The sequence below is a fragment of the Homarus americanus genome, unplaced genomic scaffold, assembly GCF_018991925.1.
Source record: "Homarus americanus isolate GMGI-L3 unplaced genomic scaffold, GMGI_Hamer_2.0 scaffold32583, whole genome shotgun sequence".
Lineage (NCBI taxonomy): Eukaryota > Metazoa > Arthropoda > Malacostraca > Decapoda > Nephropidae > Homarus > Homarus americanus.
The window spans coordinates 20,913,194-20,975,609 of record NW_024713129.1 but is presented as its reverse complement, the minus strand read 5'-3'; the positions used below and the strand labels follow the sequence as shown (position 1 = coordinate 20,975,609).

The 62,416-nt window shown below is 39.4% G+C and overlaps 1 protein-coding gene across 1 annotated transcript; it reads right to left on the bottom strand.

Annotated features, from left to right (window-relative positions):
• Nucleotides 1-14,333: 14,333 nt before the first annotated feature.
• On the bottom strand, nt 14,334-42,257 carry LOC121869161. The gene is made up of 6 exons (XM_042370357.1): nt 41,336-42,257; nt 26,874-27,024; nt 21,370-21,482; nt 18,535-18,661; nt 17,010-17,209; nt 14,334-15,265 (listed from the first exon to the last, which is right to left on the bottom strand). Exons 1-6 carry the CDS (start codon nt 42,137-42,139, stop codon nt 15,125-15,127), a joined length of 1,536 nt encoding a protein of 511 aa, XP_042226291.1. The 5' UTR covers nt 42,140-42,257; the 3' UTR covers nt 14,334-15,124.
• Nucleotides 42,258-62,416: the final 20,159 nt, after the last annotated feature.

Sequence of the window (62,416 nt, the reverse complement as noted above, 5' to 3'; positions counted from 1 at the left end):
AAAAATATATATAAAACGTTGTCTATGTTCCTCTCAAAAAATACTAAACGATCAACCATCTCGCAGAAGCACACTAGATCTCTTAGTAAGGCTGGAATCAGATATTCAAAAGGCCTTTAAAAGTTAAAACCAGACAATTCTTAATTAGCGTATTTTAGGTACAGAGAAAACCTACGAGTCTACGACATGAGTTGGTGAACTGGAATTCTCATGAAGTTTCATGCTTTCAGTTTCAGAGGCCATTTACCCAATTTCATGAAAAACTTTTCTTCGCTACTGAAACTTCACTGTCAAAATTTCCAAAGCTAATGTAAAATCGGACTCATTTGTCCTAGAAAATGGGGTACCCCAGGGCGGCGACTCAACAGTGGGCGACAAAGTGGGTTTTTTGGTTCTCGACCTCACAAAAAAATAGAAGTTGTCTTTAATTTAAAAAAGGTCTCCTTTAAGGCCAGCAGTCCATATGTATAATAGCTACTGCTATTGTGTTTCAAAATTCTCTCAAATTTCTTGGCCCAATTTTTAATAAACGGCTCAGTTGGAAAGAGCACATTATTAACGTAACACAACAAAAAACAAAAATCTAATTTATATATTAAAAAATCCTTTGTGATTACTAGGTAGTAGGTAGTAGGCAGCTACCAAACAGGGAGGTACTACCGCCTGGGAAGATATTGGAAACATAAAGTGTTGTCTAATGGTAGACCTAGACCCTGCTGCCATATGTCATCACGAAAATTGTGACCAAGTCCCAGGTTGCTGATCTGACTTTCTGCCTCATTTACACACAATTACAGGGTCTCAATTGTTTCTCTTACTACTGACAACACAACATACATATATCGTTTCTCACTTTTTTTTTGTATTTATTTATGGGTCATTATTATTATCATTTTTATTTTATTTATTTTTTTATTATAAATTTTATTTGCGGTACTATGAATTATTATTATTATTATTATTAACCTGTATTGTTATTGCATTTTCGACGCCCAGGCCCCAATGTGGATCAGTGACCAGTGCCAAGGTAAACTAATCTCCGTAAAAAAAAAAAAAAATAATAATAATAATAATAATAATAATAATAATAATAATAATAATAATAATAATAATAATAATAATAATAATAATAATAATAATAATAATAATAATAATAATAATAATAATAATAATAATAAATCAAAAGATAAAAAAATACTGTTTTATGCATTACAAGATCTCAAAACAAGGTGTCTATGAAATCACTGATGTAGTGTTTAAAACATTCCTGTAATAGCACCTGTTAAGTACCTTGACAGTTAAACATTATATAAATACAAGCTAGGTGACTTTCAAGTGACCTGTCCTTACCAGTGTTTTACTGACCTGACATTTTCTACCAGGATACAGTTGAGTGACAGCCTGACACAGAGTCTCTCAAACGTGTCACAGAGTCCATACTCTGGCTGTACTCCTCTTTTCTCAGATAACAAAAGCTAACAGTTAAGTGAGTAATTAGTGGCCAAAATGACCCTTGAAACATTTTATTGACATTTTCAATGCTAATTGCTCATCAACTATGGGTTTCCAAGGTGTGGTTTAGGTTTTGTGTGTTATTCTGAAAGTACTTAATTAGTTAAACCCTTTAGATTTCAATTCTAAGAAAAAAGCATATTTTGGTCAAAAATTTTGTAAGGTGTAAGTAAGACTTACATTGTTGGTAGTTTTTGGCCAAAAATTTGAATTTCTTGAAAATCACAGTATGGGTACTCCTGAGCTTCCTGATTATGAATCTGTGCTAGACATTTCGAGTGTAGACTAATTAGTGGCCAAAATTACACTTGAAACAATTTACTGACATTTTTCAATGCTAATTACTCATCAACTATGGGTTTCCAAGGTGTGATTTAGGGTTTGTGTGTTATTCTGAAAGTACTTAATTAGTTAAACCCCTTAAATTTCAATTCTGAGAAAACAGTACATTTTGTTCCAAAATTTTGTAAGGTGTAAGACTTACATTTTTGGTGGTTTTTGGCCAATAATTAGATTTTGCTGAAAATAATCGTATGGGTACTCCTGAGCTTGCTGATTATGAATATGTAGTCAATGATACGATTGCAGAATAATTAGTGGCCAAAATGACCCTTGAAACATTTTACTGACATTTTTCAATGCTAATTTCTCAATAACTATGGGTTTCCATAGTGTGATTTAGGGTTTGTTTGTTATTCTGAAAGTATTTAATTAGTTAAACCCTTATATTTAAATTCTGAGAAAAAATTATGTTTTGGTCGAAATTTTTAAGGTGTAAGACTTACATTTTTGGTGGTTTTTGGCCAATAATTAGATTTTGCTGAAAATAATCGTATGGGTACTCCTGTGCCTGTTGATTATGAATATGTGGTCCACGATTCGATTGCAGAGTAATTAGTGGAAAAAATGACCCTTGAAACATTTTACTGACATTTTTCAATGTTAATTACTCATCAACTATGGGTTTCCAAGGTGTGATTTAGGGTTTGTGTGTTATTCTGAAAGTACTTCATAAGTTAAACCGATTAAATTTCAATTCTTAAGAAAAAGTATATTTTGGTCAAAAATTTTGAGGTGAAAGACTTACATTTTTGGTAGTTTTTGGCCAAAAATTAGATTTTGCTGAAAATCACAGTATGCGTACTTCTGAGCTTGCTGATTATGAATATGTGCTCCACGATTCGATTGCAGAGTAATTAATAGCCAAAAGGACCCTTGAACATTTTACTGACATTTTTCAATGCTAATTACTCATCAACTATGGGTTTCCAAGGTGTGATTTAGTGTTTGCGTGTTATTCCGAAAGTACTTAATTAGTTAAACCCCTTAAATTTCAATTCTGAGCAAAAAGTATATTTTGGTCAAAAATTTTGTAAGGTTATAGACTTACATTTTTGGTGGTTTTTGGCCAAAAATTAGATTTTGCTGAAAATCACAGTATGGGTACTCCTGAACTTGCTCTTTATGAATATGTGGTCCACGATTCGATTGCAGAGTAATTAGTGGCCAAAATGACCCTCGAAAGATTTTACTGACATTTTTCAATGCTAATTACTCATCAACTATGGGTTTCCAAGGTGTGATTTAGTGTTTGCGTGTTATTCCGAAAGTACTTAATTAGTTTAACCCCTTAAATTTCAATTCTGAGCAAAAAGTATATTTTGGTCAAAAATTTTGTAAGGTTATAGACTTACATTTTTGGTGGTTTTTGGCCAAAAATTAGATTTTGCTGAAAATCATAGTATGGGTACTCCTGAACTTGCTCTTTATGAATATGTGGTCCACGATTCGATTGCAGAGTAATTAGTGGCCAAAATGACCCTCGTAAGATTTTACTGATATTTTTCAATGCTAATTACGCATCAACTATGGGTTTCCGCTGTTAAGGTGAGCGCCGGGAGTCCTCTTGGAGTATACAGCGTTTCTTCGTCAATTTCGGTTTGAGGAAGGTCGTGTGTCTGGTAGTGATAACACCTTTCCGCGATCTTCTGTGCTACCCTTACTTTGTAGTCGATTCATACCTTTGGTGACGTTCTGCATCATCGCTGTCATGTGAGCGAACATCTGCTGCGTCTGTTGGTATTGCTCACATAATGGCCCTTCAATCCTTTCGTCTTGTGGTTTCTTTCTCTTCTCGGGAGAGAGGTTTATCTCACGCTTCCTTGGTGGGGTGGGTGAGACGTCGGCTTCTACGTCGACAGTGTCTCATTTCTGACTTATTCCCTTTCATGTCCATGACTGCCAGAACAGCGAGCGCGATTTGTATTGCTCGATAAATGTATGCAGTAACGCTTAGTATCAGCTACTACTCAGAGTGACGTCCCACGATCGCTGATATCACACAATTGGAGATGTCACACTGACGCGTGCCATACACACGAGTGACGTCACACAGTGCCATACACACGAGTGACGTCACACAAAGTGTCATACATAGGCGTGATGTCAAACAAACATGTGCCATATGCGTGAGTGACGTCACACAAACAGTGCCATATGCATGAGTGACGTCACACAAACAGTGCCATATGCACGAGTGACGTCACACAAACAGTGCCATACACACGAGTGACACTCACGCATGCCATACTCACGAGTGACATCACGCAATGCCATACGCACAAGTGACGTCACAAACAGTGTCATACGCACGAGTGACATCACACAAACAGTGCTATACGCACAAGTGACATCACACAAGCGCGTGCCATACGCACAAATGATATTACACAAACACGTGCCATACGCGCGAGCAATGTCCCTTAAATACATGACGTGCCATAAGCACAAGTGATGTCACACTTAACATGACCACAAAGACCCAACAATCAATGTAGGGACTCATTACACAACTGATGTCACAAACACTACTGCGGCGCCCTTACTTACATGACGTTACTTAGCTGTCACAACCCTATGATTTCTAACAGAATGGGCACTTCACTCGTTCTTATTTCTTATTAACACACACACACCAGCCTTCTTAAACTTGGCGATCTAGTCTGGCTGTACGCTTTGGTCACTATCTCTCCAGCGTGTTCGTACGAATGTTATTGACACTGAGGCCGCTCCTATCTGACACGGGTCCTCGCGGCATCTCCATAATGAACGGTAACACTCCCACGCGCTTGTCCGAACAATTTTGGCACTGAGACCAGTCTTTTCTGACACCAGTTCTCGCGGTTGCCGGTGCGGCTATCCGCAATGAACACTAACACTCTCGCGCGATCGTCCGAACAACATTAACACGAAGTCCAGTCTTTCTGACGTAGTTCCTCTTCGTACCGCTCCATACGATGACACGACCCTCGGCAGCTCCCACAATGATCCTATCCCACGTTTTGACTGTAACCACTCATAGGAGCGATTTTGGTTTGTGCAGGGCAATAAGACCCTTGTCGTTGACGCGATGAGTATAATTCGGTCAAAACCTGTTGAATACAATTCACATATAACAACTGCTGGTACATCAGGACACACAGTATGAATAATATGGTCAATATTCAGTACATAATTACACTTATTAAGGTTATTTAGAGTTCTCAGAGGATTCAACAGTTCACAATCACACTCACGTTTTTGGGTCTAGGGTTAGACCAACGAGAACAAATATAATATCCTGCAGGAAGATGTTGGCTGATGAGAATCAAGATGTTGCCTCTACAGTTGAAGGTGTTAGTCTGCCCCTCAGGCAGTCACACAGTTGCTTCCAACTCCATCTCGCTTAGTAAGGTATTCTGAGTTGTAAAGTTTCTTCACTTAACATGTGGCCGGCGCGCACAATTGTGCGCGGCGATAACAGAGTGAATACAGGTAGTGTTGAAAATTATGGAAAATAGGATGAGCATGTAGAAAAAGGAAGTGTCGAGTTGAATTACAGAGCACCTGAGTTCAGACCCCGAGCTACGTCAGGTGAAGTGATGAACTATCCAAGAGTGCCACTGAAGAAGAAACCACAGGAATTCGATGGCTATGGAAGTTCTCAGCCAGTTGACAAGAGAAGAGCGAAGCAGTTACATGTCACTGGTTAAGCTACTGGAAAGAAGGTATGGAACCAAGCACCAAAATGAGGTTTACAGAGCCAGATTCCGCATTCGTACCCGTAATAGAGGTGAAACACTGCAACAGCTTGCTCAAGACTTGGAAAGTATGGCTTATAGGGCATACCCTGTAGCATCACCTGATCTGTTAGCCATGTTGTTGAGGGACCAGTTTGTGGATGCATTGGGCAGCCCACAGCTCAAGATTCAGGTCAAACAGTCCTAACCTGTAACTCTACAGGAAGCTTTGATTAGAGCCCTGGAGTTTGAATCTTATGTGAGGTCAAGCTTCTGAACGGAGTCTAGCTCTCGGTTTCAAGTACGCAAGGGTCAGGTACAAGAGACAGAGAGGTTTAAAGGAACCTGCTAGTATTGAGAGAAGATTGGGCACAAACAGGAGGACTGTTACAAGCAAAAACGACAACGAGAGAAGGGCAATGCAGAGAAGAACATGGAGAACAGAGGATGTTGGACAGGTGAAGATGGACACTTCAAGACTAATTGCCCACAGAATCCCAAGAGGGGGAAATAAAAGTGGCCCACTAAGATGGGGAAACTAGAGATGGCTGGTGCTGAGAGGTAACGACCAGCCTGTCTCACCAGAGCCATACTATTGACAAAATGCAACCGAGCCATTGTAAGCAGTGTCCAGGTTGAAGGTGAAGTCGATGGCATAAGGTGTCCGTTGGTGATCGACACAGCCTTGGAGCAGACTTTTGTGAGGCAGGACGTTGTTAATCATCGACAATTACCTGAGACGTTGCAGCAGCTGTGAAGGATAACTGGACAATGCACTCTACTAAAGGGACCAGTGGATATCAGCATCAAGCTGAGAGGGGAAGAAGAAACTCTACAGGTTTATGTTGCGGATAGAGCAGACCCTTGCATCCTGGGTCTGGATTACCTCCTACCTCGCAAGTGTCAACTGGTCCTTGGCTTGATGGAGTTGAAAATTAAAGGAAGGTGGGTACTGCTGAGGATTGTGAAGCATGCAAGTACTAAGGTTACAGGTAGGCGGACAGTAGTTATTCCCTCAAGATCAGAGGTGCTGTTGCCATGCAAGGTGAACGGTACCTTGCATAACCGTCTGGGAGTGGTGGAGCCTGATTCCCAGGAAATGTAGTTGCACTACAATGGAGGAGGATCCACCCATTGCTGGGGGAAGGCCTTGAGAAGTCGAGTGGATGAGCCAGACTCAGTGCGGCCAGCATGGGAAACAATCTCTGGAGCAAGTCCTATGACTAAAAACTACTGGGCTCAGTGGGATGTTCTCTGGCTGAAGGGTGGTCTGCTGCAGTGCCCATGGGTGACTACAGATGGCCTCAATAGGTACTGGCAGACAGTACGTCCCTGGAAGATGAGGTCAGAATCATGGGAGAGATGCACAACTATCCAACAGTGGACATCTAGGAGTGAAGAAAACCCGAGTCGCCTGCGGCAAAGGTTTTACTGGGTTGTCATGTACTGTATAAGGATGTGGAAGAATGGTGCTGTTCATGTGATGTCTGCTGTATCAAGACAGAACCAAAGCTACACATGAATACCCCACTGCAGTTGCACCAATGGAGAGTGTAGCAGCGGATATTACGGGACCTCTGCCACTCACTGCAGATGGGAAAAGATACAGCTGTGTAGTCATGGATTACTTCACTAAATGCTCAGAAGCATATGCCATCCCAAATCAGGAAGCCACGACTGTTACCAGGGTGCAACAGTCGTCGCCAATCATGTCTGATCGACGCCAGTCACCAGTGTACAGTATGTTTATGAGCCACTCTCTGGGCGGCTGCTCTCGTGTCCACAAAAAAATTAAAATTTCACTGTATCATAGTAAGTTCTTTCTTTTTAATATACCTGTTGGGGTACGGAAGGTGGAACCTCATGGCTAGGAAGTTAGGTAAGGTTAGGTTGGTTTCTTTGGTTCTCTTGGTGAGGTCTTCTAACAACGCTTTTGCCGCTTGTTTTTGTTATTAACTAAGGCTAGGTTAGGTTTAATTTAGAAATAACCACTTTTCTTATATTTAATTTATTCTGCTTTCACATTGACCTCAAAACCAGTGACAGAACTGAGATTAACAGTGCTAAAAGTAAACATAGTGTTTAGTGTAAAGTGGTGGAAATTCTGCAAAAACTGGACCAAGGACAGTTTATGAGGAACTGAAAATACCAATGAATTATGGTTTCACCATGGGCTAGCATCAAATATTTAAAAGCAGTGCCTTAACCCCTGATGGACTTAATGTGCAACAGTTGTGTGACTTGGGGTTACACTGTCCTGGTTATATCCTGCAACTGTTGCAATATATTTCTCACGGGCCCAATTAAAAATTCCCATGTTTGTATTTGCTGAGCAGCTTTGTGGAGAAATCTGGCAATTGACCTGAGGCAGTGAAGGCCTCTCACCCTTCAGTAATGGTTGGACCATGGCCGGGTCAAGATGTATTGTGCATTCACTTGTGTAAGGTGCCCCATGCAAGAGGAAAGTGATGCCACATTACTGTACTAGTATTTGATAATGGAGACAAGCATGACCCTCCCCTGCATAGTGACAGTGATACTAAATGGATATGGTGACTTTCCTCAAGATTTGGCTAGTGAATTTAGTGCATCTTGGGGGAATTTGAGTACAGTAATAAGAAAGAGAATATGCTGGCGGTGGTGGGGTAGCTTCCACAAACCACGTCTACCCATGGGATTGGAGTGCTTCTATGTTCATTCCCCTCACCCCTGAACTATGATAGTGCAAATCAGAAATTTATGGAAAGATTCAAATGTTTTTGCAGGTATTATCTTTTTATATTACTCATCCAGTGGGCAATGACCATGAGTTGCCATCACCATCCTCAAATGTTTAAGGTCATCGGAGAATTAATATCAGCACACAATGGGGTGAAAAATTATCATATGCCAGCATCTTGGTTCAGTTTGCATCTCCAATGAGTGCCCTTTTGTATGTTAAAGAAATGGGATAAATTTGCTACAGCGGATCATAGAGATGGGGAGGTGTACGAGAAGAGAAATGTTTCATTAATACAGTACTTGTATTAAGAATGTATGTACTGTATATTACATTTACCTCTATAAATATAATGGTGGTAGACTGGCAGGAGGAAATAAATTTATTTGTGTTTAGCCAATCAAATTTAGTGGGTATGCTATAGAAAATAGTACATGTATAGTGGTACCATAGAGAATTTTACAGTAAATCTTGTAATTTCTCTTAAAGCAGCACTAAGTAAATAAGGTGTAAGGGCATACAAAAACTTTCAGTGCATATTCATTACTTGTATTGGTAAAAATCTAGAGTTTACAAAAACATATCTTTCTTACAGCCAATGAACATAAAACACAGTACTTGTATTCAATAAATTACAGTAAATTATTAATTTTCAGATCTGATTCATTGCATGTATCAACTGTAGTTTCATTTAACATTATAGAATCAATCACATTACAATTACATATTGCATTATTCCATTGGCATAAATGGACTTTCTCATATTTGAAAATATAATCTGGATACTGAGCACTTGAAGCTACCATGATACAGCCTAGACAATATAAATATATCTTGTAATCACATACAACGAACAATTCTCCAGAGGGAACATTAGTTCTAAGTCATTGACAGATATTAAATTCACAACCAATTGACAGGATTTTAACTAGCTCTTTATAAAATTAGTAACATTAAATATTTACAGATTGATAAACAATTGTACTGTACTATACACTGAAAAATAAAAATTTAAAGTTACACAGTAACTGGGACATCAAAACTTGTACAAAATTGGATAAATTATGTTTATCTTGCAGGTTAAGCCTACAACTACCATACACTGAGTGGAGGGCAACACGGTTATGAAGATCAGCACTGGTGAAGCATGTAATGATGAACCATTACGATCATTATGGATTATACAAAACATAAGCTAATGAGACATGTGTACCTTACACTACAAGATGATATATTTACACTTTATACACATTGGTTGAACAACTCAATTCTTAATTAGAGTACTGTACTCCATATTGTATTTGCACAGTCATAGACCACCTCAATTGTAAGCTGCGGGCTGTTTTAGTCATTGTTCTTGCAAATAAGATTTGACCTCAGTTTTAAGCCACCCTGAAATTGAACTCACATTTTAACCCTTCTGCCATGCTCTTCATGTCTTAGTTTATAGTTTTATATTATAATATCTTTATTTCTAACTCACATTAGAGTATTGTAATGATTTTTCCACAACTTTTATAGCATTACTGTTGACTTTTAGAAGTTGTGGAAAATATCATAAATTTCCTCATAAGAATAAGTATTTCCATTATGCTATGGTGTCACAGAATGCAACCACAGCATATATATACAGTATATATTTATTTTTTTGTGTGTGTAAAGCATTGTATATCTTTATGCATCATGTACACAACAAAAGTTATTAATGTTCAAGTTAGGAACCATATTTGGTGACTATACAGTACAGTATTTTAATACAGTAGACGATCATTTAGCCGAGCCAGGGCTTTACTGTGCCATATTAATTGAAACAGACACTTCTCTTTAACTGCATCAAACACATCTTAACCATATTTGGAAGAAACTATATAATTTTCAATACAGTATTCCCGCTGCAGTGCGTGTGGGAATTGGCAGGCGAGAGGTGGAATTGATGGTAATGACCGCACACAGTGCCTCACTGTCCATTGTCGTATGTAGATCTAGAAAACTCGCTTTCTTTTGGTAGTGTACTTTTATATACAGTAGACTCTTGAGTTTTGCTACTAATTGGTACTGATTTAGAATCGCAAATTGATATTCAGCACTCCCTTGTAAAATTTGGTTTCTGCGGTACTGGCCCAGTAACACCCAACAACCTCTCCCATTCATGTTAGGCCACTGTATGCAGGACGTCTTCACTTTTACGGTAAATCCAATGTTGTAAATTTTATTTAATCTACAGTGCATTTCCTTTTATCCACATTCCATACGCCACCTCCTTCTCCCAGGCTATGCACCCTAATGTAGTTTTGTACAGTATCTTAATATAATTCATATATTCCTATAATTAATTTATCTTAATCTATTTTATATATACCGTATTCCTATAATAATAATCAACTTTCTGGAAGTGGGAAACCTGTGATATGATAGGATCACACTGGATATCACTCTTCTCTATCTAAACTCAAAATGTGTACATTTTCATTATTAAAAGTCCTGTATATACAGTAATTCCTAGATTCGACCTTGAGTTTGAGTTTGACCACCATACATTCCATGCACTTCCGTCACCTGTTCAGTCCAAAACCACACACACTTTAATGTACGGTAATACAGCAGATTGTTTTATATAGGTTGGCTTGGCAAATTAATATTAGTTACACACGTATCATATTTATCATGTTAATTTTAAAAATTTTAAGCGCACTATTTTATTGAGTTATTTGGTAGATATATTGTAAATCAAATAAACAATGTGACTACTTTGCAGTGAGTGGCCAACCACACGGACTGTAATTAGAGAAATTTACTTTGCAGGCTTAGGATCCAATAGGCAAAACCACAAATAGCAGTTTATACTACAGTACCTTAGTGCACTACTGTATACCTATACCAAACAACCGACCAGCCTCAGCAGCACTCATCCATTCTTTTAACTTATCAAATAATTCAACTTTCTTTGTCAGGGTTATCACTGACTTCTGCCTTTTACATTTCACTCCACTAGCACCGACACTAGGCAGTCTCTTAGGAGCCATTTCACACAGAAACACTTAAGTTTTAAGCAAAACACAAGAGACACTGCGGGCACACGGGGGCGATTTGTTGTGCTGCAGGTGAGGTTAGTAAGCTAGCCATTATTTGCCTACCGCGAAGTCGAAACCGCAAATAACAAAAGTTTAATGTACATAAATATTTATGGCACTTGATGAAGCTACTGAATTTTGGTACAGGTGTACCTCGATAACCACAGCATATAGAGACCGGGAAAAGTCGTTGGCTAGTGAGTCAACAGCTATCGAAGTAATTAATCCCATAAGAACATAAAAAATTCTGGGGGTAAGGACCGGCCGCCCTCCAAAAATTCCTATCTACCCTTGATATCTTTGTTGTACACAGTCAAGCAAGAAAATAAAGCAGACATATAATGCAAGCATATTAAGACTTAAATAAGCAATGTAAGACAAATTGAGATTTACCGGTATTTACCTGTGTTGAGGATGGTAGAGATGGTCTAGGATGCCAAATTCAAGTTTCTATCATTCTTTGCTAATCCATCACAAGTCTTATTACGCCTTAACACATCACATCAAGCTGCCCAGCACGAGGAGCTATCACTGGGACATTTAGGCATGCTTGAGTAAAACACTAAGTTAGAGACACATAATAAGTATAAACAAGAGCAAAGATGACGGGAATGAGTTAGGGCAGTGTGCAGAGCCCTCTTATGGCAAGAATTCACACCGCACCTCTGCCTGCCAAATTCAAAACAGCTCTGCCACTCCTCTCCCGATTGTCGGTTCTCCAGGGTATCAACAAAACTGGTTGGGTATTTCCCCAATAATCGTCAGGTATGAGAAGCCGGCGGTTATTGGGGTACACCTGTATTTTAAAATATACATACATGGAAAAAAGTGCTCGTATTTATTGTAAATACTAAAATTCCAAGTGTATCAAGTGCCGTAAATAATTGTAGGCAGGGTAACTGGACATACGTGACCCAGCCACACAGCTCATGAACTTAGCCAGCCAAGACATTAACACCACCACTCCACACCCCTGGTGGCGATAAGCAACACTCGCATATAGTTACATTGGAAGCTTATCTCAATTTTTTTTCTCCTGGGGGGACCCCAATTGTGCTTATGGCTCGACTGTGCAGGTGAACTGCCTCTCAAGCACAGTAAAATGATCATCTACTATATTTGCTCATATTATATAGGAAATAAACATCAACAAAGCAGAAAAAATATATATTCCTGCAAATAACAGTGTATGACAATTACCAGTAATAAATATTTACTTACCATAATAAAATAAAACATCAATGTTCCAAAATACAAAAATATTTCTCTGAGTATATTGAATTCATTGTACAGTAACATAATATAAGGTTTTAATCATCTTTAAATTACTAATAATAAATAATCACTAATACTATGAACCTCTTCACTATGTGAATGCCACTTTTAACATATTTTGCCAGTGCTGTAGTTAGGGAACAGCTCTGCAGTGGCTTACGCCTGATGATTTCATTCAGCACAGAGGCCCCATACACAAGGGGTTATGAAAGACAACATAAATTTTCCAGAGAAATATAAGGGACAGCGAACCTGAACTTATAAGACTGGGGAGGCGCCACATAAATACTACTGGATACCTTCAACAAATAACATAATGTATTACTTTTTACAGTTTTTTATTCATTTAGCAATGAATTATTAATTGTAATGGATTTCGACAAATAATAATTGAGCCATAAATTAAAAGGATAAGGAATATGGAAAAAAATATGAATGTAGTACATACACAAACAATTGGTAATAAGCATGTGGCAAGAAGTGACAGGCTATATATCAGTGTCATTAGGTTTCTTATGTCGAGGTGTCACAAAGTATTACAATCTGTTACAATAAGTCATGAGGTGTTACACAATGTATCTCAAGATACTGTATTACAATGTGTTATAAGGTATCACAATGTATCACAAGAAGTTGCAATGTATAACTTTATGAAACATTTTGACATTGACATCTCATGACATATTTTACTTACATATTTATGACACATTGTGACACTTGACAAATTACCAGTGTAGTAAATCAGTTTCACAAGATCAGGCAACAATTCATTATGTAATTCATAACTTGCTTGGATACCCAGATATCATGAAGCTAACATAAAATGACAATTCTAGTAGCATTACATGTAAAAGAATACCTACCATTGTTGCCACACAAGCACACAATTCAAGACAGGTTTTAATGCACTGGAATTTAAAATGCTTTTGTAATAGCTTAACGAACAAGCCATCCTTATGCTTTCAAGTTCCAGTTACATAAAATTAGGATAATATTAGACTGATGGTAGTCGCCTATAACCGTTTGCTTCTTTGACCTTAATACAGAAACTTGTGTTTGTCATGTACTGTGCAGATTTACACACTTACCTCCCCAAGTCTACCGTATCAATAAATATCTCAATACAGTCTCTCCTCGACTTACGACGGGGTTCCGTCCCAACGACCAGGTCGTAAGCCGAATTGGTCATAAGTCGAAAAGGCAAAAATTATACAGGTACTCCTCGTCTTACGACCACCCGGGCATACGACCGCCGCAGTAGTATAAACTATTTTTCAAATTACGTATTTTCGAGTCCTGACGTTAGTGATTGTGCTGTGTACTGACAAAATTTTCGTTTGTAATTCCCTTTAAAATGGCTTGCAAGCTTAAAAGTGAGAGTTCTCGTGGTGCTGAGAAGAAAAAGAGACACCCATTTTAGATTTTCTATGTATTATTTTTGCATTTTCGCCTTACGACCTGGTCGTCATTCCCTAACCCTGTCATAAGTCGAGGACTGACTGTACATAAAAAATTCTAAAACGGGTGTCTCTTTCTTCTCAGCACCACGAGAACTCTCACTTTAACGCTTGCCAACCATTTTAAAGGGAATTACAAACAAAAATTTTGTCAGTACACAGCACGATCACTAACGTCAGGACTCGAAAATATGTAATGTGAAAAATATTTTATACGACCATGGCTGTCGTATGTCTGGGTTGTCGTAAGTCGAATATGTCCTACGTCGAGGAGAGACTACACTGTACTGTATTTGACCTGTGCCCGGGTGGGCTAATCCCCGTAAAAAAAAAATAAATAAATAAATAAATAAATAAAAAATTTTCAAAGACAGGAATAATATTTATGAAGTTAATACCTGTACCAGTAAATGATCCAATGTTTCATGACAACATTATAGGTTTTGTACACTGGTTAATGTTGATTTGTTGGTCTGCTGAACTTCAACACCAAACCAATCCAAGCATGGCATCCTATATTAGCTGTTTCCCAACTTTTATAATTTTGTTTTTGGGTGGAAGGGCGCTAAAAGTGTGGCTTATAATTATGCAAATACAGTATATAGTTCTGTAAAGGAATTACAGTATTTAATTTCTTGTAAAACAGAAATATGCTAGCATAATATATTTATCGTCAGAAGACACTAAATAAACATATGATACTGTACTTAAATAATGTAATAACTGAAATGAAAGAATCAATAAAACCAGAGATCACACGTTACCACAGCAAAGTTACCTTACATGGCTATTTGTACACCCAACTATATCAACATCCACAAGAACCTAATCAAACTTGTATATATTTGTGTATGCGAAATAAATTTGTCTAAACTGTTAAAATAATTAACCTTACCCACAACAATAAATTAAATTTTTTAAAATTTTCATAAAACATTGTATGTGCCTATTTTTACTGTGGTTAAAGCTTTTTACATGTACATCATGAATGTACTGTCTGTGGGTGCATCAAAGGCCTATGAACTAAAAATTTCAAGGCAATGGAGGGTTTGTAAGCCTGGTTTGGAGAACTCGCACTTGTTTGTACACTTTGAGAGCAGGACCCAGTTTCAAGTTGAGACCCATCAACACATCAGAACGTGTCAGCATGAGCAATGCCGTCCCATCAATATCCTGTGGAAAAATTATATAGGCTTATTATTACATAAGTTAAGAACATTTACTATAGAGTTACATTGTATTTATATTGAACATTTACTATTTAGTCTTACATTATGTCAAAGAAGTTTATGTCACCCATTTTTGGTGTCCATGAGCAATGCTAGAGTCATATGTGTAAACTTGTAAATACAGTACGAGACGTAAGTCATGATAAAGTCGCAGGCTAAGCCAACTAACAGTTTACTATTTGTTGACAAGTCAATATTTCTAGTATAAACACTTTCCTTCTACTTGTTACACTATGATAGTTTTCAGTTTAGCAATATACTTCTAGTGAATGGGGACCATATACATAATAATTGACTATGATTATTTTTTCATATAATTTACCATAGTACAGTAGTGTACTATTCTTTCCTTCTATGTGGTAAAAAATACAAATCAGTGATTATTTTAAACATTTTCAGTCATAAATTCTTAATTACTATGACTGTTTGCGAGTTACCATATTTCCTGACCATGGAGGAAACACCCCTAACTTAGCAAGAAACCAGTATCTAGAAAAGGAACATTTGAAGCAATGGGGACTTCCTTGTCAGTGCTATTGAATCTTACTCTACCTTATATCTTAAATTAACTAATATTGACAGTTCCTCTATGCCCCCAAGAACAATTATACGTATGCCAATTTTTTTTGTCAACTTTGGTTGTGGTTTCATGAGATATGAACACACACTATTGCTATGACTAAAAAAAAAAAAAATCAAGCTTCAAAATTATATTATACATTCTTCATTTTGTTACAAAATAACTTAAAATTCATATCTTAATTAGAATGCATTTCATCAGTAAAGTCACTGTACAGTATAAATGTTTCTGAGTGATAGAAAGTGTGGAGTGGCTGATGCCTCATCTCCCCAACCCTGAATGTTCTTTGTTTAACAATCAATAATCATACACAGTACTTCAGTCTGGGGTTGTGTGGGAGCCAGTTTGTCATATGAATAAGTCTTGATTTTAGTCCAGGATAACATTATTATTATTGTCTTAAATGTTCAAACTACAATATATGTAAATGATACAAAGATCATGGTGGTACAGGCAATAACAGCAGCATTTTTTCTTTATCTTTTTTTTTAAATCATGAATAGGGAAAGTGGTATTCCTCTATTTCCATTATTCTTGAGGTACAAAAGAAAAAAGTGCAATCGTAGTCACACATCCCAGTAATAAAGCCAATAGATTAGCTGACAGCTGTACCTTAGTAATAATACCAGGTAACCTGCTGACAGGCTCAAGTACTAATGCCTGGTGACATGCTGACAGGCATCAATAGTAATATTAATGATTGGCAACATACTGACAAGATCTGATACTAATACCTGGTGACTGTCATCAAACCCTGGTGCTAAAGCCAGTTGAATTACTGATAAACTCTGGTACTAAAGCCACTTAACTTGTTGACAGACCCTGGTGGTAAAAGTAGTCTATTTGTTGACACCCCAACCTGGTCTCAAATGAGCCAATTACATGTAAACAATCTTTTAAATGATGTAATAAGACAAAATGTTTGTCTCACTTTTAGGATAAAACCTTTTCAGTAATACAGTTAAGACAGCAACAAGTGAGGTAATAGTCTTACTATCCTAGACCCCACAAAATGGCTTGCACCTAAAGAAGAACTATTTAGCAGAAGAACTGAAGCTATAAAAATTAATATTTTAAATTCAGACAAAAAACAATTGGTGAAACTAACCTGATCCCTGAACACTTCTGAGACCATTTTGAAGCCTTTGTCATCAAAATATTCCATGATCTGCTCCACTGTCCAGTGTGTGACATTTGGGATCTCTGGATCATATATATTGTTGTCCCATGATGCACTTGAACCCCGGCTCTCATCATCAGGTACTGGGGAATCTCGAGGGGTTGGCAGGCCGGGCAAACAATCATATGCTAGAAGGGTGAAATTATTATTTTCCATTTTGATATCCAAGCATACATTAAATAACTAAATATATGTGTAGGTTATATACCTGTAAACAATCATACTATAGCCACTATAATGAAGGATTTACCACCAACATTCTTTGTTTAGGAGATGAAGTTACTGAAAATGAGTCTTAACTTTGCCACCATGAATATTATTGACATATATTCTTGTAAACTGCATATGTTAATTAGGAATATTTTAAACAGAAACTATAATCAAATACTGTATAGTACTGTCCAACAAACTAGAACTGCTAGTCAGTTGACAAGGTGATAATTTTTTCTTCAGCATATAACAAGACCCACAGAAGAAATGACAATGTTAGTATACAATAAATGGGGAACAAGTTCAGGTCAGTGAGTTGATCATTAGGTTTTTTCAACCATGAATATGTAATATGAACATTTCAATGCACCGACTCAAAACTTAACAAAAGGCTTTTCTTTTTCCAATTTCTTTTTATAATGTATAAATAAGTAAGAAGTTGGAATTTTTCTAAGTCAGAACCTCCATAAATCAGACAAGCTCTGACTTAGGAGGTTTCTGTGGGATGCACTCAACTTTCTTTTTTTTTTATTTAGTGCTTCCCTGGTGCATTGAATCTAAATTAATGGTATGTACAGTGGGGTATGCTATAACGAACGGATCCTACTACGAATATTCCTATAACGAACGGTTTTACCTATAAAATTGAGAATGCTATAACGAACGAAACTCCTACAACGAACATTATTTAATTTTTATTTTTATTTATTTTTTTTACTAATTTATTGTTTTTTTTATTACAAATATTAATGATATTCTTTATTTCAGGGGTTTAGATGCATATTTATGCACTTTTTTACAATTTTTACAATTTAATATTATATTTTTCAGTGTTAAGTGGTTGTATTTGGGGGCCTGGAACGGATTAATCCTATAACGAACGAATGCTATAACGAACAAGGTTCTAGAACCAATTAGATTCGTTATAGCATACCCCACTGTATATAAAAATTGGATATAACATTAACTACTCAATCATTTTATACTAAAATTATCATAAAAAAATAGAAAGCAGGAAAATTAAGGAAACAAGTAAAATCTGATCTTCAAATATTATTAGATAAAAACTGTTCATATTACTGTTTGAATACTTAACTGTTGAATCTAAACCAGTGATTTCTTTTTCCCACAACTGTATATCAAAATTTTTAACATTCATAAAAAATAAAAACCCAATTAGTCATAATTATGGCATTAATAGTGAAGAATCTTTCATACTATAATTTTTACCTTAAATACTTACGACTTTGTGAGGACTGAGGAGAGCAAGCAAAGCATATCCATGATCCTTGAGGCTGTTCATTCAAGGGCGGTTGATGGCAGGTCAGGTGATAGGCTCGGTCACATTCATCACAGAAAATCAAGGTTCCCTGCAATCATTATACAGTTAGCCATCCAAGGCTTCCATAAACATCATGCTAAATGTATCTTTAAAAGCTTAAATATAAACTTTATTGTCCTGCAATTATAATCTGTTAAAGATTCTGATAGGATGCACTTACTCCTCTCTTACATCATGATTATTATCTGGCTCTGAGGTTAGGTTCCTACATAACATATTCAAAAATTTTCTGCATCCCAGAAGTACAAGTTGAATTTGGGTTCACTAAAAGGCTACCAGTACCTACTATAATGCTTTACACATGGGGGAATGCATTGTGTAACTGTGTACAATACGTTTTTATGAATTTGCTCAACCTATTACTGGAGTGCTTTGACTTACAAAAAAAAAGAGACGTTTCTGGAAGACTTTTTGTAAATCGACTTTAAGTAAAATGAAGTCATTTTTCCCCATTGACCACCATCATATAAAGGAAGATACGTTCTTACGAAAAAAATGTTCCCTAAACGTAATAACATACATTTTTAATCCCTTTTTTTGTGGGAAACATTACTTCTAAGTACAGAATATGTATTAGTCACAAAACATTAATAAAGCTGTAGAGTACAGTATCAAGCTTATTTAATCCAAATTAGAATATTCTACTTACAGGAAACTGTAGATGATCAGTGTTTAGGGTGATCAGTTATAAATTTCCACTTCTTATTTGGTGGTCAGTTAGCTATACTTTTAGATCAATATACAGTAGTTTCATTAGATGACACATTACTGTATCGGTAAATGTATTGTATACAGTATATAAGCTCGGAAACATTGCCACACACTAGCCTGCACTACATACACTGCTTACTCCTTCAGCCTTACATTGGGTAAGGACGTGTGTAGTTGGCGCTGCCCGCTCACGCGGCTGTGGTCTGTCGCCCCCCCCCCCTTTCCCCATCAGGATTTATCAACATCCTCCCACCAACAGTACAGTACAAAGAGTGACGATCAACCCACAAGTGATAAACAAAAGTGACAATTTCAACTCGAAACAAAGAAACAACTGTTAGAACGACAATCGTGCTTAGTGGTCAATGTTGACCTGACACACCCAGGGTCCGCCGTACACTCACCAACACTGTATGAGAAGCCAAGAAACTCTCCAAACTACACCAGGAGGGAAATTTAGGACTCCCTACTCCACCCAGGTGAGGAACTATGAATTCCTAACTACATCCCAAGAACCATCTCCAACACCCTGTGTGAGCTGAAGGACCTACCCGGACCACGTGATACACCTGCAGCTGTAGTGAGGTAGCGGCTTGGCTCCGGCATCAGGTTACAAGAATGTCTGCAGACCAGCTCCCACAGTACCAGATCCAATTTTAATTTACATGTTGACTCTATGTTTCTGTACTGAAAGCTTTTGTCAATCAAGTGACCCACTCCCTGATTCCACCATATGTAACTTATCCCTGTTCATTGTATATTTTCAGCCTTCGGGCTGCCATGTTATCTTAATAAACCATTAATTATTATTGTTATTATTATTATGTTCAGTACAAAATGCTCTCAGATGTCTGTGTCAACAACTCAGCATTTTCTAATGCTATGAAAAAATTACAGCATTTTTTTCTCGCAAATGGGGGGGTTTTCGTTCATAAATGACGCACTGGAACAAATTTTATTTTTGTTTTAATGAAGTTTTGTATATCGAGATTTTGTAAATCAAAGCATTCCTGTACAGGTAAAAATTAAAATAATTTTATTGATCCTCCCTTCTCTACAGATGCAATAATCATCAAAGTGAAAAACAAATCCAAGTAAAGGATAAAATTTTTTTAAATTTTACTACCCAATAAATATAAAGATTCTTATCCTTTTAGTAATATACAGTATATAGTGTTAAACAAACAAAACTAATTACAGTATTCAAGGATTATAATCCAAACATACATGACAACACAAGACATTGATATCTTTAATTCACAGGAGGCATAAGATTTTCACTATCACCATCACCATTTTATGGCCCTCTTCCATGACTGTACAAATTTAAGCACAGTAGCTGGCACCCTTTGAAGTGTATTTTTTTCCCTTTACAGTATTTCTCACTGGTATCCTATTTTCTATATAGGATCTTTGCCAAATAAGAAAAGAAAGTCATACAAATGTAAAACTTGGCCCATGAAATTGCACCCTATTCTTGGCCTGGTTTTGAAATGATCCCCAATGCTGTACTGGTGTCACCCTAATACTTTTTGTTGAACCATATCAGGCACATCAAGTCCTAAAATAAGTATCGGGTACAATCGCCGACAAAATACTCTCGACACGTCTGGTAGCATCTGAGACAACATAAGCATACATAAAGGGCAAAAAATCATGCATATAAGTAACACTTTGGTGTACTGTACCTTGCTTTATAGAACACGGGATAGGAGACCGAAACACTGTGACACAATCTGAATGTATGTAAGAGTACAGTAGTGCTACCAGACGTGTTGAGAGTATTTTGTCAGCGACTATACATTGCAAATCAAAAGAATAAATGGAGAGAACAGAATAGTGCAACTGAAAACAGAACTGGGTAAATAAAGACTTATCAAAACAGGATTTCACAGCAACACAGAGTACATCACAATTTTATAATAAGAAAACCTTTGTATTAGCTAAAAGAATATAGAGCATGGTTAACCTTTCATGGGAATTAGGATATGAGATGCAAAAACAAAAAAATTCCTTAATCCTTACTATATTGTGATCCATGTTGCATATGGCACAATGTTTGCAATCCATGCAAGTCCATGGTCCTAGGCGACTACGCACAGCTAACTCGGCACTATATCCCAGGCAACTTGGATGGGCTGCAAGACATAACATAGATAAACTTTCTAAATACTGCACCAATTAAGCAAATTTATGGTTAATCTGTAAAAAGACATAATATAGCATTAAACGTTGTCAATATAAGACAATACAGTACTGGGGCCGCATACTCAAAACGCCTCATGAGTTACGTACAGTAGCAGAGATATGGTACCATAGCTTATAGATTCCTTGTAAAAAGTATATTTTCATAGGTTTTTGATTTAATACAATTAGTAGTATGTTCTATTTTTACTGCAAAATTAGTGAAATGTACCTTACCCTGATGTAACCAAACGTAACTTTACCTAACCTAACTTAACCTAAGCAAACCTTTAATTAGGCTAATCTTTACCTAACATAACCTTAACATGTCTTACCTAAATTTACCTTACCTTACCTAACTTAACCATTCCTTTTTTATAATCCATTTGTAGAGATAATCAAGGGTTGAAATGTATAATAGTAGCATCCTAAGTGATGTTAATACATCATCAACAGATTTATAGATATGTTGGAGAAATTATAAAAAGTTTGTTATCCCTTAAAAAAAAATTGAAATTTTTCTAGAGAACTTAATTGTCTGTCATGTGCATTTTGGCATTCTTAAGTTAAGTTAGGTTGGGTAATGTTAGGTTAGGTTAGATATGGTAAAGTAAGATACTGTAAGGTTAGGTTTTGTTGGGGTAAAATACATTTTCACCAATTTTGCAGCGAAAAAAAAATCGCTACTGAATGTATCAGATAAGAAACCTATGAACGGAATTCTTTATCTAGGAAAAATATGCTATACCACAGTAAATTTTTACCTCCTTTTTTATAGGTTTGATGAACTTAGATTGGGTTAGGTATTACCCTGTATTTAACTATTGAGTCATGGGTACTTGTTGGATACTTTCCAGAATAGCTTGTTATAACTTGGTCCAAGCCATATCAAGGCATAGGCAAAAATGTTCACTTGACCTTGTATTTGGCTTTCATTACTTTTATAATATATTAAATACGTTACCTGCTTCTAATATATACATATTCTACATTGTACGGTACTGTACTAGAAAAACCATAAACTGCGTAATTAAATATTAATATGCTTTCTCTAAAAACTGTACACAATTTTTACATAAACAACAGATATAACATACAAATTATTTAGGTGCAGAATAAGATGAAACTAATTTAAATGAGCTTCCTGGACCATCTAAGGTCAGCTATAGACAGCAGTGTCTCGGGTAACAGTTCATACCAACAGTCTCTGCTTTTAATGTCAGCAAGAAAAGTTATTCAGTAACTCCAAACACAGAAAAGACAAAAAAGGATTCCAGGTAATTATTGATGACTTTCCTGTTGGGGTTATTTCGTAATTAAATCTAACCAAACCTTACTTGATAAGAAACACAAGTGGCCAAAGCATTGTTAGAAGACTCACACCAACCTAACCAAAGAAACCTACTTTACCTCACCTAACTTCGTAGCTAGGGACTCTGACCCCCCCCCCCCCGGCCGCCGCCACCATATTAAACAGAAAGATCTTAATATGACATTGTGTAATATTCGATTTTTTTTTTTTTACATGAGAGAAGCTGTTTGGACTGAGTGGCTCATAAACAAAACAAAGAGCAAAGGACAAAATCGAACTTGAATTAGGCTGCCTTACTGTTTTATTGCCACAAAAGACAAAGGCGTGATGCTAGTGCAAGTATAGGATCCTAAGTTATCAACCAAATGAAGCGTTTGCCTAAGAAATTAAAATCATATCTGAACTCAGCAATGAAAGCATAGTAAGAAACAATCCATCAAAACAAATTACCGAGACGGTAAAGTCGTCAATATTGTTATGCCAAGGCATAATTTAATACAGAGTATTATAACATTTGTGGACTAGGTGTTCTGATTATTTTCTATTTAAAGTAGCAGATATTTTGGCAAGTTTTGGGAGATTCTCTTGTATATATTGATGTATTACCCATATAAGAATTTTCTAGAATGTATTGCATCAGATCAGACTTGGAAATTTCCCCTTGCCTGGCTTGGCTTCTGGTCTGGAAACCATTACCTTCCATCATGATTAATCTTTCACTGCTAGGCTATCCCACTCTTGACACCAGTGTTACGAACCCCCTTTGCCACTTACCAGCTTCCCCTGCTGGTTACCAGTGGCCAGGTTGTAAATACAAAAGCAGTAGATACAGCATATCACATTTGTTGTTGAATTACCACTGGTTGTGCCGCCAATCTCCGATAATTTCCTGACGATTGGTATTAGTGTACAGACAAACAACAGGCAGATTGATTTTTCTGCCAGGTCATCGAAACACACTTGGGAAATGTAGCCTTCTTTAATAATCACTAAATCTTCACAAAACTGTTCACAGGGTATGTCCTTACAACCAGACTTCTCACTTCGAATGTATACAATCAGTACACTACCAGAGTACAATTCCTTAGTCTTTTCACTATATAGCGCACAACATTTCCACAATACAGGTTGTACCTCTCTAGTCCGGCAACATCGGGACCTGACCGGTGCCGGACCATGGAAATTCACCCTTTTCCTGGATTGATAGTGACTTGTGCTTATGCTTGGAAGCACTAGCACCACTTTCTCTGCATCATGGTCTCTTTGAAGACATATTGAAGGGTTAAATGTCGTATAGTAGCTTCTCAAATTTCGCGAGTTTTTAATTCAACGTATTTTATTGGAACACAAAAAAAATAAATAAAAATTTTGACGGCGGAAACTTGAATTTCGACGGGTTTGAACGGCCCGCTAACGTGCAGACGACGTGCACAATCGTGTAAACAGTGTCATTTCTCTTATGTACAAAAGATTCATTATTGTTTATTACTGAATGTCTTATTTAATGAATTAATGTTTATGTGTGCAAAATGAGCAATACAATTCATTAATAATACGTAGAATATTAAAACACACGAGGAAATGACACAGCATTGTTTTCGTTGATTACAAAACCAGTGACTGACTGGTTCTACATATAAAACTGAAGAAAATAAGACCTTGGATGTAGCTGGAGTAAAATTAATATGGTTGTTTTAAGTAATGTTATTTAATGTTAATAAATGGAACAATAGAAGTAGCTAACGATAATGGTAAAGAAAAAAGAGAGATCGCGTATGTAAGTGCGCACACGTGAAAACATATCGTCATTACTTTACATAAGAATATGAAAGCAATACTTATTTACTGTTCATATATATTTTAATTAGTGTTTCTGAATTTGTTTTATTGAATTAATGTTTGTGTGTGCAAAATTAACAATACAATTTATTAATAATACGTGGAATATTAAAACACACGAGGAGGCGAGACGGCTGCCGGCATTGTTTATGTTAAAGCTTACAAAACCAGTGACTGATTGGTTCTACATATAAAACTGAAGAAAATAAGACCCTGATTGTAGCTGTAGTAAAATTAATGTAAAAAAATTAATATGGTTGTTTGAAGTACCTGCAATGTTATTTAATGTTAATAAATGGAACAATATAAGTAGCTAACCATTAATGGTAAAAAAAAAAGTGAGACTGCTCGTATGTAAGTGCGCACATGTGAAAATATATCGTCATTACTCTACATAAGAATATGAGAGCAACACTTATTTACTGCTCATATATATTGAAGGGTTAAATGTTGTACTCTGTATAGACAAGCAGAGAGAGAGAGAGCAGCCGAACTGCCGGATGTAAACAAACCTTAATTTCCCGCGGCTTTTTTTTTTTTAAGGGGATTAGCCCACCCGGGCATAGGTCACTGACCCACATTGGGGCCTGAGGGGCAAAAATTTAATACTCCTGTAATAATAATAATAATTCAGAGAAATAAAAAAAAGAAAAAAAAAGAAAAAAGCTGCCTATCTACCTATTGGACAAACTAAAATCGTTCCGGACCACGGGAGTTTCCGGACCACAGAATGCCGGACTAGAGAGGTACAACCTGTATATATATATATATATATATATATATATATATATATATATATATATATATATATATATACACAATTAACCCTCACTTTACGCGGTCCCACATTCCACGTTTATGCGGTGCCCTGCCGGAACCCAGGATGCTCACATTCCGCGGTGCGTGTACCCCTTTACGCGGAGAGCGGCTGGCAAGCCGCGCCATTTTTGGATCAAAACCTCCCGCCATCCGCCATGTTGTGTAAGCTGCGCGAACATGGTGCGCACAAGGTCGCCCAGTCATCAAAACATTACCAGTTCTTCACCCGCCACCCACCACAGCCGGCCCAAGTCAGTGATAGTGATAATTATGGTGAGGATATGGACTTATATGGACTTTGGGGAGTTTGACAAAGAGGCCCTGCAAGCCTCTGTGGTGGATAGTGATAAAATTGATACAAGTGACACAGGTGAGGGCCAATAATCTGCCCTCTGCCTCGGAACCAACCGCCCATCCCCGTGTGCCCAGCCATTTTTTCTACTAATGTAAGTGTTAAAAAACCTAATATTATTGATATTTCTCTTAATTATTAATTGTGTGTGCATACCATCATAAAGTTAAGATAATATTTTTACTACAACATAGTTGTGTGTCGTCAAAAAGTGGAGTTTGGGGATCGGCCCGGACTCCATTTCAATTAATCCCATATGTTATGTTATTCACTTTACGCGTTTCTCACTTTACGCGGGACCCTCCGGGTTACATTAACCGCGTAAAGTGAGGGTTAACTGTACTGTACTTCACACACTGCGCAGGAACGGGCGATACTTCCTGGTTGGTTGGTGATATGGAGAGAAGAGAGCATTAGCTCTGAGGGTGCAAGAAGGGTACAGTACAAGGTAAAGTTTAGAAGTAGGAAATATAGGAGGAGGTTGACAGCAGGTGGGCTATCCACCTTGCGGAGACGAGGTTTTGTCTTCCGTCAACAGAAGACAAAACCTCGTCCCCGCAAGGTGGATAGCCCACCTGCTATGCAGCTAGCTAGCGCTTATATACCTCTTCTCAGACGACACCTAGAACATCCTTGCACCATCCAGGCATTGCAGGTTGTAACCAGATATGCCTGGGAAGTTCTAGAACATTTTACTCTGATCGAAGCTTACAATACGTAAGTATCATAGCAAACATTATGCAATACAATCTAGAAAATTCTTCCATATAATACATCAATGTACATTGTACAGGGTGTACAAGAAAATCTCCCCAAACTTGCCAAAATAACTGCTTGGAATAGAAAATAATCAGAATAACTAAATTATGCCTGGCATAACAATATTAATTGGATTCCCTAATACAGTACAGCCCCACATGCAAAAAACTGTGACACAAGGATCATGAAATATCAACACATCAATGTAGTTTCCACTACCAGCATCACCAAGTTCATGAACTCAAGCCTGTATGTTAAACTCACCTCTGGCTGAGCACCTGTGGCACACTAACAGGTCCTCTTGTACATTGTGTTGGTTAACAGTTTGGAAGCACACGTCACAACGGTATACTGTCCTCTTCCGTCCAGCTACTGCCAGTCCTCCCTCGCTTGGATCAAACACTTTCTTAGCTCTCTGTGAAAGAAATTACAGCATTATTATTTCAGTCAAATATAACATAATACAGGGTATATGGATTTGCAATTGTTAAACAATTCAGTACACAAAATTTTACAGTGCATAAAAATAATTAATATAAGGGAAAAAATTTAGTTGTTTATTATAATTCCGTGTAGCATATTTGATATAGAGTTCCCATACCGTACAATACACGATAGTAAAAAACTTCTTATAAACTTCAGGAGACAAAGTTTGAGAAAACATTAACAGATGCATATGAACTTTGATACAGTACTGATGCTGCAGTCGTGTAATGAATTCCAAGTCACTCCAAGACTGGTAATGAAGCATTCATCACAAACTCTACGAAGCCAAATTATGGTTAATATCGACAATATATCAGTTTTGTTTTGACGTTTCTTTTTTTACTATATTTCCATCAGTGAGCTCATATATGATATCCATTTCTTGGGCAAATGCTTCATTTGGTAGATAACTAGGCCCCTAGGCTCGCATTAGCAGCACTACTTCGTCTTGTGTGGCAATAAATTGGGAGGCGCTCCGAAAGATGCTGAATTTTGTCCTAGGCTCAGTGTTTGTTTATGAGCTATTTGGTCCAGGTGGCTTCTCTCACATCCACAAAAAATGTAAAATTACACTATATTATAGTAAGTTCTTTCTGTTTAATATGCTGGGGGGTCCAGGGACTGCAGCCCCATGGCTAGGAAGTTAGGCAAGGTTAGATATATTTCATTGGTTAGGTTTGTAGTCTTCTAACAATGCTGCTACTGCTTGTTTTTCTAATCAACTAGGGTTAGGTAGTTTATTTTAGAAATAACCACTATTTAACACACTTGCCCAAACTACGACAGTGTCCATTACAAAACACTGCGAAATTGCAGCATTTTAAAAATAATTTTACGGTACAGTATATGAAAAAAAAGGCAACACGTACCTCGCCCCAAAGAGATAAAGGTTTAATGTGGACACCATGAGAAGAAACTGGAAGCATTATGTGTTGCCTAATGGTATACCCTACTGCCAAAAGGCATCACAAAAATTGTGACCAAGTCCCAGGTAGCAAATCCGACTGATTTTCTGCCTCATTTACACACAATTGCAGGACCTCAATTGTTTCTCTTATTTTGACAAAAAACATAAAGTACTGTACTACATATAGTTTTTCCGTAATTCTTTGGATCGTGACCGTCCACTATTTTTCATTGAAAATGGGTTTAAAAATACACAGCTTTTGCTGATTTTATTAGAGATACTGTATTATGTTGGAAAAAAAAAATGGCTGAAATCATATGCTACCCTAACCAAACCTAACCTATATCTATATTTTAACTAGGCAACCTGTTGTGTAATGGTCAGCATGCACCAAACACCATAGTCTTATGTATAGCACTCCTTTGTATGATCTCAAGTACTTTATTAGCCTTGTTTCGAGCTAATACACATTGTTTACTTGGCTTAAGATTCCTACTTATCATTACTCCTAAATCTTTCTCGCACTCGGATTTCTCAATAACATCATTGTTCATCTGGTATCTGGTTTCCCTCTTTACATCTCCTATACTGAGTACTTTACATTTGTCCACAATGAATTTCATCTGCCATTTTTCAGACCATTCAAAACATTTGTTTAGATCTTTCTGTAGTTTTGCGGAGTCCTCATCAGATTTAATTATACCCTACCCGGGGAGGGTGAAATTATGGGCAAGTTTCTTTATGCCATTTGCCTCTGTTTACCCAGCAGTAATTGGGGACCTGGATGTTAATCAATTTGCAGATCGTATTCTGGGGTAATGGTTAGCCAGTGCAGTAGGCGAGTTGTCTGGTCTTCCCGGACTATTCCTTGACACCGGGTCAGGCAACTCGTTAATTCTGGGTGTGGTTGTTGTGTTGGCGATAGCTTCTATACCTTAAACAAATTCCTGCCCAGGTGGCCCTTGGGCCGGCCATCCTCATTACACGAGGGGCAACCATTATATCTTAACTCCCCCTATATCTAGAAAACTAAGCTTTTTACACAAGAAAATGAATAGAAGTTTAAGTAATCAGGGTAAAAAAAATGTCTAAAAACACCCCTCTATAATTACAGAACCGCTGACGGTCGTGAGTTCTACAGTATATTCGCCTGTTTTTCACTAATGTTCTGCTTTGTTTTTCTCATTTACAGGGGCAAATTCAGGAATATCAATAAGGGCCCCCAAGAAGTTATTAGTGGGGGAACATGTTGAACACAGAGCCCACCCAGCTGGAGGGTTTTGGAGGGGAGGCTGTACCCCCCCCCCCCGATTTGTTTTTAATTTGATCAATATCATGGTCACTTTGAAGTCATGAGCACTCGATATTAGGAAATATTCTGAGGTCAATAGTAATTTTTTTTTACTACACAAAAACTCCTGAGTACAATACTGCATTAAAGAAAAGTGCGTAATGGAATTTCTGATGAAAGGAGGGTTCCGGATCCGCCCCCGATTTATGTATACTGTATACAGTATATTTGATTCAATTTACCCTCCCCCCCCTCCATCAGGCCCCGATGTAGGTCGGTGACCTGTGCCCAGGTTGGCTAATCCCGAAAAAAAAAAACTGCAGCAGACAGTGGAGACTGGTGTTAGAGGTGCCAGGTCCTGTTTCGTCATCTTAGCCAGTACTGCGCACTACTTAGCTCATCCTGTTCATCATCAAAGAATTGCTCTGTGCACGAATACACATTTTGTCCTTAAAATGTAATATACTCCCATAAATACAAGCAAGGGTGTAATCACAAAACTGTAAGGTAAACTTACTTGTAATTACCAAATAACACAAGGGAGATCACGATGTTTGGCTGGCTTTACTAATTCAGGTACGCCTTATTAAGGAGAGCATTACCATCAAATTATTACCCCTAAGTCTCCATACCAGGTACTAGTAAATAAAAAAAAGACCTGATACAGTATGCCAGCTCAAGCTCTGGCAACAGGTAACTTTAGTTTTAACGAAGTAACAAAAAAAAAACATGTTTCTCTTAAGATAAACGTAATATTATACCACGAAAATATAAGGTTATTTGGGTTCTTTAAAATCACAGTGACAAGCCGACTACAACTGTGCATTAGTAGTGCTGAGCGGGTGACCTTGTGGTATCGCGAGTCATGAGGTGGGTGGCGTCATAGTAGTGATTCTAGTGAACAGTATGCTCTCTCCCCACACTACTTGGGTTCCACCTCATGGTGATCGAAGGGTAAAATTATAAGTAATTTGGTGTAAAACGTGGAGAGAGTATTTAGTACAGGATATTAATGAAGTAACAAAGTTGGTCAGTTTGTTGGCATTAATGCAATTCTGAAATTCATGTTCGTTAACCAAGACTAACAACAGAACATTCTTTCCATGATTGATTGATACGTTTATTGAGATACAAAAAACATTAATACATCTCTCATAAGGGATGAAGTGACATAAGTCATCCCCACCCCAATCAGTTCTTTCCATGAGCTACTAAAAACCTTTACCATAACAATTCACATCAACGCAGCCTTACTATTTGAGTTAACTTGGTGTTATTTTTGTTTACGACTTATTAAGATAAAAAAGAATTTTGGGCAAGTATTTTTAGTCCTACAAACTTTACAAACAAATGTCTACTGTAAGGTGCAAGTCGAAGCACCATTACTATACACTGTCCCATACATCCTGTGTAAACAAGTGGCCACAACCTTGAGCATCTCTTATCGTTCTACTGGCCACCCCACACAAAGATATCGTACCCTAGATAAAGATGAACTGAGGCTGCGTACCACTGATAGCCTTAATCATGTGTCAGTAAACCTGGGGGGGTGAAGAGACATTTTTTACCGTGTCATTGTAAATAAACAAACTACCTTCACGGGGAGCCGCTTGCCTCGCAAGCTAGATGTCACCGGTTCGATTCCCGGGCCGGTGGAAAAGTTGTTTGGACATACTTCCTAGCCCCCATTAGTCCCTGTTTACCTAGCAGTAGAGTAGGTACCTGTTGTAAATCGAAAGTTGCGAATTAGTATTCAGGGACAAGTTGTTGGAGCCTCCAATAACTTGATGACATAAACCATTGACTCTTCAGGCTTCTATGCCCTTAACTCATGAGACATAAAGGCAAGCATGAACTTAGCATGCTTCCCTGTTGGGCACTGTAAACGCTTCTGCACTTCACCTTACACGAGGATGTAGGGGAGTGCCCAATAAAAAAAAAAATCTTTAATTGTTACATTTTCAAACTTATACATGTAGACTGTCGGTTTATTGTTCACGTCTATCAACTTCATAACTTATGTCAATCATTTCCGTTAGCATGAACGAACAGTTATTTTAGATTGTCATTCTATAAGTGTTCTAGCATTCGGTTATGAAATTTGTCAAATAGTTATGTAACAATGTCTCGACGGATATGTGAAAAGGTGTACTACGTTTTTAACATGTAAGAGATACAAGTTGATTTCTGTTTCTCTCGCACGCACGCACGCACGCACACATACACAAGAGAATGGTGACCGGATAAAACCCCAACGGACAAAACCCCAGTCTCATATATAAAATAAACCACTTTTATGGTTAGGTTAGGATAGGTTAGGTTAGTGTTGACAAATGACAACCCCGTTGGGGTTTTGTCATGGAACCCACGAGAATACCGAGTCAAATCGCATGTACAGGGGTAACTGATGTTTTTCCAAAGACTTTTTTTTTGTCCAGTGCACGATCTGATCTACACTCTAAAGTACGATACACACGGACCTTAGTGTTTAAAGAACAAAAATACAGTATTCCATCTGCATTTCTTGCATACTTCATTCAGCAAGATACCAAACAAACTTTACAGTTAACTCATCGGTGTCAGCACACCCACATTTACTCTATCCTACTTGGACATAAAGCAGGTCATTGCTACTGTTTACTACCCTTATTGTAGCAATGTCATATTCCTTGGTTCCATGCGCTTTTTTTCATATTACATTTGCAAGTTCTGTTTCCTGCAACACATACATGTTCAGATAAATCTAGATTCTTCCTTCCATTACAGAGAACACAGTTAATATGTCTGATAGTCAGTTTTCCACTACTCAAAAATATGGTTATTTTTTCTGACCGCGACACAAATAAATCAAACCTAACCTAGCCAAACAAACTCAACAAAACTTAACCTACCCAAATCACGTTAGTTTGGTAGGTTTATTTTGAGTTTGATTCTGTCAAATTAGGTTTGAATCTGTCAAGTTTGGTTAGGTTAAGCTTGGTTTAATTAGGTTAGGTTGGTTTAATTAGGTTAGGTTGGTTTGATTGGTAGTTTGGTCTTGTTAGATTGACTTACCCTTGCATTTGGGCTTGTTTGTTTAAGTTAGTTGGGTTTGGTTAGGTCCACCTTCCTTGATTATGTGATTTGGTTTAGCAAATTTTTTTTGTCATTGGTTTGATTAGCTTTGTTAGATTGGTTTAATTGTTTTATTTCTTTCGTTAGATCAGGATCGTCTAACAGAAAAACCCCAGCGTTGGTTACAAGCAAAACGGGACTGCAATAGGAAAATAACAGGAATATGTTTAATAAATGCAAAAAAAAAAAAAAATGCACGTTAATTGGCCAAAATTTCATTAAGATTTTAAGTAAAGATTGAAAGTACTTATATAACCCGCAAAAATTTCATAAGTCGCCTAGGGGACGCCTATTAACTGATAAAAGTTGGAAAACGTCTCGCTCTAGATGTAAGGTGTTTATTGTATGGCGTTTCAGATGCACGGAATAGCTTACGCGTTAGCTATTGTCTGCGCAGACGCTGCTGCTGACTTTTGAGCATGACACTTTCAGAGGGAAAAGCTAACACTTCGATCAGGCATTTGCGTTTACAACGGGCAGAGGCACCCGAATAGCTAACTACCAATCAGCGAGTTTCTCTCACTGAAAATACGCGGATCATGGCCACTGATGGGGAATATTTTGATTAATATTGAAGAGTTGGGGGTATGTAAGGCAATAAAAATAATTCTATATATGGTAGTAAATTGGAGAGGACCAAAAACAAAGCTTTGGCTCCGCCCATTTTAAGTGGGCGCTGTCCGATTTCATTATCCGTTGGTGTCTTTGGTGTAACAATATTGATAATTACTCAAATATGATTAAAACTTTAATATCATTACTCTTAAGATAATTTAAATAAGGGTTAACAAGTTGATTGCAGTTCTGTAAGTGCAAAAATTAAGACTTAAACGAGCCTGAAATTCGTCGTATTTCGAGTCAAAATATGCGAACACATCCGCGAGAGAAGCTATAGCTGCTCTAGTCGTTTTGTGTAGTTCTATATAATTTCTTCACTATTTCTTTCCGTATTGTGTCCAAATAACAGTTCTCCTAATTTTATTGTTTTCTGAACTGCGTTGTACAACAATTTTTCCAAGGACGCAGTACAATGTCGCATTTTTCAATGACAGCCCAGGAAAGCTAACTCGTTAGCTTATCGGGATATAGTTTTCTTATTGCCTTATCTGGGAAAACGCCTGCTTTCCTTTTTCCTCCCCAAAGAATAGTAATGTTCCCCATAAAAGGCAGCTCTGTGGGTGAACTTGGGAGTATCATTGTTTCCTTAACACTGTCGAGAGAAGTACTATCTCACACTCAACATACGAGTCATATGATATGACTATGAAAGGCTTATCACACCCAAACCCATAACTTATCCCCCCTCATATTTCTCTACCGATAGTGGGAAAATAGACTAGCTTCATCAACGCATTACCACCTTATTGAGCAGCTCTAAAGTTTACTGGGTTCCTCCTTGCCAACACAAGTGTTGTGAGAAAGGTAGCAGACGCAATCTGTTCTTCTCTTCATGAAAGAAAAGTCGGGCAATATTATATCACTGACAAAGTGATGTACTGTACAGTAAGTGTCCCTCTTCCCTGATAAAACATGGAGTCTCATCCTGGTTCTGACACTGTTCACAGATTTCTTTGACAGTAACGTGTTTTTGAAGCCACGATTATTTAATATTCCAAGAATATAACTTTTCTGAGAATTACCAAGTTCTATAGTTTGAGCCAGTCTTACAAAGTATATGAAGCCATCTGTAAATTCAACTTCTCTTAAGTCAATCCTTACAGTACATCTCAATATTACATTGTACATTAGTTTGGCACCAGTATTCTCGCAGGGCTCCCCAACTTCTCCAGTTATACATATAAGTTGACCACAACAGGCAGATGGACGAAGTTATTTAAGCCACCCGGTACCTCTTAAGTCAATCTCCACTCGTTCACCACTCGTACCAACACCATTTTCACCAATCATCATAACTACATTTAACCACTACCACCTTTCACTACAACTATTCCCACCAACACTATTCACCAATACTGCCACCGATAGTCTTCACCACCACCATCACTCACCATTACCACCACTCATCAATACTACTACAACCATCACAGTTCACCACTACTCTCACCACCACCACTGTTAAACCACTACTAACACCACCGTTCACTACTACTGCCATCATCATCGTTCACCTCTACTGTCACCAGCAAAACCATCGTTCACCCCTACTGTCACCAACACCACCACCATCACCGCTGTTCACCAATACTGTTAAAACGAATCCAGGTAAAAAAGTCACAGGTAAAAAAGAAAAGTTAACTATCGAATTCTCACATTTTTTAAGGTTAATATGTCAATCAGTTTCAGTAAAGGAATATGCAGAACTGATGGTAACCTAACCTAACCTTTATTACCGGCCACCATAAATTAATTGACTTTTTTTCCTGTGACTTTATTACCGGCCACCGTTAAAACAACTCGCCATAAAGTCACTACAATCAATTTACCTCATCTCTTGTCAATATAGGTGATGTGATGGATGCATAGTGAGAAAAGATGGTGACGTTGTGGTGCAGATGTGATGAACTGATGTAGTGGTAAAAGGTGATGGTGCACAGGAGTGAAAAGAGCATGAGGTGTGGTAAATCATGGTATGCACGGTGCGGTAAGTGAGTAGACTAGTGCGTACTGGGTAGGTGATGACGGCGAGGCAATGGTTGTGTAAATAAGGACAAAGTAACAATGACCTAATGGTGCAATAGCAACTAGTGGCACAGTGAAATATGGTGAGTAATACAATAAGGACGGGATGTATGGTGATGCACAAGCAAAAGGTTTGGTATATGCGGTACGAAGAAAAATTAAGTAGATGGCAGCGCGGAATGGACGCTTGCCTGTCTCACTTCTTACGTAATACACGTCTTGAAGAGTCGAGTCTAAAGCCTGTGCCAACCTCCTTTTTTCTCCCCCTCGCTTACAGTAAGAGGTGTGTAACCATCACTACACCCAAGATATCAATTCAATTCGTATCATTACGTAGGTCACTCACACCTGTATGAGAATCGCAGGTAATTCGAGCGGGGCCAAAAGTCGAATCAAGGTGTGTAATAATAATAATAATAATAATAATAATTAACGGTTTATTGAAAAAGTTCTGCAGTCCGACAGCTGAAAATATACATTGGACATAAATGACTTAGAGCATAAGAACATAAGAAAATAAGTAGTCTGCAATAAGCCGGTTGGCCTGTGCATGGCAACTCCTGTCGAGTTACTACCACTCGCTATCATCCATGAATCTATCCAGCCTCCTTTTAAAACTTTCCAGCACTTACTACAAAGTTGCTAAGCTTGTTCAACTCGGCCACCACCCTATACGTGACCAGTTCCTTCCTATCTCCCTCCTAAACCTAAACTTATCCAACATAAATCCGTTGCTACGAGTCCTATCCTGTTCGGATATTACAAGAACTTTATCTATTTCCCCTTTATTGATTCCTTTCACCCACTTAATACTTCTGTCATATCTCCTCGTACGCTTCGTCTTTGTAGGGAATGCAAGTTTAGTTTCTTTAATCTATCTTGATATGGAAGGTTTCTAAGTCCCGGAATCATTTTCGCCATTCTTCGCTGCACCGACTCCAGTGAACATACAGATTAATGTAGGTGTTGAACAGCAAACACGTAGTGTAGTAACTCCCTCCCAGATAGCGTTAGGAGGGACCTCATGTGGTGTAGTAGTTCCCTCACAGATGATGTTATGAGGGGCCTGACGTGGTGTAGTAATTCCCTCACAGATGGTGTTATGAGGGGCATCACGTGGTGTAGTAATTCCCTCACAGATAGTGTTATGAGGGGCCTCACGTGGTGTAGTAATTTCATCACAGATGGTGTTATAAGGGGCCTCACGTGGTATAGTAACTCCCTCACAGATGGTGTTATGAGGAGCCTCACGTGGTATAGTAACTCCCTCACAGATGGTGTTGTGAGGGGCATCACGTGGTGTACGAATTCCCTCACAGATGGTGTTGTGTGCGTGTGTTAGCCACCACCTAAGCAGCCGTGTGCTTATTTATGTGTGAATGAAGCGTAAACGCAGGTGACGTCAGCCTTTTAAAGTCACCCCACAGAAGTAGCTTCCTTCAGCTTAGAGAACACTCCGCGACATGACTCATCATAGAAAACGATCACAACAGTGTTACGGTCACGGTCGTATCGTACAGTTTCAGACGACGACTTACAGTAGTCTGTGTGGTCGAGATTACCTATTTATCTTTCCTTAACTTAGATGAAATGATAGCTGGTTGAAAGTAAAGAGGTGCGATCTGAAGTTTTAGAACGTACTGTATATATGAACAATTTACTTAGGGTAGGTTGTTTTCAGTGAGGTTAGATCAGATGTACAAAGGTTACCTGAAAGGTGAACGGATAGACTTTAGGTTAGGTGGTACGTTTCATACTGGGCATAGACACGCCAACATTGCAAAAATACTGTATAGCTAATCCACGTCGAAATACGGTGTCAAATAAATAAGCCCAACCTACAGCCTACGAACTACCATTATGCCAAGATATACGACGAACAATGTTGGTAATGTTTCGCTGGTGAAAGCTTTGATCGTTGACTAACTTCTCCTTACTACGGACCAACAACCTTAGGTAAGAGTTTTTGCCAGTGAACACAGAATAACGACATCCGTTAAAAAATATTCACCTTAAAAGGAGGCAGCTTATTGGTGTTACCGATCACAGCTCGTGACTGAGCTCTTCGAAAGAATACAATAATATTTGCTTTACATTGTTGCCAACACGGCTTGCAACGGATACACTAGACAGAGTAACAGTACAAAGATTTTACTTTCCGACACTTTTTCGTGGTATTGTCAATACGCGAGAGTAAGGAGATGCAACGCCATTGTTCAATGACAATCGATTCACATCGGTAATTTAAATTCATACCTAGACGAGTAAAATGGAAGTATCTACCAGTCAGGTTTGACTCCATTTATTTTAACTTGAGCTAGGTGTGCGTAACCCGTTTACAAACTAAATGACCTCACGCACAAGCCGCCCGCCCTAATACGCCCACTGTACCTTGTATAGAGCCACGGCTTGAAACACAAACCTAGCCGGTTACTAGAAGTTTCCCGTCACAAGTGATCACTAATACATTCTCTAATCTATTTCTGGAGATTCTATTCAAATTGTACATATGAGGGACTAGGCACCACTACTACACTCATGGGCTCAATTTTCGAAGTATCTTACGCAGCTTAAATTTCGATGCCATTCTTAGAACCACAGTAGCTTACAGACCTCCTAGTTATTTATGTATCAAATTGAAAACAATCGAGCCAATCTTCATCAACTTTTGTAGATAAACTCAGGAGGAACCAAGGAAGGTTATTTTAAATAAAATTGAATAAGATGAAAAACGGGTATGCCAGTAAAACTTGCCGAAACCAAGTGAAAATATTGCTATTAAAATGCTATAAAAAATGTCGTGGAGTATGCTATGTAGAATCAAAAGATCTAAACAGCGATAACCCAGTCGTAGTCCATAAGATTGAACTAAATAAAAAAGGGAAAATGTAAATGTACCGTTTTCCTTTAACAGGTCTCCATCTTTCTTCAGTGGAACTAAGCTTAACATCCATTTGCATGTGATATTGGATGCACTGGAAACTTTTTTTTTTTTGCATCATGCACACAACTGACGATGACAAAAATGAGGGGTACACAAAAGGAAACACTTCAAGTCGGAGTTTATCACCAGGAGAAAGCTTGTCATTCTAGTTAGCGTGGTTTACCCAAATAAATTATTTAATGCTGTAACGACCAATTTTATTATTAGGCGTCCAATAAGTAAAGTGGAGACTTACTAGACTTTTGTTTTAATTATACGAAAGCCATGTAAAGATTTATGCATACTGGCATAGACAAATCACCACGCAACTTTACCCAATCTTTCTCAATATTATTATCTCAAAACAAACTATATTATCCTATTCGTAAAATACCGGTATTTCATTACCCAAAAGCCAAGCATACGTACAGTATACTGTATATTAAACCTAAAATATAAAATATCTAAACTGTGAGAGAACATCTGTCCATGTTGCCTTACTAACAAAATTTTATTTCTAATGGGGGTGAATATTGATTTTTTTTCCTACTCCAATCCTATATCTGGTTATGGGCAATATCGCTGTGATTAATAAAAAAATATTTCATAAAGTTCTAAGACACCATTTCTAAATATACAGTACATCTAACCTACATCCACTGAGATTACACATTACACTGTCAATATTACAAAGGCAAGGAAAAAGGAATGTGATACATCTTAATATTTAAAATAAACGAGTATTTTACCGTTTTGTAAAAATCAAATTTGTAAAAATCTTAAAATTTGGTAAGCTTGACCTGGAAGACGCCCGGGGGCATGTGATCTGTGTTACGTGCGCCCCTATAAATCTTAAACTAGCCCACTGGCGGAGCAAATCTGAATCTGATCATGTCCACACAAGGTCAGACATTTCATAAAGGACCATAATACAATGGTTAAGCGTAGGCTGCACTACACGATCGTTAACCATGTTGATCCACTGACGAAAGAGCACTTCCTCGGCCAATAGAAAACAAATATTTGTAAGGTTTACCTTTCAATATATTCTACAATGTTTAAACCACGACCAATGTGATATCATAAAGATCAGACATCCCGGTTACCGTGGAGGTGCGTAAACTTAATTGGTTAAGCTGGGGTGCCGAATATTCATGTGGGTATATTGACACAATTTAAGAATATAAGAATGAGATGTCACGGGTTCGATTCCCGTAAGTCGAAAGTTGCGAATTCGTATTCAGGGAAAGTAGTTGGAGCTTCCAATAACTTGATGACATAAACCACTGACTCTTCAGGCTTCTACGCCCTTGACTCTTCAGGCTTCTACGCCCTTGACTCTTCAGGCTTCTACGCCCTTGACACTTCAGGCTTCTACGCCCTTAACTCATGAGACATAAAGGCAAGCATGAACTTAGCATGCTTCCCTGTTGGGCGCTGTAAACGCTTCTGCGCTTCACCTTACACAAGGATGTAGGGGAGTGCCCAATAAATAAATAAAAAAAAATACAAATACAAACATAAGAATGGAGGAAATTGCAGCGAGCCTATTGGCCAATACTGGGCAGTCCCGTTTACACCCAACCCTTATCGCTCATATATCCATCCAACCTACGTTTGAAGCTATGCAGCGTATTCGAGTTAATGATGATGTTTGGTAACTTGTTCCAATCATCCACTACTCTATTTCCAAACCAATGTTTACTATCTCGCGCCTAAATCTAAATTTATGGAAAGGTCTACATTCTGAAACCATCTATTTAGGTATCTTTCTATCAGAAGCATTGTACACTCACCTTCATCCATAATTATAATCATGCCTCTATAAGCCGCCCGAACAGACATGTCCCCACATACACAACAAGCAGACATGCCTCCGCGTACACCACACTCGAACACTCAGATAACCCCACGTAACCACACGGAGTTATGTCCCCACGAAGTAAAACACAAAGCCTAAATCACTGAAAGTGAAGTCAATTCCAGGACTGGTATAAAGATACTCATAAAAAAAAACATTATATTCAAGACCCTTGCTCTTATTTTAAACTGTGTGAACTGGAGGAAGAAGGCTGCGCGATCATGTATTGCCACGCATTATATGCAGTATACCGATATATATATATATATATATATATATATATATATATATATATATATATATATATATATATATATATATATATATATATTCTGATAAAATCACACGGGGAAAAGGGAAACAACGGAACACCTTAGCTTTCGTCTTTATTCAAGACAGCTTCAGATTTATCTCATCCACATTTTCATTGTGGAGCTACATGAAATATATATATATATATATATATATATATATATATATATATATATATATATATATATATATATATATATATATATATATATATATATATATGGGACAAGCTAAAAAAGGGGTAAATTAAAAGGATATGACTGTTTTTTGTCGTCTCTAGACACTTCATTTAATTATGATATCAACGTACGTGTGCACGAACTTATTCAAGCGTCTGTCACTCAGAACTGGCTAAATAAGCACTTAAGCTAACCGACAGCATCATCATGGTCCATTTTTTTTATCAAACGAGTTACACTATATACTATACTGTCAACACATAAGACAATAGTTACTGAATTAGTCTGATCTTACAGACTAGTAGTACCACGTGAATACTTGTACCCAGTACAATTTGTACTGTTACCCTCAGTTTACATCAACAAATGTCAAAGGAAGATGTGCAGTGAGGGTGCGTCAACAAGTTGAGTGTGCCACCACTGCTGGGAGGACGGGTTGGTAGCACTGGGTGGCTGGCTGGGGGATATTCTCAACACTGGGGGCAGGCTACGATCGCGGCAACACTCATTCCCAGATTACTCACATGCAAACCCTTGGTACGTTTCTTTCTTCGCTTCAATTATGACACAAACATATAATACACAAAGTTTGCTGATACTGATGAAGCATGATTAATAAGTGAGTATATTAAACTAATACTGCACAGGAGCCAAGATAGTCAGTCATCCTCCACACGCCAGTACCGGACATAAAAGGCCTACCTGCAGGCGTGTCCATCACCACAAAGTGCTACAGGGGCTTCATGTATATTGTTACCTTGCCTAGGAGCTGGGAAACTATATACAGCAGGAAACCTGGGACATGTGGTGTAAATTGAACGGTGACGGGTGCTCGCCGGTACAACAGCGACATATGGAGATGAGGTGTAAATGGTCAAACCTAGTCGATGACGTTCACTTAATGCCCACACTCTGGGAAACGGTTGAACCTGTTGAATTCGAGCATTGACAACCGCGTAGGAATTCGTGTCCAAAACATTTGACGTTGAGCAATACGGTTATTAGTAGTTTACCTTGTTGCGTCGTGAAGGGGCCCGGCCCCGGGACGACGAAGGTGGAGGGATGGCATAGCTTTTTAGAGGTGGCCGCCCGCGCCGCCCACGTCGCAGGCCACCCAACCCACGTTTGAGGGCAGGTTCCCTTAATGATGGGGAAGGTATCAACGACTCATCCAATATTTCTTGTTTAATGTCAAGAAAGTTGACTGGAGCCAGCGTCTCGTCTTCAACTTCCTCCATCATCTCGGCGGCGTCTGTGTCCTCAGCGTAGTAATCGTCAGGGGCAGGCGAAGGCGGTGAGGGAGGCGGTGCTGGGGCATCGGCAGGCACCACGTAGGTGATGAGAGTGGCAGTGCGGTGGGTGGTTTCCACACGTAGAAGTGTCCCCGCACGAATTTCACGGTGAAGTAATACTTCCAATTTTTCTACCAATCGGTTTTGACCAAAGACTAGCAGCTTTTCCTCGATTTGTTCTTTGCTAGCCCCGCCGGGTCCGCAGGACTCGACGGCCATCCGTAGGGCGCGGCATGTTGACTCGCTGTTCATAACATTCACCTTAGTGCGTGTAGGCCGGCGGCGCACAAGAGCAGCCTTGGACCATGAAGCTGCCACACGGTATGAAGTTGCTCCCTTGTACTCCACACGTAACACATCCTCGCTCTCAACTAGCTCATCTAGTACCGCCTCCGTCGTCAACTCCGACAGTAGGTGCTCACGCCTAACATACCAGGCAATCTTTCGAGCACTTGGCCTGACACGTCTAGACCTCAAAACCCGTATGGCATCTATAATAATTTCCCTTTCCTTGTTTGTCACCATGTTACCGTTTTAATAGGTAGTTTATTCACTATTATACAGACAACACTTTACGGAGCGCACTGGATCGCCACAGTGTTGAGCCAGCCGGCGCGCGACAACTCCTCGCACCCCAGCTGATCTCCCGCCACAGCCGCACCCATCGCGCATGCGCAGTAAGTGCTCTCCTGCACCCGCCACGCCACTGACGCACCACTTGCTTTAATTATATCTGTTTTAACACAAACCATGAAGATTTACCAAATAAAACCAATCTAGAAACAATACATTTACATCTGCAATGGAAACTTTAAATCCAATCATAATTCAATTCATTTACAGCTACATACACAACTGAATATTCTGTAGGCATCGTACAATTTCAGATTACCAGTCCGCACCACACACGGGCAAACGTGGTCCTCTTGCAGCTGCGTTTAAAGTTACAAAATGTTGGCGAACACTTTTTACATATATGCAATTGCCGGTTAATTTGGATCATATATTTATTAAATAGTATATAGTAATATGCTCTACTTTAACACAATGAAATAGTTATTAAACACCAGAATTTTATATAATTAACCAAGGTCGCTGGGACGATCCTTTGTCGCGGACGGCGCGCTCTGTCTCATGACCGGCGTGGCTCACACTGTCTTTCGTTGTCCAGACAGTTCTCTAACTACTTACTTATTCTAATAAACTCAAACCCTTCAGGATAATGATAATAAAGTAAAAACACATAACCAAAACCTAAATATATCACCTGGAGTACAACACGTAGAAACCATCAATTTGTTCAATACTACAACACGCAATACCAGCTGGTACGAGTTGCCAGACACTCCAATTTTAAATTCCCTGAAATCCTTATAATGAATCTCGAAAACATGTCAGCATTTATTTGTACATACTGGAAAAAATAATTTAAAAAATTTATAGGATTTATACACGTATACTAATAGATTGGCGATGAATGAAAGTTTTCAAGTGATGACACAAAATATTAGTGGCGTGCTGTGATAGGCAAGCTGTTCGTCCCCTGACCGCCTCAGCCTGTGCCCGCATGGTCCCCGCATGGCCGACGCTCCCAACCCTCCCTCCAACGCCGCGACATCCTCTCTACTGCAATGATAACATCCTCTTCACCTCTTCCACCATTACAGGTCTCTTCAACATATCCTTATAACCATACTTTCCTCTTTTAAACTAACTTCTGATATATCGTCCATAAGTTTCACCAATGACAGCAACACTGACTATGAGTAACCTAATCTTTGCTAACGGTTGTCAGATCCCGTGTCGTTTACCAATATCCCATTTATAGCAAAACCGACACTATGAACCAATATGGCACTTGTTATTTTAAGAGTGAAAAGCACCACGATTTTATTAATCTTGAAAGACTATTCTTAACCAAATCCACGCGAAGCAACACCACTACTGTACCTACATGTTGCAACACAGATACCAAGACTTACCTAGTCATATGTTTTGTGACAGATGCACACACACACACACTTGATCAAAAAGAGGAAACGTTAGCACTTGAGTTAAAACATGGCCAGGCGTCTGTAGCTTTACCTCATCGACTCTTTGCAAACACTGCTACGGAAAAATCACCACTACCACGTTACCCACTGCACCACCACGTCACCCACTACACCACCACCACGTCACCCACTACACCACCACCACGTCACCCACTACACCACCACCACGTCACCCACTACACCACCACCACGTCACCCACTACACCACCACCACGCTACCTACCATACAACCACAACCACCACTTAACACTACCAACACTAAATCTTCCATTACCACCACTTAAAACTGCCACCATCACCACCACTACCACCACCATTATCACCGCCACTTAAAAGAGAAATTTGTAGGCGTGTGTAAAGTGTTCTCGAGGCATCTAGTGTAATATTCGATGGGCTTTACACACACACACACACACTCCATAGATCTGGGGCTACACAAATAAGCAACGTTTTATTAACTCTTTAAGTACGATGAATTATTTAGTGCAATACCAGTGTACGTAGAAGATTAAGGCATCGTACTCAAGGGGGTAAGAAATTTTACACTCGATGGACTAATTTATCGTATTCAAGGGGTTTAACTCATCGTACTCAAGGGGTTAAGATATTTTATACTCGATGGCCTCATTTATCGTACTCAAGGGGTTAATATATTTTATAATCGATTTACTAATATATTGTACTCAAGGGTTTTAACTATCATACTCAAGAAGTTAACTCATCGTACTCAAAGGGGCTAATATTTTTATACTCGATGGACTAATTTATCGTACTCAAGGGGTTAAGATATTTTATACTCGATGGACTAATTTATCGTACTCAAGGGGTCTGTTGTCCGATGTTGTTTGTTACTGTTGTCTGATGTTTGTTACTGTTGTTGTTTGTTACCGTTGTCCGATGTTGTTTAGAACATAAGAAAATAAGGAGTCTGCAATAGGCCGGTTGACCTTTGCATGGCAGCTCCTGTCTACAGTAGAGTTACAACCACTCTCTATCATCCATGATTCTATCTAGCCTCCTTTTTAAAACTTTCCAGCGTTCCAGCACTTACTACAAAGTTGCTAAGCTTGTTCCACTCGTCTACCACCCAATTTGTGAACCAGTTCCTTCCTATCTCCCTCCTAAACCTAAACTTATCCAACTTAAATCTGTTGCTACGAGTCCAATCCTGCTCGGATATTATAAATAACTTTATCTATATCCCCTTTATTGATTCCTTTCACCCACTTAAATACTTCTATCATATCTCCCCGCACGCTTCGTCTTTGTAGGGAATGCAAGTTTAGTTTCTTTAATATATCTTGATATGGAAGGTTTCTAAGTCCCGGAATCATTTTCGTCATTCTTCGCTGCACCGACTCCAGTGAATTGATATCCATTCTATAATAAGGGCACCAGAACTGAATAGCATAATCGAGGTGCGGCCTGACTAGCGCAAGATATAGTTGCAATATGACCTCCGCACTCTTATTACTAACACTTCTAGATATAAAACCTAATACTCTGTTTGCCTTATTTCGAACATTAACGCACTGTTTTCTAGGCCGTAGGTCTGGGCTTACAAATGCCCCCTAAGTCTCTTTCACAAGTCGAATTCTCAAGGTTGATGTTGTTAAGGCTGTATACATTGACAGTATTTGTTATTCTAATATTAAGTATGCTGCACTTGCTGGTGTTAAATTTCATTTGTCATTTTTCTGACCACTCTTGCAGTTTATTTAAATCCTCCTGTAGTGCATTTGCATCCTGCCCTGAATTAATGTGCCGCCCTATTTTGGTGTCATCCGCAAACTTGCTTATGTCACTGCTGATCCCAGTATCTAGAACGTTTATGTAGATTATGAACAAGAGTGTGCCCAGTACTGACCCCTGGGGAACCCCACTGGTTACACAGCCCCACTCAGTTTTAACACCATCTACGCTGACCCTCTGTGTTCTATCGGTGAGCCATGATTTTATCCAATTTAAAATTTTCCCCTCGATTCCATGAGCCTTAACTTTTCTCAGAAGCCTCTGATGCGGTACTCTGTCAAACGCTTCTCTAGAGTTTAAGTAAATAACATCGTAATTTTCGATGTTGTTGTTTGTTACCGTTGTCTGATGTTGTTTTGTCACTATTGTTGTTTGTTACCGTTGTCTGAGGATGTTTGTTACAGTTGTTGTTGATGTTTGCATTTGTTGGTGTTGTTTGTTGTTGTAGTTTTGTTATTCTAAGCTTTTGTTGTTATATACATCATCGTCATGGCATTCTAACATTCTGGTCTTACTTGGGGCTGTTACTATTAAGTGTTCAAAAATATATGAATACCGGGAGAATACTTTTTTTATATATTGTAATGACACACACACACACACACACACACACACACACACACACACACACACTAGTATACACGAGAAGCAAAAGTACAAGTAGCGACAGTTCTCACAAGAGCTACGTGGTGGTGGATGTTGTGTTACGTATATTGTACAATACATGAGCGAGCTTTAACACCCACTGGACAAGACCTTAACTCAAAACAATGCTCCAGTTCTCTTAAGTCCAATTCAACCCATTTCTCAGTCATTTATTCAATCCTCAATAAACTCAATCATTCAGTCGATTTCAAGTTTTTCTGACGATGTAACAAGTGATATTTTTTTCGCCTCCAAATTTCCTCATGTGTTGTCTATCTGGTTTCATGAAATATTTTGTCTCAATATGTAAATTTGAAATAGCTCAGAGACAGTTAAGGAAGTCACCGTCATCCACTACATTATTTAACGCTTAACACATTTGGAATATTATTGACTATACACAATAAAAATACATTGAAATCAGCAGAGGAACTTGTAGCGTGTGTATGTATTGTACCAGCACCTACAACACCATCTATCTATTTATACTCAGCGAATAATGAGTCTACCCCGGGAAACTTGTACTTGGTCTGGCCAGTCTCCCAGGTACAGTACTGTAACTCCTCTCCCTCACCCTCGCTTCCTTCTCAACATTCTGTCAACGGTTTCATGTACCCGGGTGGTTGTTCAGCTGCACCCCCCGCCCTCCTCACCCACTACTTTTTATATTACTATTTAACCACTACCCACAACAAACACCAAATAATGCGATGGAGGTCCAGCCCAGACTCCGACAACATGGTAATGAAGCTCTACTTAGGGGTATCTAAGGTAGGTGATGATAAACAGGTTTCCACTTGTGGAAGTCAGTGTTGCTGGCGGGGCTCTGACACAACCTTCTAAACCCGGCTGTTAATATTATGATCGCCGACCTAACTTGTCGTTTTGCCGGCCATACCTCGATATTAGCACAACAATTTCACGGAAGTCCTGAGACAGGAGATTACCTCACACCCCGGTTAAGGGGTGCTACTATAGCATGCGGTCTACAAAATATTTAGTTTAGGTATGGTTAGGTTAGGTTAAGTTAGACTAAATATATCTTTGTAGACCGCACGCTGTAGTAGCACCGGTTACGGTGTTGATAAACAGTTCACCGTTTCATACTCTCAACGTACTTGGTTGACACAGTACCCTACTAAACCCTCTGAATAAATAGTAAAAAAAAGATACAGTCGTGTAGTAGAAGGCGAGACACAGCACCTAGCGACTTGTGAATATCGAGCTAAATAACAAAGGTGGCTGGGCGTGGATGTAGCAGCCGGGAACTGTACTTGCTCTTTAAGCCTCGACTGTCGACCACCGGGTGACGGATGATAGAAATGAAGGTGTCACTTCGCCCTTCAGGTCACCAAGGTGACATACCTGCCATCACGTCTCACTCAGCACTCTCTAGTGTGGCCTTATATAATATGTTGCTAAACATTTTATCCAGAGACTTCTTATTCCTGTATGAAGTGTTTAACTTCCTTGCACTGATACAGCCTTTGCATATATATAATCCTATTCATGCAGCGTTTATGCACGTTACAGCATCATCGCTCGTGAAGTCACTAGGAATCAAAACAATGTGCGCGCACCGTAAACATACCCAGGAAATGTTGGAAAATATTATTATTCTAAAGTGAGAACAATTTGGTGCTGGTTTGAAGCTTCGTACAGAGTAGTGTCCTAAATCGTTCAGATTCTATTTAGGTAATTTCGTCCACACCAAGAGACTATACCAATTTATATACAGTTATATAGAGCGAAATTTAGGGGTAATGTGGATACAGCAAGAAGGCAACGTGTCTGGTACTGTTCTCGATCGTTTTCACTTTCCCAAATAGCAAAGTTAGTTACGCAATTAACATATTGGTAGACCCGGAGTGTCCCGTTATCGAACCACCTACCCTGAGAACAGAAATCGAGCTCTGTAACCACTCAGTTGCCACACTTGAGTGAATACCGCCTAAATCCGACTTACCTGCTTTAAAAGTCAATACTCAAACTTCTTTTCGGCAACTGTATGTCAGTAAGTCATCATATCGCTGAAAACTATTGTTATTTGACGAACGACCAAAGAGTTCAAAGATATCTTAGAGGGAAGTGAAGAGAGATGTGAGTGAGTGTGGTGTTCCCGCGACACTTTTGTGTATTTACTATGGGGTACAAAAATTGATAGAAAATATTGATTAAAACGAAAATATAATCCATGGACTGCGACTATTGAAGGTGACGTCACGTATTTTTTCGACTTCCTGAGGCAAATATAACAAAATCTCGTGGTCACTTAGCGAGTCTGATTGATAAATTAAAAGCTATTATTCCCCAGTAACTGTATTAAGATGTAACCAATGCACACACCTGACTCATACTCTACCTTGATTCTTTACTTATACCTGCTAATACACATACATACATACATACATACATACACAGAGCAAGTAAATCAAGCATGTCACCCACCCTACACGTCACCCATCCACCCTACACGTCACCCACCCACCCTAAACGTCACCCACCCACCCTACACGTCACCCATCCATCCTACACGTCACCCACCCATCCTACACGTCACCCACCCACCCTACACGTCACCCATCCATCCTACACGTCACCCACCCATCCCACACGTCACCCACCCACCCTAAACGTCACCCATCCACCCTACACGTCACCCAACCATCCTACACGTCACCCACCCACCCTAAACGTCCCATCCACCCTACACGTCACCCAACCATCCTACACGTCACCCACCCATCCTAAACGTCACCCATCCACCCACACGTCACCCAACCATCCTACACGTCACCCACCCACCCTAAACGTCACCCATCCACCCTAAACGTCACCCATCCACCCTACACGTCACCCAACCATCCTACACGTCACCCACCCACCCTACACGTCACCCATCCATCCTACACGTCACCCAACCATCCTACACGTCACCCACCCACCCTACACGTCTGCCAGGTAACACAAGCCCCGCCTCGATGATTGGTGACTTGAACACCACCAAACTCCTGCTGCTGTACACAATACTTCCACAAGATGGTGGTTATAAATGACACGTTACTTTCACTGTCAGGTGTACCGGCAAGTGTGAGGCACTGTGTGAGAGAGAGAGAGAGAGAGAGAGAGAGAGAGAGAGAGAGAGAGAGAAATCAAGGTATATCTTTATACCTTGAGAGAGATGAGGGGGGAACACGTGCGTAGAATGCTCCTCCCACTGGGTCTGCTACTGGGTACGCATTCTAACACAAACACCTTGTTGACTTAGCCACCAACACAACTACAGTAGCTGTTTAGGGAAGTCCGAGACTTGTTTAGAATACATTAATTGTTTTTGACATTTTTGTTTAAGGTTATCTAGCCAAGCACTGGTGTAACTTCCTTCGCTTCTGCTGCCACACTGTTCCAGACTGTGTGCATCGAAGCCCGTCCTTATATTCGTTCCCGAAGACCACCTAGCGAGCCTGAATGTATGACCTCTTGTGTGTGCAGCGATTGACATTTTAAAGTAAACGCGCGAGCGCGTATGTGTGTGTGTGTGTGTGTGTGTGAGAAAGTGATGAGCGGGGAAGCAAGAAAGCTACCCGAGGAGTTGGGGTATTTTCAGCACCACTCAGTGCCTGGGTACAGAGAACAGTTGTGTCCAGCGGCCCCGGTGACCACCCTCCCTCTCTCACTAACACCCCGTGATGACAGTTGCTACGTCACTACCACCCACCCCCTATTGCTTCTATAATAATTAATTAAATATTGTGATCAATCTAACGGCACCCGAATCCTCTTTCTTTAATTAAAACCTTTATCGCCAACCTTGGTAGAGTACATTAACCCCATGAGAGAAAACGACTTACTTGAGCTGCGTAAATTAAACTTAATTCCTTATGGCTGTAGCGTCTTTATCACTGAACCAACATACAAAATAATGTTCTTATTATATTACATCGAAATTGGACGGGATTGATGACGTTAACGAAAAAAAATCATTAAGTCAAACATAAAACAATCTGTCAGCGGAGATACTCTACTGACCACGTGTGTACGGAGTCCTCTCTGTCGAATAAAGTGGTCTGGCGTAAACCAAATAAAATATTAAAAGTGGCCTCCCCGTAGTGAAGGGTTAAATGACTTCCTACGTGTAATTTTGGCACCAATGGTCGTTACCTTTCTCTCTCTCGCTCTAAAAAAAAAAGAGAGAAAAAAGACTATTATTTCATATAAGACACTTAAAATGAATGGATGACCCGAAGTGTTCTCCCATAGGCTAATTGATGGACAAGTGACAATATTGCTCTTTTGTTCCTCGTGGTGGCAGAACAACGAGTGAGGCTATTACTATTGTTTTAATAACTGGTGATGCACTTCATTCACATAGAGAGAAGTAGTGTGTTACTATAATTAAGTTACGTATTTAATCATACCGTATAGAGTTATTGAAGATCAGCTGTAATTTATTTCACCCTACCTGGAGGTTAGATTGGGTTAGGTTAGGTTAGGTACGGTCAAGTTAGCTTAGGTTAGGTTAGATAAGGTTAGGTTAGATTAGGTTAGGTGAGGTTAGGTTAGGTTAAGAGAGGGGGGGTAATCTTAAAGTAAAATAAGCTGGGGGCTAATATTCAGGTAATACGAGAAAATAATCCAGCCCTCGACCCTAATGTGAGAACATTTCAATAGACCAGTTTCTGAAATCTGGATCTTGAAAAATTTAAAAATAAATCATAAAATCCAGAAATAATCAAAATCACTAACCCGATAGACTGTCAATGGATTACGGTGTTCAGTTTAGTCTGACGGTCGCTGTAGTAAACTGATCGCTAGATTACACATTGCAGAACAGTATTAAACCGAATCAATGTCAGGTGAGTAATTGATTTCAAAGAGTAACATAGTCGGCCAATCAGAATGTATTAACTTGGCATATACGTATAGTGGCTCTATCAACACAATGAAGTTATGTCTACATGGATGTCATCAGCTTGTGGAATCTAGTTGAAGTGCACCAGTCAATAAAACGATCACATACACTGAGTCGACCAGTCTGAATGCACGATGGGTCACCGTCATTCAAATCAAATAAGCTTTTTTAAGATATTTTTTTTTACAATAACTTTTAAATTCATAGTTCCGGTGAAATCCACTGACTTAAACTTTAGTACAATAATTGCAAGATGGCTGTCAGATTGTCATGTTGAATATTGGAAGGAAACAAGATGGCTGTCAGATTGTCATGTTGAATATTGGAAGGAAACAAGATGGCTACCAGATTGTCATGTTGAATATTGGAAGGAAACAAGATGGCTGCCAGATTGTCATGTTGAATATTGGAAGGAAACAAGATGGCTGCCAGATTGTCATGTTGAGTATTGGAAGGAAACAAGATGGCTGCCAGATTGTTATGTTGAATATTGGAAGGAAACAAGATGGCTGCCAAATTGTTATGTCGAATATTGGAAGGAAACAAGATGGCTGCCAGATTGTTATGTTGAATATTGGAAGGAAACAAGATGGCTGCCAGATTGTTATGTTGAATATTGGAAGGAAACAAGATGGCTGCCAGATTGTTATGTTGAATATTGGAAGGAAACAAGATGGCTGCCAGATTGTCATGTTGAATATTGGAAGGAAACAAGATGGCTGCCAGATTGCTATGTTGAACATTGGAAGGAAACAAGATGGCTGCTAGATTGTCATGTTGAATATTGGAAGGAAACAAGATGGCTACCAGATTGTCATGTTTTATATTGGAAGGAAACAAGATGGCTGCCAGATTGTCATGTTGAATATTGGAAGGAAACAAGATGGCTGCCAGATTGCTATGTTGAACATTGGAAGGAAACAAGATGGCTGCTAGATTGTCATGTTGAATATTGGAAGGAAACAAGATGGCTACCAGATTGTCATGTTTTATATTGGAAGGAAACAAGATGGCTGCCAGATTGTCATGTTGAATATTGGAAGGAAACAAGATGGCTGCCAGATTGTCATGTTGAATATTGGAAGGAAACAAGATGGCTGCCAGATTGTCATGTTGAATATTGGAAGGAAACAAGATGGCTGCCAGATTATCATGTTAAATATTGGAAGGAAACGAGATGGCTACCAGATTGTCATGTTGAATATTGGAAGGAAACAAGATGGCTGCCAGATTGTTATGTTGAATATTGGAAGGAAACAAGATGGCTGCCAGATTGTCCTGTTGAATATCAGAAAGAAACAATGAACCTGCACCAAGGGAGTCTCATGAGAGCAACGCAGATGGAGGTTAGGTTAGGTTAGGTTATAATCATCGTTCCTATGAGATGACAAATTTAGCCAGTCAGAAGGTAAAATAGACAACTAGTACCATATTGCGCTCAGTTTCACAAAAATCCACAACTTATTAAGGTTGATAAAGAGGGTTTAGAATTTTAGCCCATCAGGAGCCAGACCAACCTATAGTATAAGCATTAATCTCTCTTTGTTATGGCAAGAAAAAAAACGCGATCATTCACCCCTCAACACCCTCTGTACCCTCTTATCTTCAAAGCACCACAAAATATTCCTCCTAAATTGCTCAGTTTCAGGTAACTCGTATTTCACAGCATCCCAATTAATAGAAGCACTACCGTAGACACTCTTTTCCCATTAGGTTTCAAATACGAAAATTGTGAGACATATATTTCACTGGTTGGTGGTAGCTATCTTGTTTCACGGATGACTTTTGTCTTATTAAGCCATCCTGACGGGCCTATAGACATATGGTTCATAAGGGCAGTACATTAAGACGCTCAACAGCTATAGACGACAGACAGCAAAATTTAAATCAATTATGAAGCTTTTAACCAATCTGTTTCGTGGATACATATTAGTTCAGGTACCCGAATATATAAATGTATAATAACAATAAAAGCAACATTACTATAAATACTATTACTACTAATAATAATAATCTACACATATTGTTTATAGAGTACAGTGTGTGTGTGTGTGTGTGTGTTCCTACAGTTTTGAAGATTAGAGTTGAAATTTGTTAAGGAGGTGCTGGTGACTTAGGCCCTAGGAGATGTTCGTACACCATCCTGTTCCTCCATCTATATAAACTGTACAAAAAAGTGAACAGAAAGACAGATGAACGGGCAGCAGTGATGAAGGTCTTGGGACTTGTTTTCGGGTCTCGGTCTCGAATTTTTGCTCGAGACCTTTAGAAATCCACAAATGTATTTATAAACTTTCGAGTCTGAGCTGTAGAACACAGTTATAGGTATACGTGGTCACAGTCAAAACGTTTCGTGTAGCTGATGTGACTTCAATCCAGTTCTGGCATCGGTACAAGCAGGGCCAAGTTTCCCTTTCTGGTTAATCTGGCACTGACCATTGTAACTGTACCTGCCTCTAGCCATGGGGGATATTAATCAGGACCCAAGAATACCCAACAACAATAAGAGTACCGACCGAGCAAGTTGATGTACAGTATAAACAATTATTCTCATGTTTTAAATACCTGGATATGATTAATAAGCCTGATGTAACAGATATGACCCTAACAACTATACAAGTGGTAAAGTGTGTACATTTAATTTTATCAGGTTTATACCATGAAAATATATATATAAACAAGGGGTCATTTAGTAACTGGTACATATAATAATCCCAAATCCATGGCGAGTTGATAAATATTTCCATGAATTTCAACCCCTCAAAAATATTTCCTACTTGCGTGAACCGAGATCCATATTTTTTATATTACGAAAAGAATTATCATAAAAACTCGGCTTCTGACTTGTAAAGGTCTCGGTCTCGTATGTTCGATCCCCGGGCAGGGTGAAACTATGGGCAAGTTTCTTTACGCCATTTGCCTCGGTCTACCCAGCAGTAATTGGAAACCTGGATGTTAATTGATTTGCGGATCGTATTCAGGGGTAACGGTTAGCCAGTGCAGTTGGCGAGCTGTCCGGTCTTCTCAGACTATTCCTTGACTCTGGGTCACTCAGCTCGTTAACTTAGGGTGTGGTTGTTGTGTTGGTGACAGCTTCTACACCATAAACAAATTCACGCCTAGGTGGCCGGCCATCCTCGTTACACGAGGGGCAACCATTATATGTATGTATGAATGTATGGGCTGTGTATGTATGTGTGCGCATGCTGAAAACCATTAGTATAGGCTACGTGCATGTCAACACTGTGTAATGCCACGCCGTCTGTTTTATCAATAACGGCACTACCATCAACTCCCGTAAACAGCATTACTTAGCATGCATCAGTGCTGAGGGGTATACTGCAACCTGTACACATACACAAAGGGAGCACAAACACACATCAACGCATCGAACACACACACACACACATGTAAAATGCAACCAATACGTACCCCCCCCCCCACACACACACACTACCACTACTTTCCTGTCACTCTGAATCAAGAAAGACGACCATCCAGCTATGATACAATGATATGAGTCATTAAGGATGTCACCTTCGTTGATGAGCTCTGAGGTGACTCGAGAGGCCGATACGGGACCGGCAGGGTCGTCCACAGATATGGCACGTGTGGAGAGCTACTGTACATCTAGTGCGGGAGGGGCGATATGCAGTCGGGCTAATTCGAAAGTATTGACACCTTCTCGTGTGGTACTCCTCCAAGCGTTACGGTGTGGAGTGATCGTCTCCCAGGTGAGGGGGTCGATTCGGCACTTTTTCAAGTGTCTTAAGACTATCCTTACACCTTTTCCGTTGCCCGCCAGTGTTACGTTTACCATCATTAGATGACTGCAAAGTAGCTGCTTTGGCAGTCTACTGTCGTCCATGCGGGTAACATGGCCAGTCCAACGTAGTTGTTCATGAATAATGGTAGCCTCGATGCTCCTACAGTTGGTGTCAGCGAGAATACTGGCATTTGTTCTCTTGTCTTCCCAGCGAACTCGGAGGATGGAACGTAGACTACGTTGGTGAAAGTTTTCAAATGCTTTGAGGTGCTTCCTGTATGTGACCCATATCTCGCTTCCATATAGCAGGGTGGGGAGGACCACTGCTCGATATACGTACAACTTTGTAGACAATTTCGGCTCCCTACAGAAGAAGACACGGGTACAGAGTCTGCACATCTGATTCGATGTTGAATCTCTTCATCGATGTCCACGATGGTGGACAGGTGGGAGCCGAGATATTGAAAGTGGGTAATATTAGAGAGGGCAGTACCGTTAAGATGGATGGATGGTGGAGGTGTGGTTGAACCAGGGGCAGGCTGGAAGAGAATCTGAGTTTCACATACATTCACCTCACAGCCAAAGTGTGCCTATGTATCTGTGTAGGTGTCCAGGATCTCTTGTAAGTCGTGTTCAGTGTTATTGACAAGGGTGAGGTCGTCTACATACTGAAGTTCAGTAACGGAAGCTGCCAGACACCTTTGTTCCAGCCTGGAGTCGTCTTTTGTTGAAAAGTCACTTTATCCGGTACTCGATGTCCACCCCGCCGGCTAAATTGGCACTGGCACGTGTCAGGAAAGCAGCCAAGAAAATGTAAAAAGAGAGCTGGTGCCAGTACACATCCTTGTTCTACCCATATTTGGATGGGGAAGACTTCAGATTGGGTGCCATTGTACAGGACACTGCCGTTCATGCCATCGTGGAGTTGCCTCACAACGGCAATGAATTTCGGTGGACAGTCAAAACGGCTGAGGGTCCGCCAGATGGCTTCCCTGCTGACCGAGTCGAAGGTCGATGAAACCCATGTAAAGGTCACGACACTTCTCTACACTTTTCCTGTATCTGCCGACAGCAAAGATCAAATCAGTGGTGTCACGTGATGGTTTAAAGCAACACTGAGATTCTGGGAGGAAGTTTTCCGCCTCAGGAAGAAGTCTGTTTGGAGGACTCTGCCGATAATTATGCCAGCTATGGATAGCAGCGAGATCTAGCAGTAGTTGCCACAGTCTGACAGGTCTCCCATTGTTCTTACAAATATTGACAATGGAGGTGTCTTTAAGAACTTGGGGATTTCCTTCTTTTCCCAAATATTCTCCGGGAGAGAGTGGAGACAGTTGGTAAGCAGAGGTCCTCCTGCTTTATACACCTCAGCTGGGATTCCATCAGGCCCTGAGGCTTTGTTATTTTTCATCTGTTAGATGGCAGTAGCTACTTCATCCAGGGATGGAGCATAGCTGAGGTGGGTCAGCTCTGGGTGCTGAGGGACCTGCTGGGTAGTCAGGACATCCACATCAGTGTTTCGGTTTAGCAGCGAATGGTAGTGCTCTTTCCAGCGCTGAAAGAGGCCTTCATAATCTTTAATTAGGGAGTTACCGTCGTCGGATGAGAGAGGGGGGGCACACACACACACACACACACACACACACACACACACACACACACACACACACACACACACACACACACACACACGTTAATGCTCACAAATATATCTATATAAAACATGCACATATGCAGGCAGGGAACCAGATAATGTTAGAAAACCAGTTAGTGTTAAAGAACCAGTTAGAGTAAGAGAACCAGTTAATGTTAAAGAATCAGTTACAGTAAGAGAACCAGTCAGGGAAGTACAGTGAGTGAAATAGTGTGGTGGAAGTAATTAGTGCTTGGGCATTAACTAGTGTGAGGGCATTAACTAGTGTGAAGGTATTAATTAGTGTGAGGACATTAATTAGAGTGAGGGCACTAACTAGTGTGAAGGCATTAACTAGTGTGAGGGCATTAATTAGTGTGATGGCATTCATTAGTGTGAGGGCACTAACTAGTGTGAGGGCATTAACTAGTGTGAGGGCATTAATAAGAGTGAGGGCATTCATTAGTCTGAGGGCATTAACTAGTGTGAGGGCACTAACTAGTGTGAGGGCACTAACTAGTGTGAAGGCATTAACTAGTGTGAGGGCATTAATTGGTGAAGGTGTTAACTAGTGTGAGGGCATTAATTGGTGAAGGCATGAACTAGTGAGGGCATTAATTGGGAAGAGGGCATTAACTAGTGTGAAGGCATTAACAAGTGTGGGGGCATTAACTAGTGTGAGGGTATTAAATAGTGCGAGGGCATTAATTAGTGAAGGCATTAACTAGTGAGGGCATTAATTGGTGTGAGGACATTAACTAGTGTGAGGGCATTAATTAGTGAAGGCATTAACCAGTGAGGGCATTAATTGGTGTGAGGACATTAACTAGTGTGAGGACATTAACTAGTGTGAGGGTATTAAATAGTGCGAGGGTATTAATTAGTGAAGGCATTAACTAGTGAGGGCATTAACTAGTGTGAGGACATTAACTAGTGTGAGGGTATTAAATAGTGCGAGGGCATTAATTAGTGAAGGCATTAACTAGTGAGGGCATTAATTGGTGTGAGGGCATTAACTAGTGTGAAGACACTGTGAGGGTATTAAATAGTGCGAGGGCATTAATAAGTGAAGGCATTAACTAGTGAGGGCATTAACTAGTGTGAGAATGAACTTTTTTGTGAGTGAATTAGTTCGTGTATGAGAAGTATTTAGTGAGGGTGAAGTATTTAGTGTGTGTGGGAAGAAGTTAGTGTGAGCAGGGCCAGGGTATGGACGGGGCCCAAGGTTAGGGGTCCGATAGCTTACCAGTACAACACTACATTATTCATACATTGTTTACTTGGTCTTGTATCGGAAATCCAAGTCAATAAATTCGGAGTAGTTTACATGATCAAGAGATATAAACTGACTAGTAGATAATAGGGGTACTGACATCTGGCCCACACACACACACACACACACACACACACATATTACTCGCGAGGCCGCCCGGCTAGCAGACACTACACAGGGCTCAGCTGAAGGGAATATTTTCACAGTACAGTACAGTATTTACCATAATTTAGATCCGCCATTGACTCCATAATAACAAGGTATGTAATGTTAATGTATGATGTCTACTAATTTACGATGTGTTGACGAGGTACAGGCTGGTGGTTTTCTTTTATATAGTACTGCAGGGCTGCCTAGGCTAGTGTTCATTGTTTCGTCTTCCACATTGATTATTTATTGTTCGTTCTCTGAATTTATGTATGTTCGGTCACTGCCCCCGAGTGTTAAGAAAGTAGCTAGTGTGTGTGGGAAGTATGTAGTTAGCGTGAGTGACGTAGACAGCGAGAGAGACGTATCTAGTGTGAGTGAACTACTTAGTGTTATGAAAGAAATTAGTATTTGAGACGTTGTTCACATTAATAAAAGTAGTTAGCATGAAAACTACTATACTTAGTGTGATGGAAGTATTCAACGTATGGGAAAAAGTTAAAAGTATGTGAGAACTCTTTAGTGTGAGGGTGAGTAGTGGGGGAGGACACAAGTATTCCCGGGATTTATCAAGATAAGGGTTTAGATATACACTGATATAAGTCAGGAACGTGGCTGTCAACATCGCCGGGTCTCACGGATGGTATTGGCACAGTGGCCAGTACTGTAAAAAGAACACCACGCGCCACCCTTTATTCTACTATCACACTCATATTGAATTTACGTCTGTGTTACGTTCTTTTACTGTTGGAGCAAGTGTGTTGAACAACGTCTGGCAGTAACATATGCCTTGAGCTGTCTCGGGAGGACGCCAGATGTAAAGACCTTGACGATTTAAAGCTCTCGCGTGGAGCTTGTACGACGCAAAAACTATTCCTACGATACCGAGCCTCCGATTCAACAATGTTAATGGGTTATCTGTTAAGTCCCTGGAGTATTATTCTTAACCAGTAATCGCCATTTTTATAATATCTAAGTGTTTAAACTCACTACCGTCTAATTTGGAGAAAAATTAAACATAAAAATACCCCGGTATAAATTATGTACCCAGTGTCAATTACTCTTAACAAAATACCAAAGTCAAGGAGATAAAAATAAAAACTACTGAACTTTGCTTCCTTCTAGGCCTAGGGACTAACTACAAAATTAATGACAACACTGAAAATTGAACCCGGTAGAAAATCATATTTACACGATACGATTAATTCTTGCCATTTGGAACTGAAATTAGTGAACAGGAAAGAAGATTTTCTCATAAGGAAAACGCCGTATTTTAAGCACTACACAAACTACACTATGACGTTACACTTTTAACAAACAGGTTGAAATTGAGCGTTTGAGTGAAACCTTTTAAAAGTCATGTTAGAGGCATCAGGCATCATGTGGGTAATAAAGGCAAAAATATCTCACGGACCGTCACCTGTTAGTCTTCGGTACTATTAATAGGAAAATTGTATCTTCCTTTAGTCACCTTCATAATCAATTGTATCTTTAATTTCTACAAAATTAATAAGCAGATTTTTAATAGAAAGAGTGAATTTTAACCTACTATTAGGAAATAAAATTTTCCACAAGGGAAGCAAGAACGCCTATATTGTTTTAATGTGAGAGTTGTGGTTGTGTCTCTGCCTCAACTTTTGGTGAAATATATTAAACCATAATTGGATTATGTTTGACTTTTGAAGGAATAGTTGATGGTACAGTGGCAGCGCTTACCTCTTACCATTGTAGTAGCGTGATCGAATCCCGAGACGGACGTGAAATGGATGTTGGCCTGTGTAACCCTACCAAACATTGCAGGTTTTACCTACCTAATTCACCAAATAGCCACCCCAAGGGAAGGAGGTCAGTGGCCTATGTAGGATCCCCTTATTATTCCTGATAGCCGTGCCCAAGGCTATTTTGAAGCCGTGGAAACAAGAACAGTTTCTTGCTTCCACGGCATTAACAGGTAGAGTGTTCTATAGGTCTACCGCCTTCTGCCTGAGTAAGTACTTCCTCATATTGGTCCTGCATTACACCCTGGCGAGCTTGTAGTTGTGTCCTCTTGCGTTGGTGGCGCGTGATATTACAAAAATTTATCTGACTTTACGTCTTCCACCCCTTTCAAGATTTTGAATGTCTCTCTATTGTGTCTGTAAGGTTGTTAGTCCTCAGGTCCTCAGTCTACTTTGATAATCAAGACGATCGAGTTAAGGAATAATCTTAGCCACTCGGTGTTGCTTTCTCCAGGTACTCCGGTCTCCTACCTCACTTACACTGGATAATGAAGGTCGTAACAAAAGAGATCGATCGTCTGAGCTGGTAAGTATTGGAAATGATAAATAACAAAAATTAATAACAAATAAAGATGGTTATGCACAGTGGTCCGTTCCTGCTGTAATCAAACGTTGTTGTGTGACGGTATGTTTTGACTTACCATAGCACTGACTGTGAGGGCGTGACGTTCTCCAGTGTGTTTAATAATACTAATGCTGTACTAATAATAAACACTGGAGAGCCTTACGCACACGTAGTAAGTGGCACTGGTAAGTCTACATCACATTTTAAATGAAATAACAATTCAGTTCATATTGAAATAATGTTAAATTGTGTATAAAACAACTATTCATTTTTATCGACTTACTGTTTAATGCATCAGATGAATAAATCGTTGTACATATAATGTGTTCTATTTTTTTTGAGAAATGTAGTCAAAGTGTTAATACGAATTTAGTCAAATATGTAATAATTATTAACTGATGTATTAGGTAATCCTACATTACTGGTGATTATACCATGCTGACTCCGGCGGTGCTGTCTTCATTATTATGCTACAGTATTAATAAAATTTTCACGACTCTTTCGAGCACTAACTTACTCTTTCTTATATATCATTATCTATCACAATACTTTACCTCCCCATATGTTACCGCAAAAACACACAATGTTTAAAAACAAGGAAAAATGTAAAAACACTAATATTACGAAGGTCATGTAAATTCTTAATGTAGTCACAATAACAGTAATAAAACATCACTATCACATCGGGCTGCTCACGGCCACGCACAAAATCACTTTCATCCTTGATCATTTAAAGGACAACCTCCTGGAGCAACATATTCGAGGGAGGAAACACCATCTTTAATCACTATCCCTTCACTAAGTTTAAAGCTGTTGCTGTTACAAGCGTCTCCTTATACTCGTAGAAAAAATTTAAATGTCGAGGAGAACTTAAACTTAAATCTCTCAACTTATAATGCAAACAACAATGACGATACATACAAGTACTGGTAAATATAAGTATGTACAGTATAATCCACATGTGGTAACATCACTCCGGTATAACAAACTAGCAACCATGAATAACAAAAATCACAGTCAGTCGGGAAGAACACACTTCAAATTGAAATACCAATAGGAAAACTTTCCCCGGAAAAATACAAATAAAATCACCTGAAAAAGATATAGAACAGGAGTACAAAAGAAGCTAAGGAAAATAAAATAAAAAGAAAACTAACATCGATTAAAAAAGAAACGAAATAAACACAAACCTCGTGACATACAGCAACACAGAGACCGTGCAACAGAAGCGACAAACCTTCCACCTCTCCACCACAGTACATGTATTAACCGCCCTCAATGATAACGAGGTCAATATTGAGGCGTTTATGGGGTAAATCTTAAACATGACATTATTGAACTCGTACACGCTGCTCTCTGAAGAATTTCTTGATAAAATAAAAACCCGAGAGACCATGACCTACTCTCTGCTGTTAGTTTCACTTTACCCCCCACACATCTCAGTCACCCCACACAACCCACCACCCCCACACAATCCTCCACCCCAACACGAACCTCCACCAACCCCCACACAATCCTCCACCCCCACACAACCCACCACCAGCCCCACACATCCTAATCCTCCTCCCACACATCCTACACCCCACACAACTCACACCCCACACAACCCACTGAACCCCACACACCCACCTCCCACAACCCCCAGCCCCCACAACAACCAGCCCCCACAACCAGCCCACACACCCCACCACAACACCCCACACCCCACACTCCTTCACCCCACACAACCCACCACAGACCCCACACACCAGCCCCCCACAACCCACAACCAGCCCACACAACCCACCAACCACCTCCCCACAACCACCCCACAACCCCACACACCATCCCCATACATCCAACTATTAGCTCCTTTTACCAGGACCCCTAACCTAACCTAACCTAACTCTTTTTGCTCACGCGGTTCCTGACACCAGCAATAATTATATCACAATTGTATATGACAGTGGGCGCCGATGTTGTTCCTCAGTGCTGTGTGGAGTGGTGTCAGGGCGTGTGGAGTGGTGGTGTCAAGGCGTGTGGAGTGGTGTTAGGGAGTGTGGAGTGGTGTTAGGGAGTGTGGAGTGGGTGTGTAGGGAGTGTGGAGTGGTGTCAGGGCGTGTGGAGTGGTGTTAGGGGCTGTGGAGTGGTGTCGGCGTGTGGAGTGGTATCAGGGCTTGTGGGGTGGTGTCAGGGCGTGTGGAGTAGTGGTGTCAAGGCGTGTGGAGTGGTGGTGTCAAGGCGTGGGTGGTGTCAGGGCGTGTGGAGTGGTGTTAGGGGCTGTGGGATGGTGTCAGG

Bases quoted from the DNA above. Each gene is read 5' to 3' on its own strand.
- LOC121869161 (XM_042370357.1), bottom strand. From the start codon at position 42,139: ATGGTGACAAACAAGGAAAGGGAAATTATTATAGATGCCATACGGGTT. The intron at 18,662-21,369 runs GTAAGGATTAAG...TAATGATTGCAG, and splicing joins GCAACATGGATCACAATATA to GGAACCTTGATTTTCTGTGA. The intron at 17,210-18,534 runs GTAAGTATTTAA...TCACCCTTCTAG, and splicing joins TCCTCAGTCCTCACAAAGTC to CATATGATTGTTTGCCCGGC.